The sequence below is a fragment of the Equus asinus genome, chromosome 5 (assembly GCF_041296235.1).
Source record: "Equus asinus isolate D_3611 breed Donkey chromosome 5, EquAss-T2T_v2, whole genome shotgun sequence".
Lineage (NCBI taxonomy): Eukaryota > Metazoa > Chordata > Mammalia > Perissodactyla > Equidae > Equus > Equus asinus.
The window spans coordinates 34,812,653-34,884,741 of NC_091794.1; the positions used below are offsets into that span (position 1 = coordinate 34,812,653).

Here is a 72,089-nt window from a genome sequence, read left to right on the forward strand (position 1 = left end):
AAACACCAGTGGTAACCCATAAAATCCCCCAGACTTTAAAACATGCCTGAGGAGCAGTGCTACCCCCACTGAGAACCACTGACTCATTACAGTAAAGTCCTGGTTGTCCCCCCAGCCTCTAGTCATTTATCTCTCTCATCTACAACCACCAGAGGCAACTTCCTAGAATGCAGGACAGACCCTTCTCTCCAAGCTTTCATGGTCCCTTCAGTTCAAATTCCTGTCACCTTGTAGGAGACCTGGGGGTTGGTCTGGCTAGCAAAGGTTGGAGGCAGAGCCACCACATAGAGTTGTGGAGGTTGTGCACTGCTCAATTCCAAGGAGTATTACTCACAGCTTCCCATAGAGATAACATCTGACGTTTAAAAGAAAGAAGTGTATAAAGCCTAGAGTCTGTGCATAAAAACTCTCTATATAAAGCAGAGCCATTGTTCTACTAATGGTTCTGAGAATTCCTTGATAAGCTCTTGTTTGCACAGAACTACGGCAATGCTGTCAAGGCCTCTCCCATATCCATTCTCTCCTGGTGACTTAGGCAATGTGGCTGGTACTGGTATCAGAAAGAACATAGAAGTTTCTTGTCCATGTGTTTCTGCTCCCTCTCTGTGGTCTCTGGGTCTGAGTTCTTGGATATGCAATGGACCATGGGCTGTACGTGGGCCTGGTGCAGTCAGAAGTGGTGGAAGATAGATAGGATGAAATTAAGGATAGTAAATGAAAGTGTCAAACACAGGGTTGACAACTTCCTCTTCTGAGAAGGGCTCCAAGCAGCCATCCTCCAAGTTGGTCAGGGATAGGTGGTGCTCAAAACCCCAAAGAGCTTCTGACATTGGAAATCATCTCCTGGTCCTTGGCACCTGTCAGCATATGCTTTCTATCAGTCTGTCAAACTTATTCATCCACGTCTCCCTGAGTGCCGAGGAGAATTAATAAAGTTATTCTACACAGGGGTAGGAATAAGTGTCGAGTGTAGGGGAGAAACTGAAAGAGGCCTAGAAACTTAGATTAAAGTAACATACTGCAGACATAAAATTCCTTTGAAATTGCATGCTTTATCTTTAAAAATCCATTATTTTTATATTCTATAGTACTTAGGGGTTTTTTTTTTTTGTTTGTGTGTGCATGTGTAAGGAAGATTGGCCCTGAGCTAACATCTGTTGTCAATCTTCCTCTTTCTGCTTGAGGAAGATTTTTGCTGAGCTAATATCCTTACAGATCTCCCGCTGTTTTATGTGGGATGCTGCCACAGCGTGGCTTGACAAGTGGTGGTAGGTCTGTGTGCGGGATCTGAGCCTGTGAACCCACTACTGAAACGGAGTCCAGGAACTTAACTACTACACCACCAGGCCAGCTCCTTAGTGTTTGTTTTTTATGCATATTTAGGGGTGTGTGTGTGTCTCTCTGGGTGTGTGTTCATAATCTCCCCCTATAAAGCAGCTTTGAGCAAAACTAACACTCCAGGAATAGATGTCATATTTCTCCTATAGCTTCAAGCCACCACCAGTCTGTACAAACTTCTTAATTTGAAAGGTCCCGAGGTTACATTGTTATTTACAGAAACTTAGGTCCTTTCTAGTTACCTGTAATTCCTCAAAGTACTGGGGTAATGCTGGTGCTTAGGGAGTAGGGATTTAGCAGAAGAATTCACACTTTGGGAGGAGGTTCTGAGGAGTATGATGTGGTTTGGCAGGGCACTTATGTGGGAACAGACCTTCAGTTTTAGGACTCAGTTGATTCTCTTGATGTGGAAGACAGTATGGAGGGTGAAGAGAGGGCTAGTTCATCAATTCACCCCCCCAAAATACTTACTGAATCCCTACTTATAAATGCTAGTTACTGATGAGAGTTAAGGTGGATGAGGATGTGGAAAACTTTGAACTACATCTTCAGAAAAGGACTGCATGGGCCATGGTTAGAGAGCTAATGGGTCATGCAAGAAGAGAGAGTGTTCCTTCATGGACAAAGGTGATGGAGATAATTGGGAACTAGAGCAAGGAGCCCACGTCTACTGTGAAGTTCTTCCATGAGTGGGTGCAGGAATCTTCAGGTTCCTGGGGATATACTTGACCATAAACCTTTAGGCCTGGGAATGTTAGCTCAGGTTTCAGGACACCGTCTGCCCCTGGTTAGAGTATTTAATGCTGGTCAAAACAGTTGATCAGGATGGTAACACACCAGTGTGGCAGTTCATAGCTATGGGCTTCTGTAGCCAGTATATATTCCATTGAGCAGACCTCCTTTATGAGCTACTCCCACCTCTGGGCTGCTAGATGAAGGCATCTGCCTGCAGCCCATTCTACTTCCAAACTCCACTGAAACTGTGTCTGAAAGGTCGTTATAAACTCCATACCACAAAATATTAGCCTTCATTTTACTAACTTAGCTAAATTTAACATTTTTGACCACTTCTTGGCTCCATATCTTGGCTCCTTTGACATCATATTGTCCTATTTTTCCTTCCACTTCTCTGCTCCTTATTTCTCACTTCTTCTACTTGTTCATTCTCCTCTGGTTGAGTTTTAAAACCAATATGCCCAAGGTACAATTCTAGGCATCTTTTCTTTTTCCTCTATATTCTTTCCCTAACTATGTCCACATACCTGGATTTTATTGACATCTATTCACTAACGACTACATTTTTTCTTCAGCAATCACCTCCATTTATACAACCTCTTGCTCCATATATTTGTTTTCATCACAGGCAGTGGTGTGTTGGAGATGTTTCTTCCTGCATCATGAAAGCCTATTGTTAAATTTCTAGGAATTTTTCAAGCTGATTGTTAAACCATTGGTAGCTTGAAATCAGATGTGATGGAAGTATTTATACCATGAAAATCAGAAAATGCTACAAATCAGGAGTCCCCAACTATTTCCACTTCTTCTGAGAAATGGTTTACAGAGTACCACTGTCACAGGTAACTTTAATTCAACATTTTAATACTGCTCTATCAATATTCTTCCCTCACCTCAAACCTGGTTTTGTCCCAGCATTTCTTCCGGGAATAGTGAAGGGAACCACCATCTGCCAAGTTGCTTCCATTGAAACATTAGAGACATCCTTGATATCATTCTCCCTAATTTCTTCATTTATACCCATTTCTCTTATTTTTTTCAGTCCAATTCTACTGAGATATAACTTCCATGTAAAAACAATGTGGCAATTTTAACTGGATAGTTTTATGAGTTTCTGACAAATGTATATAGATACTAAACATCATCCCTGTCAAGATATGGACTATTTCCACCAAGTTTGTTCCTTCATCCCTCTTCACGGTTAATCACCCCCACAACGGACTTGATCTGCTTTCTACAATTATAAATTAGTTTGACCTATTCTAAATTCTTATAAAAATAGAATATACATACATACTCTTTTGTGTCTGGCTCCTTTTACTCAGCGTAATGGTTTTTAGATTTATTCACACTGTTGCATCTATGTATGGTTTATTCCTTTTTATTTCTGAGTGGTATTCCTCCATATATGCATATCACAATTTGTTTATCCCTTCTCTTGCTGGTGTTAGCTCTTGTTGCTAGATTGTTACCAGTTTTTATTTAGTATAAATATTTGTATACAAACACATTTTATGTAATTTTGTGAACACACGTTTTCATTTCTCTTGGAATTGCAGATGTCATAAGACTCTGTTAGTAAAGCAGGATCCAAACAATGCTGCTAGTGTTTTCTTTCAATATCTTTGTCTAGTGGCATGGTGATGCATTATCTCTTTCCCTGTTTTCTGAAAGACATTGTATAGGATTATTTTTATTTCTTCCTTAGATGTTTGAAAGAATTCACTAGAGAAGTGATCTTGGCTAGTATTTTTCTTTGTGGAACATTTTTAATAAGAAATTCGATTATTTTTAAATAAATATGGGACTACTTAGAATTTCTATTTTCTCTTAAGTCAGTTTTGGTCATTTGTTTTTCTCATAGATTCTTCCATTTTATACCAGACATTGACCTTATTGACATAAAGTTGTTCATAATAGTCCTTATTATCCTGTTAGTTACTGTAGAATCTGTAATAATGTCCCCTCTTCCATTCTTGATATGGACATTTTGTGTCTTCTCCTTTGTTTTCTTGATGAGTTTAGATAGAAGTTATTAGTTTTATTGAAATGTTGGTCACAACATCCAATTGAGATGATGATGCACCAAAGTGGCTGTTCATAACTATGGGCCTTTGCAGCCAGTATATATTCCATCTAGCAGATCTCCTTTACGAGCTACTTCTCCCTCTGGGCTTCTAGATGAAGATTTCTGCCTGCAGCTCATGCCATGACATTTAAAGAATCAGCTTTTGGTTTCATTGATTTTCTCCAATATTTGTACATTCTCTATTTAATTGGTTTTTTCTCTTATTTCTTTTATTTCATTCTTTCACTTACTCAAGGTTTAATTGTCTCTTCTTTTTGTAGCTTTTTAAAGTGTAAGCTTAAATCATTGATTTGATTTTTGCTATTTTTTAATATAATCATTTAAAGTTACACATCTTTTCTTAGGTCCTGCTTTAACTGCATCCCTCAAATTTTGCTATGGTGTGTTTTTATTTTCATTCAGTTCAAAGTATTTTCTAATTCCTCTTGGATTTTCCTCTTTTTACCTGAGAGTTACTTACAACTATGCTGCTTATTTCTCAGATGCCTTTCTGTTTTTAATTCTAATTTAATTCTCTACAATTAGAGAACATACTCTTTATGATTTCAATCTTTTAAAACATTAATTTCAATCAATTTATGGACTCACCTTGTTTATTTTCCTCCTCCCAGTGATTGTGATCTTGTGATGCCTGTTGTCCAATGTCTGAAAGTGGGGATTTTTTTCATATATTTTTCCCAGTTTTTACTTGTTTATAGTGGGAGTACAAGTCCTGAATCTATTTCTTTATTATGACCCAAGGCCTCCCTGACTTATTGAATCTGGCTCATAATGATTAACTTCCTTTATGTTCTCCACTGTCCTTCAGGTCTTAATATTTTCTCTGAGAAGTCTCCCTGACTGCTCTTCTCCACCGAAAACTTGGTTAGAACCCTCTTTTGTGACTTTTTTTTCAGAGTGCACAATATTTACTCCTTATGTAGTACATACCTCACTCTATTGTATTTGCCTCTTACTTTTTTATTTACTTCCCATAAAGAGTATATATTTTATACATTAGTTTTAATCATATGAAATTTCTGCTATTTGACCATTGTTTGACCTGCAAAACTAGCAGTTTGCCCTGGTTCAAACTAATATGTATAAAAAATATTATTTATACATACATAGAGAGGTTATGGGGATCTCAAAATAGCCCATGAAATGATATTAATGGGAGAACCTTCATTTATAATCATCCTTTCCCAGGACTTTTGAAAGTGGCCCTACCGCATTCTCTAATTCTTGTTACAAGGCTGCTGTAAGGATAAAATAAGAAAAAGTGTGTAGAACAACTGGAAAAGTGTCTGGCACATGATGAGGCTCAATGAAGTTTACTGGTGTTGCTGTTCGGTTGATGTTTTTTAGATTGTGTGTCAGTTCAGCTTTGTCTTTGCTAGATGCCAGGCAGGTCCCTCAGACTCTTGCTCCCTCTGTAATGTCCCTGGCTTGTGACAGCCCTTAAAAACCCCTCTCAGCCTTTCCTCCAGTTCCCTTCTTTTAGTAAATCCCCAGGAAAAGGAGTCCCTTCCTTTGTGACAGTGATTAGGTGCCCTGGGCTTCAGGTTCTTTGGGAAAATCCTTACATTTTATCCCTCATCTCTCCTAGAAGCTTCTCAGCTTCTCTCAATCCCGCGGTGAAGAGAAGGGGCTTGATCTCAAACACATTTACTAGCCATTGTAGGGGTTTTTTGCTTTGTATTTATTTCTTTTTAATCTCTTCAGCAATGTTTGGCTTTCTTGGTCAGAGTTTCTTGACTGAATGCTGGACTGAGGTGTCCTAGAAATAAGATGTTACCGATGGGAGGAGCCACCTTCCCAGGGACCTGGTGTTTCTATAACTCTCCTGTCAGAAGCTTCCAGGAGACTGAAGGTAGAAGTGATACCACTCCTCTCTTTCAGCCATCACTTTAACCATGGTGAAGAAGGCCCTTGTCTAGGAGTCTCAAAAGCTGTCTCTTGACTACCACTCCCTCTTTACACCCTAAGTCTCCCATCTGTACAAGGCCCGTTTACTTCTCAGGTTCTATGACCTGCTTGAGTTCTTTTGAAAAGCATTTCAGGGATTCCTATATGGAAGAAATTGGAGGAATCCTTTATTTATTTTTCTTAGATAATACAACTCAGTAGTTTGTCAGCTGAAGCTTTTGACCCTTCTTAAGCAGAGGCTTAATTTATTATCTAGGAAGGAGCCCTGTGCTCTCAACATTAAGGACAGGGAATGGACCTCAATACCGGAGGGACACCTTTGTGTTCCCCCTCAATCGTGTGAGTGAACATGTCAGCTCCCACCTTGAAGGTACCACTTCTCAAATAATAACTTGGAGGATAATGATTCTTAGCCACCTACCCACATCAGAATGTTGTCACTACACATTATGTAAAAGGCACTCTAGAATAGCACTTCTACTGGGATAACTAAAGTGGAAAATGGCAGTAATCACAGGTGCATGTACTCCTGTGGGCTGCATTAGCCATGGTCCCTAGGAGGCAGTGGGGGCTGCTTGGCTGATGGGAAAATTGTAGGCATGTGGGTTCGGGTTCTGTGAGGAGCAATTACAGCCCAGAATACAGAGCAATTGTGGGAGGAAGTTGAGAATTGTAATTGAAGAGCATAATATAAGTCAATGGAGTGAAAAGGAGAGAAAAGAGTGAAATCCACAACAGCAGATAGCAATGAAAGCCTCGTGTTTGATCATTTTTGTGTCCTATTTCTCCTTATAAAGAGGACTCCATAGAAAGCAAACCAGCGTTGAATTCTAATCTTGCCATTTGCTAACGGTACCATCTTGGGCAAATCACTTACCCTCTCTTAGGCTTAGTTCCCTTCCTCTGTGGAAACTAGGATAGTAAAAGTTTGCAAAATTCTTGCAAGGAGTAAATGAATTGCATATGTAAAAGCAGGTGGTGATAACATTTCAAGACAGCAAAAGTATTTTCTGAGTTTTCACTGTGTGCCAGGCACTATGCTAGCCACAGAGAAGATGCAGATAGAACTGAGACAATTCCTGCTTTTCAGGAGAAAAGAGCCTACTGGATGAGACAGGCGCATACAAGTCTACTCAAGACTATAAGGTAAACCATTAGTTGAAGCTAAGAAAATCCAACTCATTTCAAAACATTTCTTTCAGGCATTTTAAAGATCTGTCTGATTCTCTTTTTATTATTGAAAGGGATCCTTTCAACAATTAAGTAAAAGTGGATTTATTTGCATATTTTATTCCTGTCAAAATCATCATAAGTGAATTAGTTCTTTAATAAAAATTATTACAAGCACAAACCACTGTATTTGTAATGCCTTCCAAGATGTTGAGGATCTGGAGGCATCCCTCTCTAAAATTCAGTAATTAAACTTAATTGTCTAGTAAAGCCAATGTTCTAAATTGTATCTTGCAGAAGCACTAGTCATCTAAAATAAGAGTTGGTCCCAAGAAAGTCCAAGATGTGATTTGAGCATCTGAGGAACATGTCAATGGAGCCCCACTTGGCTGGGCCCTGGTCATTTAAAGAACCTGAGATTGAAGGCAGAAGGTAAGCACTTCCAAACAGGTGTGGCCCTCAGATTCCTAGCCAGAGGTAAATTCTTTCTAAGACCCTGAGGTAGCCATAGTGGTCTCAGCCCAACTTTTGACCTCCTGACTCCCCCAAGAACTGTCATGGAGACCAGCTTCCCCACGACCTGCTTTCTTCATCCTAACCTTGCCATGAGCTACTCTCTCCAGGTTCAAGCTGCACCCAGCTGTCACAGCCATTCCAGGTCAAAATCCTTCTAGTTTACTAGGCTCATGTTTTTGCATAGCAGTGGAGTATGAGGCTAAGATAGAGGTATCAAAGAAAGTTTATCCCAGTTGCGAAGAGAAAAGATAATACCCATAGGGCCTCAGGAAACAAGGCTGCTTGGAGGAGGTAGAACTTGAACCAAGCTTTGAAAAAATGTTTTAATTTCAGAAGATGTAAATGACAAGGACTGAAGGTCCTCCAGTAATTACTCTGGACCCAGAGCTATAGGTGCAGTGAAGTTCTCCTCCCTAGTCTTTCCCAGATGCAAGATGTTCTACATTGTACTCTCAAAAGAATTCTGTGCTCTCCACCACCTAGGGAGAGGGCTTTGGCTCTTTCTTCACTACTAAGGAGAGCAGGATGCAGAATAAATGTCCACCATAGGATGAGGGGGACCAGCATCTGACCTACTTCTCCAAGAATTCAAAGTCCATATCTTTCCCCACTCACCCCAAATCTCTTCAGCATCTGAAAGTTCTCTGATAGAAAGATATTTCTTTGGATTTCAAAAGATTTTCTGTATTCTACAGGACACATAGCTGGTGTTCAAAAAATATTTAGGGAATAAATATATGTCTGAATACCTCACAGAAGACTGCATCTTAAATTTTGCCAGCAATATTTCATAGAGATTAATTCACAAATAACTGAAAATAAGGTCATATGGAAACAAAAAATAAGGATAAATCATTTTGCAGAGTAGTTTACAGTTTCCAAAATATTTCCACATCCATTATATTATTAGATGATATGACAACCTTGTGTATATTAGCTTTTGCTACCTATGAAACCACTGCAAATGTTAGTGGCTTGAAAAACAGAATCATTTACACTCCTCAAGTGGAGCTCAGTTGGATGGCTCTGCTCACCTCAGCTGGGCTTGCTCATAGGTCTCGGGGTTGACTGGGGGTCAGGTGACGTAGGATAACTCAACTGGGACAAGTAGACTATGTTCTACCCTCTGGGACCAGTGAGCTAACCTGGGCATGATCTGCTCACAATGATGGTGGAAGCTCATGAGAGCAAGTAGAAACACACAAGGCCTTTTAAGAGCTAAGCTCAGAACTGTCATACTGTCACTTCTATTTCATTTTATTGGCCAAAACTGGTTATATGGCTAACCTCAGAGTCGTGGGGTGGGAAAATATCCTCTTCCCCTTTTGTGGTAGGAACTACAAAGTCATGTGGCAAAGGGCATGGATATGGGAACAGATGAAAAACCTTAGTGCAAACCCTACAAGGTAAAAGAACAAGCATTACTATCATTATGTTCATTCTACGTGCAGAGAGCATGTCTCAGAGAAGTGAAGTGATTTTTCCATGGAGTAGAGTTATGTCTTTTGACAACAAATGCCTTTCTCCTAAAGCACTATAGACTTGTTGCCTCGGAACCCACGTGCTAGAGTTAGAAGGACGGGACTCTAGGAGAAGACTGGCCCTCGAATGACTGAATATGCAAATGATCAGTGGGCAGACCATATGTACAAATAGAATTCTGACCCACAACCTCTGCAGCGATTGGACCCAAAATAGTCAGGACCTCATCAATAATTGCCAGCTTCCCTAATTTTCCCTCCTCCCTCCCTGCTTCTGACTTAGGACCAATCAGAGAAAGCTAAATATGTTCCTCTAACCAATCACATAGGATGTCCCTCTTCTAGTTAGCCCTCATTTAGCTTCCACATACCAACAGCCTCTAATCAGGACCTACTTGAAGCCTCCCCTTTTGTCCACTATCAAGCTTTCACACTCTCCTTCCTGTCTTTGAGTCTCTGCCAAACGCATGATGGTCGCTCACTCTCTTGCTAAAGCAAGCTCTGAATAACTTTTGCCTGTCTTTGTTTGGGTGGTCTTTATTTGTTTCCACACCCTGCCACCTAGATACTGAAGCAGGAGGAATTTTTGGATCCTACCTATAAGGTCAGGAGGATGAAGATCCCTTGGACCCAAAATAATCACTTTAACTTCTCCCAACTTTTCTCCAACATTGGGCAACCTTCTTGACTCTGAAGAATGTGGAGGAAGTGCTTGAGGTCTTTACTTGAATAATGTTGCTATATTTTTGTATCCTTTTCCTGCAATAAACCATGGCTTCTAAGCATTGTCATTTTGGGTCCTATGAATCTTCTTAAGCAACCAAATACTGACTAAATGCCCCCATTAGTGCAACTCCAAATTGGAACCAGTCCTCCAATCATCAACTGGTGAATATAGAAGAAAATGTGGTATATCCATACAATAGAATACGTCTCAGAAATTAAAAGAACCAACTACTGATAAATGCTAATCAAAAGACGTGAAATACAACAAACCACATATCGCGTGCTTCCATTTATATGACATTTTTAGTAAAGGCAAACTTATGGAAACAGAAAACAGATTAGTGGTTGCTGGGAGGGAGCTGTGGGAGAGGGAATTGACCACAATCTGGCATGAGGAACCTTTTTAGGAAATGTTCCCTCATTTGGAACATTTGGAACATTCAGAACATTTGGAAATGTTCTAAAATGGATTGTGGTGATGGTTGCACAACTGTGTAAATTTACTAGAAATCATTTATAATGGGTGGATTTTATGGTATGTGTTTTATATCTCAATAAAGCTGTTTAAAAGGAAAGCATTTTAGAAAACAATTGTACCTTGGAAGCAAATAAAAACATATCATGGATCAAAAAGAAATGTTGTCAGGCGAAGTGCCAAGGGACAAATGTATGGCATAGCATTAGTTGCTCTGATCTGTGGAAGCTGTACTGAAAACTGCTTGAATATAACTCCACTATGGCTGGGAGTATGACCTTCGCAGGAGCCTCCTGATTGACCCATTGTCTCAGCTTTGTCAGCTTTCAGCACACAGAATGTCAGCACTGGTGGGCATTATCAGGTATCTGGGCTTTGAAGTCTGATAGACTCAGGTTTGAACTCTGGCTCTGTCATTTATCAGCTGTGTGACATGGGCATATAATTTGATTTCTCCAAACTTTGGTTCTCTTATACATAAGTTGGGACTAATAATTCTTATCTCATGGAGAACTAATGAGGATAGTATGAAACTGTTTCAATTATCCATTGCTGCATAAAAAACTACCTCAAACTTAATGGATAAAAACAACCATTTTATTACATCTAATGATTCTGTGGCTCAGAAATTCTGGAAGGGTTTGTTCGGTGGTCTGTGTCTGATCCACATCGTGTCAGCACAGGCACCAGATGCTGGAGGGTCTCTTTCCAAGACAACTTCTTCACTCACAGTCTGGTGTCTCCATGACCCTTGTTCTCTCTCTTCACATGGCATCTCATTTTTAAGGGCCTTTCCATGAGATCTGAGCCTCTCACGACATGGTGGTCTCTGGTAGTTGTACTTCTTACGTGGTGGCTAGCTTCCAATAGGCAGGAAGCAGAAACTTTACCTGGAATGACATAGCATCACTTCCATCCTATGTTATTGGTCAAAGCAGCCACAGGGCCCACCCACAGGTAGTATCCATCTGTAGATGGAGGTGGGGTGAGAAGGTCACATTTTCAGCGAGGCATGTGGGTTAGAAGATGCCATGTGGACATATTTGGAAAATATAATCTACCACAGAGTCAATGACCGCATAGTGCAGGGGTTTGCAAACGTTTACTGCTAAGAGCCAGATAGTAAATATTTTAGATTTTACAAACCATGTGGTCTCTGTCATGATTACTCAACTCTGCTATGGTAGCACAAAGGTAATCATAGACAATACCTAAACGAATAGTTGTAGCTGTTTGACAATAAAACTTTGTTTACAAAACAGGGAGCGGGCCAGATTTTGTTCATGGGCCATAGTTTGCGACCTCTGATGTAATGCATGACATATAATTAGTGCTCAGTAATAGTAAAAATTATTATTGTCATTGTTATTTACAGCCTTTGGAAATCACCCAATCCGCTCTTCACCTCTCCTTCTATTTACAAAGTAACCTGATGCAGCCAACATTCACTTTGGCGTCACTGGCCACCAAGATACTCTCTCTTTTCACTTTACTCCATAAATTGCACCTATACCTCAGGTCCCAGTAAATATCACCCCCTCCTCCCTGACTCCACCTCAGCCTCTCCCTCTGTCACTGCCAGAAGGCAGCAGGTTTGGCGGGGTCCAAAGCCTATAAAATATGATCAGCCCTCTTTAAGAAAAAGAATAGAAACTTAGAGGAGAAAGTGAGTGTTCATTTAGAATGAAAAAAGAAACCAAAACAAATAACAAATTTTAACATGCTGGCAGATACCACAAAATCCAGAAAAATGACATAGAGTGACATCTCTATAATACTTTTCCTAAAATTTGATCAAATTTTTATTTAATTTTGTAACATCACTTACTACAGAAAGAATAGAAAGATAACATAGCTTTCCCCTAATTTGGTTAATCAATTTTTGGAAAAATTATTGACAGTTTAGGAATGTTCCTTTGCACTTTATAACTCTTTATTAATAATGCCATATAAAATTTTAGGATTGTTGTCAAATGGGGGAACTTTTACCAAGTTTCCTTCACATGTGAGCAGGAAGTTTTCAGGGCATTTCAGATTTCTTGTACAGTGACTCATCTTAAATATTCTGAATCAAACTACTCATTAATGAGTTTATTGCTGATGCCCTTGTTGTGGCGCATATTATCAGTTTTATATTATCTTTTATTGATATTATTATTCCATGTCAAGTCTACAGGATATTTTTAAATTTTCTAATGTGTTTATATGATTCACTTCACTTTGTTAATCATATTATCAAACAATCCAAGAACTTATTCAAGAATTTTATTGAAAAGTTCTCTCTTCTTCTTAATAAATTGCTTCATTTAGTATTTTTTAGTTTTGTTATAGTTTGCCTCTCAATATCAGAAAATTTCTATCAATTTCCTTGCTTGTCTTTTCACTACTGTTCTGTTTCATAAATTTTTTTAAAAGTCTCCAAATTTTTATTCTGAAAATTTTCAAACATACAAAAAAGTTGAGAAAATGGTTTCATAAATATTCACTAATTTTTATCTGAATTTTCCTTCAATTCTTCAATAAATAATTTTTTAAAGGATGAAACAAGGTAACCTTCATGTACGTCCAAATCAAAAGTCAGCAAATTCTCACTTGATTTACTGAACTGTTCCAATATGTCTTTTCAAATTGCAGTAAAAATTGAGTATTTAAATGTTACCAAATTTCTGCATAAAATTGTGCATTTTATTCGTGATATGTGAAAGACATAAAGTGTCCCACTCAATCCAGACTAAATGTATCTCCTGTTCAACATCCTCATAGAGGGACCCCAAAAAAGCCTACAGCCCATCTGATGCCACCTGCTACTGGGGGATTTGAGATGTGGGGGGATTCAGAGTGGGAAAAGATTGTGATCTTAATTCAATGGAATTAAAATACATTAATTTGGAAATTTTACCAGAACAAATGAATACATTGCTAACTTCTACCGCCATGCTCAGTTTCAGTATTTGAATTTTTTCTTTTTTAAGAGAGAGCAGGAAAGACAGACAATATACTACAGCAAAAATTATGGGCTGGGGATCAGGGACCTCTTCTACTAACTGGACTGTGGGACCTACTGCAGATCTCTCTTTCTCTCTGAGTCTAGCTCTGTGTCCAGCTCAGTAAGAACCCCACTTACCACAGCTGTGAGTATAAAGGTGCAAGGATTGAAGAGGAATCCAGATACCCAAGCCAAAGTCATGAGAAACATTTGATTGAAATGATTCCTTTGAGTTTTCAGTCTTTGGGATTATTTTTCTCCAAACTTCTTCTTTCTTCAAAAAAAAAAGACCAGAATATTTTTACTAAGTCTCCATTTTCTGTGTCATAAGTATAATCAAAAGATACCCTTTAGCTAGAAACTTATTATCCCAGATGCAAAAAAAAGTCCATATAATTTCCTACACAATGACTCTAGAGAACCTTTTGCAGAAAACAATTGATTTCCACCAGCACACTCATTAATTTTCATGACACCCTCTCTAAGTTTTGGAAACAAATTAAGTTATTAATATTTAAGACACTTGGCCGTATTTTCTGGGCTACCTCATTAAAAAGGGTCCACTGTCAACTAAAGACAAGGAGGGGGTGTCTAGACCCAAAGTCTAGAATTAGAGCTGGGCTGATGAAAAGCCAGGAGCTCTGCCACTGTGAAGGGAAATTGGGGTTTGGAAACACTAGAGGCATCGAACTGGTTTTCAAAGTTGACGTTTCTCAGTCCCATGGGGAAAGAAAGGAACGTATGCAGGAGCAGGCAAAGGAGCTGGAATTCCAGGTCTGAATCTGAAGGGGGACCCTGGCTAGGAGCTGAGATTGGTTCCTACCTTCCTAAAGTAGAAGCAACAATCTCTACCCCCAGAAAACTATTTTAAGAAAGCCCAGGCTATAAAAATGTTTTGTTTTGTTTTTAACTATAGAGGTGTATAGGAATATGAGTGATTAGTGCTTTAAAAATGGCCACTTATTTAGAAAACTTTTTTGGTTAGCATCAAATTGCCCAGCTTTTTAGTGATAAGGAGACGTAAAAAATAATGAGTTGTGTTTAGGGAAATGATAGACTGAGTTGCTCCGGTTTCTTCATCCTTTCGATGGGGATTGTTTAAAGGTCACTTTAAACATAGAACCTTGGGCAGGTTCCTTCCACTTTCTGCCTCAGTTTCCCCTACTGAAAAAAAAAGTGTGGTTCTGTGAATTTTAAGCTTCCTTTCAGCTCAGATGTTCCACAATTCCAAGTACTAAACAAGTTCAGAGTGGTCCTATTGCCCTTCACCTTTCCCATCATTTCTGGGAACTTCTCTATGACCCAGGGCTGTGGTCTTTCTCAGCACAGCCTGGGAATGGAAGAGGGGTGCTCCCCATTGAAGCTAGCTGTGAGACAGCACTATATGACCAAGCACCTAGGGAGGGACAGCACTCAGGAGCCATGTTGACAGAGGATTTCATTATGAACACTGAGATTCCCTCACTAATGAACTTTAGCACGCTATCTTGTACAAACCCATTCACTTTCTTGTGATTTCTGGGAATAACTCTGGGGTCAGCTCTGTGGGAGAAGAAACAAACAAAGAAACATACCACTTCATTTGGCCTTAAAAGACAAGACTTTCACCCAAAGATGCATAGAGATTCTGCATGACAGATGTTCTTTGAAGAAGAGAGATCCCAAAGAAGTCTCAGCAGAGGGAAGTAAACAAGGCCCAGGGCATGGGAGGTAAGCTTTGAGCTAGGGCTTGAAGGATGGCTGGGATTTGGACTGAGAGGAGAAAGAGAATTCCAGGAGTCAGAATAAGCTCATATCCATTGGATCAGTTGCTCAACAAACAGCCCAGAAACAACGTCCCAGGAATCTCTTTAGATTTTGCTTCAGACTCTCCACTCCCAGCAACCTCCTCTGTGCTGGTATCTTTATTCCTCTCCCATTGTTTTGCCACATATTCTGCTTCCCTACCAGCTCTTTCAGATTAATGTTTCCATTGGATTGTCTGCTTGACTCTTGATTCAGTCTTCATCCCTGGATTCTGTGTGGCTTAAACAGATGGGAAATTTATTGGCTCCTATGAGAGAGTCCAGCAGTAAGGCAAACATCGAGGGTTCACATACGCCTGTGGCCCTGGCTCTACCTTCCTCTGAAGTTTCATCTCAGCCTACTAATGAGACAGCTGTAGACATTCCAGACTTTAATCCTGGGCGTGAGCTGTCCAGAGAGAAGAAAAGGGTTACCTCTTTTAAATTCTATTTGAAAAGTGAGAAAGAACTTTCCCAGCAGCTCCCTGCAAACTTCTTCTTGCATCTCATTGACCAATTTTGTGTCAGATGCTCATTTATGAACCAATCACTGGACGGGGGTATGTGATTTCCCTTGGACAAATGAGGCCTTTCCTTGGAGCTGGGGGTGAAGCATGTGAGCCTTGTAAGAGAAAGGTTAATTCCTGAAAAGATTTGATCTTTGTAAGGAGAAAGTAGAAAATAAATGCTAGACAGGCAGCCCATAATGTCCACGAAATCAGATATTTAGATCTCTCTTGGCTCTGAATGCAACTGCTCCATTCCCTTGCTTGTCTCAGATTTTCTAATTCCAGTTTGGGTCCAATGGAAATGGGCCCCACTTATCTAGAAGTAGAATTTAGTCACCAGGGAGGGAAACAGGATGAAAGAAGGCATGGTTTTGAGAAAATGGTGTTGAGTGTGGGAGACTGCAAAGCACAGTACTTAAGAGGAAAGTTTAGGAGTAAGATTTCCAGCTCTGTTGTCACCAGCTGTGGGATCTTGTTTACTCAATCTCAGTACCCAATGAGCCTCAGTTGCCCCATTTATTAAATGAGGATAACAATACTGGCCATACTGTTGGGTGGAGACTAATTAAGATATTAGAAGTGGAGTGCTCTGGGCTTGGCAATTCTAATGGATGTTTGATAAAAATGGCTATTTTATTATTATTTCTGAGGAGGAGTAAGGAGATAGCACATGGGGAAAATGTTGGGGAGTAGGGTCAGCAGGAAATGACAGCAGGTCTTGGAGGCCTTGAGGGCAAAATCTTGGGAGGGAAGAGGCAAAGGCTTAATCTGAGAAGAGAGGAAGTAGGCTGAAATTACTCCTTCCTGCCTCTGCTCTATTTTGTAGCTCAAGTCTCAGAGAAATATCCCTCACCACTGGGATAGTTCAGCAGACAAGGTACTATCTCTCACATCTTAGAGCTTTGCTCCTCCTGCTTCATCCCCTATAAATCACGAAATCATGTGCCTCAACACATCTGTGTGAACTTGGGCAAATTAGATTTGTTGACACAAATAATCAATCTATAAATCAAAATTGGGGTGAGTTTATTATATGAAACAGTCTGAGGACTACACAGCCTGAGAGAGCACCTTCACCAAGGAAGGAAGGACTCTGGAGAAGTGTGGTGTACACTGTGGTTATATACCATCTTGGGACAAGAAACATACATCAAATATGACAAGAATATCTCTTTTTACCACAGCCACAAGATGTCTTGCTAGCACAGCAGTTCACTGGTCACAAGATGAGCACAGCAGGTCAGTGTTCAGTAGGTCAGGGGTCATAAAATATACACAGTAGGTCAATTTGACCCTTAATTTCTGGGAAGACAGGCTTATCCTTAAAAGAATGCATATATGGGGGGGGGGGAAGGAAGGCACACATCCCTATCTTTAAAGGCATCATTCTCTGCTTTGTAAATGATTTAAGCAGATGTACAATGCATGCTTGACAGGCCACGTCAGGCCTTTCTGGAAAAAACAAGGTCAAGCCATATTAGTTTTAAACCAAATGGCTTCCTGATATATATATATATATATATATATCTTTTCTTATTGCTTTCATTTATTCATCATTTTTCCCCTTTTGATCAATAATCTTTTGATAGAAAGCATTGATGATCAAAATATTGTTTCTCAGTGTCAGGGTGGTTGCTGCTTGCCCTGGGTCCATCATGTCCCTTGGTGCTAGGCTTTTATTTCATTGATTTGCCCAGTTATCCACATTAGGGGAAAACAATTGGATATTGTGGACAAGCATAGAAACATATATTAACAGAGAAAGTATTTCATAGGTTACATAATTTTTCAATTAATTTTAGATTGTTGTACATCGCACATGTGCTTTAACATGACTTTTTATAATTACATTGTTTATAATTATAGAACAGATGTGGTCCAAGAACTCACTCACCAAGAGCAATTATTGTAGCAATTATAAAATGGGTATACAGTTTAAGCATTACAAGGATTTAAATGAGGACATACAAGGTTGGGAATACAGGCCTGGTCCAGAGTCTTGGGACAGTTGTCTGTAACAGATTCTATCTTCTCATCCTAGGATGGTCCTTTCCAATGGGGCTGTAAAGAGTCGTTTTCTGGTGTGTTTTCCAATAAACAAAATCTCCAGATTGTAGTCCATGATCCTTAAGGTCTTCATCTCTCAGGAGCTCACTGTGAAAGGAATCAGCTACCAACATTTCATTTCTTTTAAGTGTCTCAGTGAGATCCTGACAATAATGTAATATATCTCCCTTGAGCAAAGTTGGTTCATATAGTCCCTCATCTAATTGCATAAGTTGTCCTATTATTATTTCAAAGGGAGACAGCAAATGTTTACCAACAGGTGTAAGATTGTGGAGCACTAGTGGAAGAGCTTTTGGCCATGAGAGATTAAATGCTTCTGAAAGCTTTGCCAATTGAGTTTGAATTGTGCCATTAGTTAAAATGCCGCATTATTGACCAAATATTACAAATAGATTTGATTATTTGTGCAGTGAAATCAGTTCCCTGGTCACTGTGTAATCTAGTAGGAATTCCCCAAACAGAAGTTGTCCATTCCAATAATAATTTACCTACTGCTAAAGCCATTGCCCTTCTACAAGGAAAGGCCCCAACCCAATGCAAGAACATACAGATCACTACTAAGATATACTTATACCCTTGAGAGGGTGGCATTTGAACAAAGTCCGACTGCCATACCTCAAAGGGTCCCTTGGGAAGGGGAAAGTGGCCTTGTGACCCATGAGTGGTTTTCCTGGATTATCCTTTGGGCGTATAGCACAATGAGCATAGGCTTTATGAGCTACTGTGGGAGAAAGTTTCTGAAAGTATTGTTTTCCCTATAAAATCCTCATTTCAGGTTCCCAATGGGTTAATTGATGAATATGCGGGAGCAGTAGCAATTGTCATCCAATAGGCACTATTTTTATTGGGCCTGAGCCACATCTGCATGGTGGTATCAAAAATTCCCCCTTTTTGTTGTCACATTTGTTCCTCTTCTTCCATGGCAATTTCTTGAGCCTTTAGAAGGAAATGTTTTACTGGGTTAGCAAGGTTAATGGAAAGTAGTGGGCATTCTCAAGGATGGACAGGATATCCAGCCCAGTAATTTCTCTGCTCACCTTCTAAGTAAGACCCATCTGTGAACCAAATTATATAATAAAATGCAGTCATGGTCCTTTTCCTCCTGTGGTGCTTGAATTAAGGTAGCAGGATTAAGATAATGACTAGAATTACAAGTGATAACATTATACCAGGACATATAAGAAATTTTTCAAAAATTTCATATAATTTCTAATACACTGATGTTAACAATATATATGCATGCAAGAATATCCATAAATGAAGCTTAGCATCACTTATTTGACAATGTTTCCTAGGGATTTTACATACCAAACAAGCCTAATTAGTTTAGTGTCTCCCTCTTTACAGGGAGAGAACAAATTCTTTGAGAAGTCCCAGGGCCCCACTAGAAATTCTCAAAGTTACTTTTAAGTCAAAAGAAAGACTTCATTTAGGATGTGAATTTTTGGGAAGCTTGTCAAAAATATGAAAAGGTTTTAAAACACTTGGTTAAACAAGATCATAGCTTGCTGTGAAATAATGCTTAGTTATCCACTTAGCCATGGTGACAATTAAAGATTTTCAGGCAAATACAGAAAATCAAATAGCTGTAAGAAAAACCGTAGCTCCTATGATTAAAGACCTGATAAAAACAATACAGGGAATTTATTTTGATAAAACATAAAATCCCTACCCTTCTGGTAGATTACTCAAAAGTAAAGAAGAAAGCTTTCATAATCTCTTTATCAAGAGCAGACCAAAACTCCAAGAAAATTACCCTTTTAAGAGAAAGGAAACCAAATTCTAATTTTTGCACCAGCTTACTTAACTTACTCACTTAAGTTCATGTCAATCTTAGCCAACTTGACCACGCACAAAACTCTTTTCTCGGGGTTCCTCTTCCACAAACCTTCTATAACTTTCTTTTTACATTCAGACCTTGTCCCATGTCTTCCTTCCTTCCTAGTACTTTAGGATAAATTTCATTCTTAACAAATGAAAAAAAAATCTCCATTCCTTTTGCCTTCTTTACTGAAAATATACATGTTACTTTCAATAATTTTTTATATTGGCCTCCTCTGGATTGGCAGACCCACAGATACTGTTTAGAAGCATGTGCCTTTTCACAGAAAATTTCTCAGCATGGCACAAAACATGTTTATTAATAAACCCAAGTTTTTTCTAGTTTCTCTGAAATATGAAGCTAGATAGATAAATCTATGTTTAGTAATTAATGTCTAATATTTTATCTCTTTCATATCTACTTAGTTTTACTTAGTCCCAATAATAACATTTATATTGCCTATGAAACTTCTTGAGACATTAGGCAAAGTCAACTATTAATCTAAGTTATTTCTTTGCTTTGCAAAGATTGTTTTATATCATGTTAAATGGAAAGACATTTGGGTTAATTTCCATTACATTTATATAAGCACTTACTTTAAGGCAATTAAAGAGAGCTCTTTTAGAAATTATATCATCCAGAGGTAAAAAATATCACACATATATATAACATATATATAGACACACATACACAGAGACTCCACAGCTATTATTTTAAAATTACTGCCATGAATTAGGTACAGTAATACAAAGCTCACTAGTTATGTAAGAATAGTTGAATCCAAATTTTGTTTCTGGAAGTTGGAATAAATTGAGGTTATCTGCTTAGACGGCTAAAGCCTTTTCTACCAATGTTTGTGAAGAAGACACTTAAGATGCTAGATTTTGAGCAAGGGTGCTTCTATAGCCATTTTTCCTTTCTTTTCCCTTCTTCTTTTCTTGAGTCTTAGGAATTGGTGATGGTCTAGATAACAGTTCCTAGAGAGGTTACGAGCTTTTTGAGATGAAGAAAAAGGGTAGAATCTGAACTGCCTCTAGAACTGCACTTGCAGTTTTGTGAAGATTTGTAAGGTAAGGACAGTCTCTTTTAATTCCTCAGAAATTGTGTTGTAACTTAAATGATATTACGGGTTGATTTACCTATCCAATTACATCATCCTTAAGCTGCTTCTTTCTCTCTGAGTACTTAGTTTTATTTTAACTGAAGGAAGAAGCCTAAAAAAAAATCCTATTAGGCTCTATCAGCTTCCAATTTGGCCAAATTTCTGATGTAAGTTACTAAATCCCTTCAAATATCTTATCAGGCTTCAGCTGGAACAAACAGTATCTATACTTGGCAGTATTGAACAACTCCATTAATCTTTAACAAAGCAGTTTCTAAGAAAGTCTCTCAGTGTCCCAGTTAACTCTGAGAGGGGCTCATATTGGGCTCTTCTTTGAAGGTAGATTACAGGAGTGCCTGTAAGTGATGACTTAGTAGACTTTTATTTTAGGTACCTCTTATAACTTAATTTTTTTGCTTTTTGCAACAAAACTTTCAACAAGGTTATTTTGCAATTTTGAAGCCTTTGCTTTTAAGTGCTCTTCCTAAATGATATTATCTAATTGGAACATTCCTTCCAATGGCCAATATAACTCCACTGAGGCTGATGACAGTTTGGTAGGAACCTTAGCTACAAATGGAATGCAACCAGCATTTCTGACCAACCATCACTGACCACAAAATGGGTGCAACCGTATTTTTGTCCAACCGTATTTTGAGGCTTCCAACCCAAAAATTATCAAGCCAAGCCCTCAGTACATGAAACAAGCTTAGTAAGATTTTGCCATTCTTTGGAAGTATTTACAGCTTCCAGAATGTTTAGTTTTTAAGCAATTGTGCTGGTAGGTGGTGTGCTTGACTCTTTAGAGATTAAAGTTTTCTCTGTTCTGCAGCTCTTAAACCTAGTATGCAAAAGACAAGTTTTGGAAACTCAAAGAAGCCCTAGTGGCTACTGTAATTTTAAGTTATCCTGGTTTATCTTGATCCAAGGATTCATTTACAGTTATCCTCATTTTGTCACGCACTTGCAAGTAGCCAGAGGTCCAAGGAGAGGCTGCCTGTTTGGAAACTGGTCAGCTTTTAGAAGTGCGATTTCCCATTTTCTTTTAGTTTTGTTTTACTACAAAGTTTGAACAATTTCTAGGGACAATGTAGTGGGTCATAAATGTGCTGTTTGTGAGTGCCAATCCCTATAAAAGGTCATGAACACCATCTTAAATGCCTTGGTTTCTCCTGCTAGCAATCTAAAACTGCCTTGGGGGCTCAAAGAGCTCAACAACAAATCTTTATGCGTGCATCCCCAGACAAGCCTTTAATTAACTAACATGAATGATCATAATGGAGTTCCAAATCGGACCACTATGTGTCACAAGGGTTGATCCTCTGACACTACCACTAGGTTCTCAGTCACCTGAGAACACCTTTCAGCTGGAAAGAGCCAGTCTTCCTTCTCTTCAGAGCTGAGCAAGTTCAGACTCTCATTTCTCTATCAAACAATTTGTTCACACTTTACAGGCACAGTTATTTCCAATTTCAAACCAAATTAAATAGGTCAGCCTGCCCCATTTACTCCAAAGTTCCCCCTAGGCTCCTTTGGCCTAGGAAATTTCTCCTAGGTTTCTTTTACCTAGGACATGTACCAGTACCATTTCTAGTCTTAAGACCTTAAAGAGTTCATATAAAACTCTTAGACATTATACACAAAATAAGGAGGCTCAGGTTTCATGAAAACTCACTGGGGTGCTTGAAGAATGCAGAGAAGCTGTGCTGGGGTTGTGGGGTGTTCATTGGTACTGAATGCTGGTTCAATGTAGATTCCAGGTGGTCTCCATTGGGTTACTGTGAAATCCTGCTGTGACTACGCCAGAAACATCAACACAAATAGTTAATAATCAATCTATAAATCAAAATTAGGATGCATTTATTACATGAGTCAGTCTGAGGACTATATAGCACGAGCGAGCACCTTCACCAAGGAAGGAGTCATTCTGAAGAAGCAAGGTGTACAGTGTGGTTATATAACGTGTTGGAACAAGAACATACATCAAACATGATAGGAATCTCTCTTTTTCCTACAGTCACAAGATGTTTTGCTAACACAGCAGATCAGTGGTCACAACATCTGCACAATGGGTCAGTTTGACCATTAGTTTCTGGGAAGAAACGCGTATCTTTAAAGAAACGCTTATATGGGGGGAGGCACTCATCCGTATCTTTAAAGGCATCATTCTTTGCTTTGTAAATGTTTAAAGCAGAGACACAAGGCATGCTTGGCAGGCCACATTAGGCCTTTCTGGATAAAAACAGGTCAGGCCAAATTAGTTTTAAACCAAATGGCTTCCTCATATACCTCAACATATATACATATGTATGTATGTATATACATGCACACACACACTTTTCTTATTGCTTTTCATGTATTCATCATATTCCTTCTCTAGGTCTTCATTTCTCAGCCTATAAAATGCTGATCTTTCAAATACCCTTGGTCCTAACATACTGCAAGCCAAAGAACAAAAGGAGAATTTGGCACAGCATTTCTGAATTGTTCCCACTTCCATCCCAGACTTGTGGTCTAAACATTGTATCATGATGATTCTCAACTTTACTAGCCATAAGGAGCTTATCTTTCTTAGAATTTTTCCCTTCTTTTTATTTAGAGGATAAAAACAATGCAAAAACAAGCCTCAGAATCAGGGCGTGGGGGTAGATGATTCATTCCCATTGTGTTGTCTTTTGAATGGTTAATAGCTACCCTTGCACTATCCCCATTCCTTATCTATATGAATTCCATTTCAGATAAACAAACACAATGATTATGAAAAAGGCAGTCTTAGAGAGACACTGGCAAGTCTGATGGACTTTGGTAATGAAATTATTCCAAACTCTGCCACCCACAAAGATCTGGCAAGAACAGAAGGATGGGTGTTTATGCAGACACCTTGTCATAGTTGGTGAGCAGCTCAGTGTCACTTGCCTTAGGTTCTCAAATCTCTTGGCAAATAGTAACTCAGTCATCCTCAGAGACCTCTCAGAAGGAAGAACATTAGTACAGTTGTCCCTCGGTATCCATGGGAGATTGGTTCCAGCACCCCCACAGATACCAAATCTGTGGATGCTCCAGTCTTTCACAGAAAATGGCCTAGCATTTGCATATAACCTATGCACATCCTCCCATGTACTTTAGATCATCTCTAGATTACTTATAATACCTAACGCAATGTAAATGCTATGTAAATAGTTGTTATCCTGTGTTGTTTAGGGAATAATGACAAGAAAAAAACGTTTGTACATCTTCAGTACAGACAGAGCCATTGTAGGCCTTTCGATTTGGGGTTAGTTGAATCCACAGATGCAGAACCCACGAATACCGAGGGCCAATTATAGTCACTGATGAGGATTTTTAGGCTGCTTAATTTTAAAACAGTTTATGATGAGGATTTTTAGGCTGATTACTTTTAAAACTACAGATAAGAAGCAGGCTCTGAGGAGTGGAATTTGTTTGCCCTTTGATCAGAGACAATTGCATTTGTGAAGGAAATCTCCATGCCTCCCTCTCTGCGCCAGGAGGAAGGGGGGATGGCTTTATCTCTGGAAACTCTTAATGGGGAAGGCAAGAACTTAAGTTGTTTACTGTCTGGCAACCTCATGTAACTAACCCCCCACCCCAAAATCCTCCTTTGTCTTTAGCTGAAGATAATATTTGAGCGGTGACTTCTGCCATTTACTCAATCCGGTTTGATTCTTATCTAAAAGTTGTGGGACTGCCCCATGGCCGGACCCTACCGGCACTGGTACCATTTTAACTTTTTTTTCCTTTGTCTTGTAAAGAGATGACTCACATACCTATGCCTTAAATTTAGCCCTAACCCTCAACTCGGGGCAGCAGCAGGAGCTCTGACTGCCCGTGGGTCCTGTCCCCACGCACCAGCTCTGCCTGCCCATGGGTCCTGTCCCCATGCCAGCGGGGGCAGCAGCAGCGGCTCTGCCTGCCCATGGGCTCTGTCCCCATGCCAGCGGGGGCAGCAGAAGCGGCAGCAGCAGGAGCTCTGACTGCCCGTGGGTCCTGTCCCCACGCACCAGCTCTGCCTGCCCATGGGTCCTGTCCCCATGCCAGCGGGGGCAGCAGCAGCGGCTCTGCCTGCCCATGGGCTCTGTCCCCATGCCAGCGGGGGCAGCAGAAGCGGCGGCAGCAGAAGCTCTGACTGCCCATGGGTCCTGTCCCCATGCTATTCCACACTATTCTCTAAATAAAAGAGCACTACTGCCAGACCTTGAGAGTCTAAGAAATCTTTCTTTCGACTCCTCGGCTCACCGACCCCGCATCAGTCACTCTCATGAAAAGCCAGGAAGTTAGAGTTTTCCTAAAGCTGAAAAATCAATGCCAGCTTTGCAAAGCCACCTGAGGCCTTCCAGGTCCTATATGCAAATTCTCCCTCCCATTTTGGGGGATAAACTATTATAGAATCCTTGCATTTAAGAACTGGAAGGACCTTATTGGATACCTATGCCAACTGAGCACATTCAGTATTTAAATCTCTTTAGTTACCTCAGCCAAGGTGTCATCTGATACAATTCTAATGAAGGTTCCACCAGAGAATACGCAGAAAAGGAGCTAGAGATAGTCCAGTAGGAGGATTGAGTGTGGGTGGGTGGGTGGGGATGGGATGCTTAAGGAACCCTGCTGGAGGGAAGAAGGAGGGTATTGAGACCATGCCTTGGGTTTGGGGAATGTGGGAACAAAGACCCAGTTTGAGCATCCTCACAGGTCAGTGTTTGCATAAGCAGCCCCTTAAGGGGGTGGATGGGCTGGCAGATTGGGAGTAGGGAATACACCACTTCTCTAAGCAGTCCTTTCTCTGATCGACAATTTGGCTCTTGCACATCTTTGTCTTTCTGGATTCTGTGGCAAAGACAAAAATATCGAATTGGGCATAATGAGACTTCAACTATCATCCTATGTCTGCTAGCAGCTAGCAGTGTGATCTTGGACAGGTTACAAAGTCCAAAGATCATCTGAAACTTGGAAATAGGTAAAAGAGATTTTTGGATATTCTTTCAGTACCAGACTTGACTTTCTGTTTACAGGACCATTCTAGTTCACTATAAGGCAAAAGCTCATTTGGAAAATTTTGCTCAGTAGAGATGCAAATAATTTCTTCCCAGTGGAGCTAATAGCCTCAAAGTTTATAGTTTATGATCCTGATAAACATAAACTAGTTTTTGTATAGCTTATAACCCATCAAGCCATTAAATTGTTTATACATACCTAGCTTCTCAAATGCTCTTTGGGCTGGTTTTAAATCTTACTGCTTTCCTCATTAATGAATAAGCTCAATAAAATCTATGAAATCTTTTCATTTAGCATCTGTATGAGAGACACCATTTCACCTTTTTGAAAATTATCCTTTAACAAGCAACTCACTTCTGCCTCCAAGGATTTGGTTTCCTTATCTGTTAAAACATGCATTAGGACTAGAGGGTCTCTAAGGACCCACCCTAAGGTATCTGAGCCACTAAGCCACCTGGAACCCTCTTTCCCAGCTTCCCAGAGTCTCCAGAGAAAGAGCCACACTAACTCTCTTGAACTGACAATCAGCGCCTGCTAGTCCCTGCCACCCAGCCCCCAGAGAGGTGGTCAGATCACACTAGAACACTGCTTGCCTGAAGTAACTCTAAGGTCATCTGGTAGTTTCCAGGAGCCAGACTATATTGTTTCACCCTCTTTACTCTCCCTCCCCCAACCACTCCTTACTTTCCACTATAAACCTCAGAAATTCCTCCTTCCACATCCCCAGGCTTTTAGTTTAATACGCAGGGTAAGGCACCTCCCTGAGTGTTCAACTCCTTGACATGCTTAAGTGGAAATCAGTGCAGTTTGGCCTCCTCTGAGGCAACAGGGATCAAACAGCTCCTCCTCTCACTCCCTGTGCTGCGAAGGAGGAAGAGGGGGGTCAAGATTCCTCTCTAAACCCTCCTCTGGCTCTGACTTCCGGCGAGTCTGTCCTTCCAAACCTCCAGAGGCTTCTCTCCCTTTGCCTTCTTGGCCTGAGGATGTTCAGCCATCATACTCCAGCTGAAAGTGCCTTGAACTCACCAGGGATGAAGATGTGAAGGTTAGATGGGGACAGAGAATGTGAAAGGCAGGTCAAAAAAGACCACTGGATGTGGTTAGCATTTCCTTGAAATCCATAGCCTTTGGCCTTGCACTATAACGACCAATACGTAGAAAAACTTTTCCATTTTGGGGGATGACTAATTTTGTTAACAGGAGTGTTTTTGCTGTGCTTTCTCAGATCAGATCTCTGTTTACCTGAGAATCAGCTCAGTGCTTATAACATTCATAAAATAAACATTTTTCTGTTTCTGATCCCAGCATGGCTGCCTGGCCGGATTGATAATGTTTGCTCATGGCATGGTGAGGTGCTGCTGAATTTCTCTCCACAACTTTACTCCCTCCAGTAATATCCAATCCATTATTTCAGGATTCAAATTAATTCCACAGCATGGCGGTGGAGTAATGCTTCCTGGGCTGTCAGCCACATCCTGGGCCCCACTACACCTGGACTATGCAGGTGGGAGTGGGGATAGCTGAAGCTTGGGCCCAACAAAAGTCCAACAAATCAAACAATATTTATTAGGCATTTGAATGGTTACACCGGGTGCCATTGAAACAAAATCATCAAATGCTTGGATGTGTTATCCTGGAAATCTAATTTGAAATCAATCAGTGATGTATCCATTTGACATCCCGAGTGGGTCTTTTTTTAATTTTTTTAACACCTTTCTCCTCCATACAACAGAGAGCTTGGGGATCCTCTGCCCCAGTTTAAAACAAATTTCTCTAAGAACTTTGGGACAGGGGCATTTGTGTCTCTGAGAAAGAAGGCCAACTCTAAATGGATCATAACCCCCTTTGCAAAACCCTTTAGCTTCAGAGACACACTTCTCTACAGGCTCACATCCTGGGCAAGAAAAGGGAGTCAAGGCAAGGGCAAGAGTAAACACTCCTGCTTCGCTCCAAGCACAAGCAGGGAGAGAGGAGGTGCAGAAGGACGAGCAGGGTAGAAGGGGTGCTGTGGCGAGGCCGGGGCCACCAAGCTCTGCTCTCCACCCTAGCCCGCCCTCCCGCTTTGTCCCTCCTCCCGACCGGCGATCCAGCCCCCTAAAGCTGCCACCGGGTGCCGGAGGTGGCAGGGGCGGATAGGCGGGTTTCCATTTCTCTCTGGAGCCAGCTCCATCACCCGAGCGGGCCATTTGGTTTCGATTTGTGCCCTGTTTGGCGTTGGGTCTCGGAGGCCCGGTCCTCGGAGGCGGCCGGGCCTGCAGCTCACCGCGCGCCTCTCTCCTTGCGCCGCCCAGGCCGCATCGCGTCCCCAAGCGTGAGCACCGGGGCCGGCGGGCAGGAGCGGGCATTGGAGGGCAGCTCCGCTCGGCCGGGCTCCCTGCCCCCGCAGTCCCGATTCTGGGCGGCAGCGGCGGACTCGGGGACGGGGAAAGAGGCGCGGCCCGGGCCACCGCGGGTCCCCGGCTGCGCGCCCCAGATCCGCCCCGCCTGGGGAGGGCGCGTGTCCTCAGCCCCCGACCATTTTTGGAATTTCTTAAAGTAATCGAATTTCGAGGCTGGAGCTCTGTCCACAGTGTGATTTATCAGTTGGAGTTATGCTTGCATACGTATTAAAACTCAACAGTAACCGCCGCATTTTTAGAATTTAGACCAACAAAATCTTATTTTCGGGGAGTATTTTATCATTGATGTTGTTCAGAATTGGCGGCGCATGATGATATTAACAAGTAGACAACTTTTCATGGGCTATGGATTTCAAATTGTCTACAGTCAATGCCCTCCTTCTCTGCCCACCGTGGAGGCCTCCAACGGCCCCACCCTTGGTACTGCCTGCAGCTAATGGACTATGTAGTTAGTCCACACTTCTTATCATTTGCAAAGTAAAAACAGTGCCTTCTGCATTTCTACAATATCTAAATTGGAAGAGGAGTCAGAGAAAAGAAGAAAACAGAAGACCAGGGGATGTGAGAAGCATATTAGAGTAAAGAAAGTAGAATGGGGAGAATGTGAGAGTGGGGAGGAATCTTGAAAATCTAATAAGCCATTTTTTAAAGTGGCATTTAATTTTAATTTTTATCAAAGTTATACGTGTACATAGCTCAAGAAAGTAGAGTATTCTATAATGCTGGGGCCAAAAATTGGCCCTTCCCAGCCCCTCTCAACTTTAATCTTCATTCCCTCAGCAGCTATCACTTTTGTTTCTCTTAACTGTGTCTTCTAGTATTTAACTCCGTGTTTCTCTTTCTTGATTATTTCAATTTTTAATACTATCCACTGATTTCCTACCATCAAGACAAAGATTTAGCTCTCTTATACCCTCAGCTCCTCAGTTTTTAAATCATAATTTTTTGTTAAAATAGTATTGTCATGACGTTTTTTTTAAAGTTTGGCACCTGAGCTAACATCTGTTGCCAATCTTCTTTTTTTCTTCTTCTTCATCTCCCCCCCCAAAGCTCCCCAGTACATAGTTGTATATTCTAGTTTGTAGGTCCTTCTGGTTGTGCTGTGTGGGACACCACCTCAGCATGGCCTGATGAAAGGTGCCATGTCCACACCCGGGATCAGAACCGGGAAAACCCTGGGCCACCGAAGCGGAGTGTGCAAACGTAACCACTGGCCATGGACCTGCCCCTCAGTCATGATATTTGATATTATCACCTTTTGAATATTATTTATAGCTAAGCCATATAGAGTTCTCTGATTGCATTTATTTTCTTTTACAACTTTTTTTTATCCCTGAAGTTAGTGATTGCCTTGGTTTTCATTTTCTGTTTCTCTGCTTACTTTCCTATGTTCCTGTCTAATTCATCCCCAAACTCTGTTAGAAGCTTAAACTCTTTTTCCATTCATTCAGATACCTCAGGGAACCCTTCATTTTTCCCTTAGAGACATTCTCTCCCCATTCTACTTTCTTTACTCTAATATGCTTCTCACATCCCCTGGTCTTCTCTTTTCTTCTTTTCTCTGACTCCTCTTCCAATTTAGATATTGTAGAAATTCAGTCAGCCTGCTCCAAGCTGGATTTGTTTCTCTTTTAGGCCAGCTGCACAGACAATGGTCTGGGATCTGGCTTCTCCAGGATTCTGAGAACTCCCTTAGTTTCTCTTCTGTGTTCAAGCCGCTACTTCCTGGGTTCCAAGTCTTCACAATACCTGGTTTATTCCCTCATTTGGGGGGAGCATATCCTCTAGCAGCTTCCTGAAAATGGATGCAGGGCAGGAAAGGGGATAGAAGTTTGACTCTTTGCATCTCTGAAAATGAAGTTTACTTGATAACTACATTTGATTAAGTTTTGGCAGTACAAAATTCTATGTTGGAAATAATTTTCCCTTAGAACTTTGAAGGCTTTGTTCTATTGTTTCTAGCTTGCAATATTCCAGTCAGCTTTTTAGCGTTTCATGTTTGAACTTGGAGAGAGAGCCAAAGATTGCTAGATTTTTCAGGAAATCCCCTAACATGAAAGGCGGAGACCAAAACAAACATGGGAAAAGGAAGTCGGAAGAGATAGTCAGTACAAGAATCAGAAAACGATACATGCAAAGAGACAAAAGCATTAATGCCTCTGAGAAATATTGAGATGTTGAAAAGGCTAATGCCATTATAATTCTAGAACATTTATGTAATATCTGTATTTTTTTTTGTCTTGTTTTTATCTCCAGAAGCTTTTTAGGGTCTTCTTTATATCTGATCAGAAATTTCATGATGATGTGTCTTGATGTGTATGTTGTCCATTCATTGTATGGGGGGACCCTTGCTGGATCCTGTAAATCACAAAAGTATGTCCTTCGGTCCTAGGAAAGATTTTTAGATTATTCCTTTCATTATTTCCTCCCCTTCATTTTCTCTGTTTTCTCTTTCTGAAGCTTGTATTGTTTGGATATTGGGCTTTCTGGACCAATCCATTAGTTTTATCTATTTCCTTTTTTCTGTGTAGGTGGCAAGTAGGTGGGCAGCCACAAAGGGTATTTCTCAATTTATGTAATCAAATGAAACCAAGAATGGATGATCAGGAGACTGAGAGCAGCTGACCCAACAAAAAAATCAGAACTCCTTATTTGGTCAAGACCTGAGCCAGTTTTCAGACCCATAACTCACTGACTGACAAAGAGAGGCTAGGTTCCCAGGAAGAAGAATGCTACGAAAACTCCCACTCCTTCCCCAAAGAGATGTATAGCCATTTATTTGGGTAACTGTATGCTAAGAAAAGGGGAATCCCCAGACATTTTGATGGCTTGTAGATTCAGAGTCTGAACTGATATTAATCCCCAGGGATATGAAACAAATCATGGGCCACTGTTGGAGTAGAAGCATGTGGTGGCCAGGTAATAAAAGGAGTGCTGGCTCAGGTCAGGCTCACAATGGACCTACTCCACTCCACCCATCTCCAAATGTGTAACACATGTGATATCTAACACATGTGATAGATACCAGAACCTCTCATTGATTCTTTAGTCTGTGAGGTAAGAGCGACTGTAATGAGAAAAGCTGAGGAATCCTCCTCCAAAAAGCCAAGATACAATATCAAAAAACCAAAAATATCACATCTCAGGGGGAAGGGCAGAAATTAGAGGCACACTTAAGACCTAAAAGATACAGAAGTGGCACTCTCCAGCACATCCTCATTTAATTCACCAGTCTGGCCCCTACAAAAACCAATCAAATCCTGGAGGATGACATTGGACTATTTCAAACTCAACCAAGTAGAGGTCCCAATTACAACTGCTGTGCCAGAAGTGATATTGGTAGAGGAAATTAACATAGCTTCAGAGACATGGTATATGGACATTGATCTGATGAATGCATTATTTGTCATCCCTATCAAGGAGGACCAGAAGTACTTTGTATTCATATAGAGAGGATAGCAACATGCATTTACACTTTTGTCCTAGGGCCATATTAACTCTCTCACCCTCTGTCATAATATAATCTGAAGAGTCTGAACCATATGGACATACTGCAGAACATCACATTGGTCCACTCTATCAATGACATCATGTTAATCAGACCAGGTGGTAAGAACTAGCAAGTGCATCAGAGACCTTGGTAAGACACGTGCACTCCACAGGGTGGGAGATAATCCCTACAAAGATTTACTGCCACATCGGTAAAGGTTTTAGAGGTACAGTAATATAGAGCATGCCCAGGACAACACTTCCAAAGTTAAGGTCAAATTATTGTATCTTGACCCTCCCACCACTAAAAGGAAGCACAAAATCTAGTAGTCTACACTTCTTTGATCCATTTACTAAATGATAGAGAAAGCTGCCAACTTTGAATGGGACCCAGAATAGGAAAGGGCTGTGCAGCAGGTCCACAATACAATGCAAGCAGCCACGCCACGTGGGCCATATGATCTGGCAGACCCTTTAATATAGAGTTATCTGTAGTGGGAAATGTTGCCATGTGGTGTTTATGGCTATCCCCATTAGGAGAAATGCAATTTAAACACTTGTGTTCTGAACAAGGCCATACTGTCTACATCAGAGAATTATATGCCATTCAACAAACAACTACTATAAGTTACTTGGCTGTGGTAGAGGTAAAACTCTTGATCATGAGATGTCAAAAGATGATGGGCCCAGAGATGCCCATCTTGGCATAGGCTCTGAAAGGCTCATTAAGTCATGAAGTTGAGCAGGCCCAGCACAATCCTTCAGAATATGGACGTGATGCAGCCGTGATTAAGCATAAGTCAGGACTAGAGAGTACAAGTGAGCTGGCTGAACTGATGGCCCAGCACACAAGTCCACCACCACTGGGCCTCTAGTGTCTCTCCCTCAGCTCACACTTGATCACGTGTGTATGTGTGGAGAGGGAGAAGAGTTGTCATTTATGACCAGTCAACACAGGAAGGAAAAGGCCAATTGTGGTTCACCAATGGTTTATCTCAATTTTGTGGTGAGGTTGAAAACAGACTGTGGCTGCACTACGGCCTCAAACAGAGGTGACCTTGAAAGGCAGTGGAGAGGAGAAATGCCCCCAATGGGCAGAGCTTTAATTGGTACACCTGCTCATCCACTTCATTTGAAAAGTAAAATGGCCCTGATAAGAATAAATATGGACTCAGGTGCAGTGGCAAATGGCTTAGCTGGTTGATCAGAGGCCTGGAGGGAAAAATTTTGGAGATTAGAGACAAAGAAGTTTTAGAAAGAAGAATGTGGATGGATCTTTAAGGGTGGGCACAAAAAATGTGAAGATCTCTATGTCTTATTTTAATGCCCACCAGAAAGCAGCCCCACCCTGCCCCATGGAAGAGGCACTAAAAGACCAAGTAGACAGAATGTAGATGATGGTAGCGTCTCTCATTGGCCACTCCGGTACTGGAACTATGGGTGTGTGAATGGAGTAGCTATAGAGATAGAGATGGAGACTTTTCATGAGCCCAACAGCATGAGTTTGTATCAGCTCACCGGGTTGATGTATATATACCTGCTGAATGTCCAGTCTGCCAACAGTAGATGAGTCCTCAGTGTAGTATCATCCCTTGAGTAGACAAACCAGCTTCTCAGTGGCAAGTTGATGACATTATACCCCTTCCAACCTGGAGTTGATAGTGATTCATCTTGACTGGAATCAGCACATATTCCTGATATGGGCTTGCATTTTTTGCTTGCAGGACTTCAACCAGCATGACTCTCCAAGGGCTTATGGAGCATTTGGTCCCAAACCCAAGATCCCACATATTATGGATTGAATTGTGTCCACTCAAAATTTATCTGTTGAAGTGCTAACTTCTAGTATTTTGAAATGTCACCTTATTTGGAAATAAGATCATTAAAGATGTAATTAGTTAAGATGAGGTCGTACTGGAGTAGAGTGAGCTCCTAGTCCAATCTGACTAGTATCCTTATAAAAAGGGGAAATTTGGACACAGACGTCCATTATGAAGAACACCATGTGAAGGTGAGGGGAGAGATCAGGGTGATGCTTCTACAAGCCAAGGAACTCCAAAGATTGCCAAGAAACCACCAGAAGCTAGGGGAGAGACATGGAACAGATACTCTCTCACAACGCTAGCAAACTAATACATCACATAATATCACATGAGTTAAATAACCAAATTTGTAGCAAATTTGTAAAATAGTTCCAGCAGAGGTGAATAGGCCATGGGATTTCCTGGTTTTATCAAATACAGCATCACCCAGAAGCTTCCAGACTGATAGAACAATGACAAATGTAGCTATTGAGCAGCTTGGAGATGCTGTCTCATAAAGATGAGTCGTCATCCATCAGGATGTAATATACAAACTGAATCAATGACTATTTTATATGTTGTGGCCCCAGTAGGTAGAATATTTGGGTTTGGAAATCAAGAAGTGAAAGTAGGAGTGACTCTGTTTACCATCACTCACATTAAATTGGTTGCCGTTTTTGTGTGTGCCATCACCAAAACTCAAGGCTCTGCAGGTCTAGAGATCCTGGATGGGGAATGCTTTCACTAAGGAAGACAGCAAGAATCCCACGACCAACTATGGCTGGTCATTTCAGAGCTCTTTTGCCAAGAGACCAATAGACAAGAAAAAGAGTCACTCTCCTGATCATCAGAGGGAAACAGGACTGCTGTTACACAGTGGGTGCAGAAAGAATATATTTAGCACCCAAGTGATCTGCTGGGGCATCTCTTGGTATGTCCCTGTCCAATTTTGACAGTAGATGGACAAATGCAGACACCACAGACTGAGACCAAGGGCTTAAACTTCTCAAGGTTGAAGGGCCGCATAACCCTATCAGTTAAGCCACCTAAACAGCAGAGATGCCAGGGTAAGGAGAATGAAGAATGGGTAGTAAAGGGAGATCCTAAGTATCCAGTTGTCATCCCAAGGTCAGATGCAGTGGTGGGGGCTTAGTTTACCCACTAACTTTCCTCTTGTACATTTCTTCAGGAAAAGAATCTTGGAGGATCTTTTCCCAGATGCAGTGAACTTTTTATACTAAGCAAGTGGATTCAAGTGATGCAAGATGTGGATTGTAGCAGAGGTTGTGGTGCACTGCTCAGATCCCCTCTTTCAAGACTAAGGCTTTCATTCTTCTAGCTTCTGGGGACATTGCCTGCTGAAGGCTTGTAGTTGAGACCCTCCCAAGGACTTACCTCTAAGCAAAGGCAGCTGCCTCACCCAAGGTTGTCCAGAAGATCATGTCCAATTTTTCTTGCTTTGCTGAGGAAGATTTTCCCTGAGCTAACATCTGTTGCCAATCTTCCTCTTTTTGCTTGAGGAAAATTCGCCCTGAGCTAACATCTGTGCCAATCTTCTTCTATTTTGTATATGGGTTGCCACCACAGCGTGGCTGCCATCAAGTGGTATAAGTCCGTGTCTGGGAACAAACCTGGACTACCATAGCATAACATGCTGAACTTAACCACTAGGACACGGGGCCTGCCCCAGGTCATGTCAAATTTTTGTTTCATGAATATTATACCTTATCTTATCTCTCTAAGTATAAATAATAGTTTTACTTTTTAAATATTCTTTGGTTTGTTTTCTTATCCTGGACTCATCTATGTTTCTTCTTAGTTCCTTTTTCTTTTTCTTTGCCTTCGCATTAGGAGATTCATCAAATCTTTGATAATTCCTTGGCACATGTGTCCAAATGCAAATGTGAGACTTTAAAAAGCTTACGGGAAGCTCTGTAGGGTTTTAGCATCTGATGGGTTTTACTCTGGGGCTATCTGAGTTGTACATTTCATCGGAGGAAACTCCCCCCACTACAGCCCCATTTCAGTATAAGTATATTTTTTCTCTTGAGCTGATCAGTTTGAGGAACCGTCCATTCTTCTGTGATTTGAGGGGTGGCTGGATAGGATATAAGGCTGGCTGGTAGGTTTGGGAGTGAGCTAAGGGCATCCCACTAGTCAGTCTGTAGACTTTCATTATCTTTCTGGTTGCTGGGTGGCACTCATTCCCTTAGCTATGCACGAGTTCCTGAGCCCAAAGTCCCTCTGGGTGAATATTTTCCGAGAATAAACATCCATTCTGCTCCCTGGAGTGAGTTAAGAGTGGTTACCAGACTGCGTAGGAGTGGGGGAAGGAAACTCTTCTAAAGGCTTTCAGCCGGTCCTCCTCATTCAGCCTTCCCGGTATCCACCTTCAGAGCTACTTATTGTCCATAGTTTTTGAGCCTTTCTGAAATTGTGCCACATGAATTGCCTTGTACCTTGGTTTTCCCTTGCCTAACTTCTCTTCCAGATCTCTCTACTCTGCTGAGTCAATTACCTATCAGTAATCCATCCATTTTCTAGCTTCCATCCATTCTTTTGCCCTGTGTCTAGAAGGCTTTTTTTTTTTAACCTTTTTACTGTCACTCAGTGGGGTTTCAAGAGAGATCAGAGAGAAATGCATGTGTTTAATCCTCTACGTTTAATTGGAAGACGTTAACCTATTTTATTTTGTTTTATTTTATTTTAAAGATTGACACCCAGCTATCATCTGTTGCCAATCTTTTTTTTCTTCTTCTTCTCCCTGAAGGCCCCCAGTACATATTTGTATATTCTAGTTATAGATCTTTCTAGTTGAGCTATGTGGGACTCCCCCTCAGCATGGCCTGATGCGTGGTGCTAGGTCTGTGCCCAGGATCCGAACCAGCGAAACCCTGGGCCGCCGAAGCAGAGCATGTGAACTTAACCACTCAGCTACAGGGGCCGGCCCTAACCTATTTTATAGATAGAGAAACTGAGGCCCAGGGATAATGACTTGCCCCAAGTCATATAACCAAACTAGAACTAAAGTCTCTAGTCCCCAGGTCAATGTTCTTTGTGAAAGAACAAAAAAGGTATGAAAATGGGAGGAATGCAGAAGTTCAGTAGGGTGGTTTGGGCAGAGGGGGCATCTATAAAAGGAAAGTGCTGGTGGGAGTGGCCTGAGAGGAAATGACAAGAGATGGCCAGAAAAAGAGCAAATATTTTTATCCTTGGTTTTTCTGGCCTCTTACATTTCACTGTCTTCAAATTCCTTCAAGATATTTATTGTCTATAGGAACCCCTCTCTGTGTTGACTCCTCGCTATTTCTATTCTATATTCCATTCTTTCCCAGAAATATATAGTATTTTAAAAATGTTATTCTACTCAAATTTCTCATATCCTCCAATGCTTGCAATTTGCCAAATCTCCTGGTTATTTCAATAATCCAAGTTCTTGAACTGGTTGGGGAGAAGCATTGATAGGGAAAAGCGGTGGAAAGAGATAGGAGCAACTTGACAGAAGAAGGGATAATAAGTGTTGGTGACAGGGAGGAGAGGCAGCTAAAGAGGACTCTAAGGTGATAAGCTTCGGTGAGTGGGGCAAATTGGAACAGGGAAGTCAGAGATGCTGATGATCTTGGTCTTAAACATGATAATGCAGAGATGGCAGTGTGAGAGCTATGTAGACATGCCTGCAGGCAGAGGGAAATAGGAAGTGAAAGATGTAGCTGTGCATCACAAGATCTCAGGGTTGGCAAGTTTTTACATGCTTCCCAATGCAGTGCTGGAGGAAGTGAGAGAATATGATAGCTCCAGGGGTCACCAAATCAAAAGGAATCTCTTTAGGATGGGAACATTTAGGTGGGTTTAAGGTGGAGAAAAGGAACAACCAAACGGGATGGGTATATCGCTATTTCTAACTTATAAAATGCTCTTTGTTGTTGTTAAAACTGAAGCATACCTAAATATAAGTGCCTGAGGCTGCGGTGATGTTGACAACTGAATTAGTTTCCTATTGCTGCTGTAACAAATTACCACAAATTTAGTGCCTTAAGACAACACACATTTACTATGTTACAGTTCTGGAGGTCAGAAGTCCAAAATCAGTCTCTCTAGGCTAAAGGCATGTGTCAGTAGAGCTGGTTCCTTCTGAAGGCTTTAGGGGACAGTCTGTTTCTTTGCCTTTATGAGCTTCTAGTGGCTGCCTGCATTTCTTGGCCCTTTCCTTCATCTTCAAAGCACTTCACTCCAACCTTTGGTTCCATCGTTAAATCTCCTTTTTCTGACTTTGACCCTCTTGCCTCCCTCCTCTAAGGCCCTTGTGATTATATCGGGCCCACCTAGATAATGCAGGATAATCTCCCCATCTAAAGATCCTTAGATGAACCACATCTGTGAAGTCTCTTTTGCTATGTAAGGGACATATTTACCTTCAGGTGAATAATTCACCATTAGGACATGGACATCTTTGGGGACCATTATTCAGCCTACTACAAGAACCTTCTGGTAACACTCATGACCCTCAATTCTTGTCAAGGTATGGTCTATATATATTGATACCAGTGGATGAATGAGTGGATAAATAGATGAGCAAAGACCTTTTAGTGATTCAACAAACATTTGTTATTGCGTCCATTATCTGCTAGGTCATGTTTTAGACTATCTGCAAAGGAGGGCCATGAAACCAGTGCTTATTCTACAAATGTGACACTGCTTGGTCTCAAAACAAATTCTCTATTATATTAAAATGACAGCTGGTTCATTGATTACCATGGAATTAAGACAAGAGAAGAGAAGTAGTAGGTAAAGCTATTTTCATCATTCTACTTAAAGTATTTGTCTACAAGAAAGGTAAACAGAGCAATCACACAGGCAGAGCCCAACCTGAACAACAAATTCTGATCAATTAAGTCATTCTGTGGCATTAAATGAAAAAATCTGGAAAAGCTGTCCGAAGGCCTTCTGGGTAAACATCTCTCCTGACTTCCCCAGGCAACTTGAGTTCCACTGAAAGTCCCAGACCTACGTGTAGCCATAGGGCCTGTTCCCTGTGTGGGCTGTGGGTTTGACCCCAGGGGTGGGGGTCCTGCCCTCTCTGTAGCCTGAGTCTCTAATGCTGATATGGCCTTGGGGATTGCCCCCTGTGTGGTCTGTGGGTTTGACCCCAGTGGTGGGGGTCCTGCCCTCTCTGTAGCCTGAGTGTCTAACGCCAATGTGGCCTTGGGGATTTCCCCCCGTGTGGTCTGTGGGTTTGACCCCAGTGATGGGGGGCTTGCCCTCTCTGTAGCCTGAGTGTCTAACCCCGATGTGGCCCTGGGGATTGTCGCCTGTGTGGGCTGTAGGCCTCTCTTCCTTGTGGCCTGAAGACCTGCCCCACGTATGGCTTGTGAGCATGCCTCCTGTGTTGACTGTTGGCCTGCCCTCCTTACGGCCTCAGAGTATGTCCTCCGGGGGGCCTGTGGTTCTGTCCTCAGTGTGGACTGAGAATCTGCCCTGCCTGTAGGTAGTTGGAGTACTGCTTGTATGGGCTGTGGGTCTGTCCACCCTTGGGGAAGTGACCCTGCAACTTGGAAAGGCTGTGGGCCTGTTCCCTGTGTGGCCTGCTGGTCTGCCACTGGTGTGGGCTGTTGGCCAATCTCCCATTTGGACTGAGGGCTTGCCCCAGGCACTAGGATCCTAGCAGTGGAATGGCTGGGCCCTGACCTCTTATCAGCACAGGAATACCCATTCCCCTGAGTCTTTTTTGCCTCAGATGACTGGTTCCTGGCTCGGTTTGGGCCATCCATGTCAACAATGCGAGGCGAGGAACTCCCGATTTCCATGTAGGAGAGAGGGCCTTCAGATGGCTGTGTCATGCAGATTGGTAAGCCCCATCCACAGATGCCCAGAGAGCATGCCTCACAATTGATCGAGTCGTGGGACCCTTCCAAAGTCACCTCCGGTTTCACGGGTATCTCTCGAGCCTTCTTGAGGCCATTTGTGTAGAATCTCTCTATAATACGCTGTACCAGGTTGTTCAGAATCCTCATGGTGCTATCTTCGGAGAACTCGGGCTTCTCAAATCGAGACCAAGAACACTTCCGGCACCTCTGACCAAAGAGCCGCATAAGCACCTGTCCCGGGGACTTCTGGTGCTCCAGGCGCATGTGACACAGGATCTGCACTTTGGCGGAATACCACTTTCGCTGGCATGAGGAACACCAAAACCTGCAGGCAGAGGAAGAAACCTATTGCACCCTCAGCTGAGTGTTGACCTGAGGGAAATGGGCCTCGCCTCGGTCCCTAAGATCCCCTTCAGTTTGAAAAGTGCATGTGATATTGATGAATTGACAAATAGGAATGAGTGGGACTGCATTTCTAATAAAGCTTTTTCCTGTGATCCACTGAGCTTCCACCCATACATGGTCGCAAGTCTGCCTCTTTGCCAGTAAAACATCTCTGGGTGTCTCAGAGGGAAAAATGTTCCTGCCATCTACCAGCAAAGTTTGGTCCTCACAATGGTCAAAGAAAACTCTTATAAAGTACCTATTTTGCGGCAAGCCCTGTAATTGGTGCTTTACAATGTTATCCTATTTTATCTTTAAGGCACCCCTCTGAGGTGGGCATAGGACATACAAGGTAAGTGGTAGAGCCATGTTTCCAATCCCAAGCCATTTGAAATGAAGCTTGTTTATCTATCTACACATCACCTCTCATGAGCAGCATGGCTAGTCTTGCACCTAGAGTAACTGACTTAGGACCTGGAGCCATAATACTTGGGTTGGAGACCCAAGTCCATAGTTTGCATCAGGGAGACCTTGGAAACAGCACTTTCCTTCTCTAAGCCTCAATTTTTACATCCACAAAAGGAAAAATATTCAAAGGTTATATTGTCAGCATTAAATGAGATAATATACGGGAAGGCACTTTGTAAACCACAAAATGCTTTTTAAAAGCTGGTTGATATTGTTCCAAAAATATGCACGTGGGTTTCTTTTCCCATCTCAGAATGACTGTCAAATCTATTCATCTGAACAGGAGCAGCATCTTGCTGTTTGGAGGAGTGCCAAACTGGTAAAAGACATCATGAGTCCCTCAGAGAGCTCTGACTGGTGCAGAAAGAGACACTAACACAGCTCACTGTATTACAGAGCAGAAGAGATGACTGCTACATGGGCTCTGGCTGGTGCCTTGAAAACTATGTTCTACAGAGCCCCAGGAGACTTCAGTTAAGCAATGAGTTCTGCAGCTAAAAATAATTATATATAAATATATATGTTCTATACTATGTAATATATAAATACATGTTATTTATAAATGTATAATATATATATATATATATAACCCCATTATCTTACAGGAATGAAGAAGAAGAAGACTTATTCTGCCTAGGAAAACCAGGGAATGCTTTAAGGAGGAGGTAGCAGTTGAGCTGGTCCTTGAAAAAAGAGTAGAGAGGGAGGGAGGTGTGCCAAAGAGGCGCAACATCATGGACAAGGATATAGTAGTCTGAAAATGCATGGCATAGCTAATAACCCATAAGGCATGGAGCAGAGGATACCTGAGGCAGGATAGGGGCAGGCATGGAAGCAGGACAACAAGTGAAATGGAAAATGGGGTGAAGGCCCCTGCGTGCCATATAAAAAGAGAAGACTTGATTGTCCAGGTCAGCAATTCTCACCCGCCTGACATGGGCCAGGAAGCTGGTTCCTGTAACTTGGAGGCTTGCTGGGGGTTAAAGAGAGAGATAGCCACTCCAGGAGGGGCATTACTTAGGGACTTGGGGAACTAGGTTTTAAATTTCGTTCTTTCAGCATCATTCCCTCCTTCTACCCCCAGGCCTTCAGTAAAGAAATGCTCAAAGTGATTGCCATGCCTTGGTCACCTCTCGGGGCTTTAAAGGAAGGCCCTAGTCCCAGGCTGGTACTAAATAGGGCTATGGCTAGCAGGGCCACTGCAGCCTGGGGATGCCAGTCAAAACTGATGGGGGAGATAGTAGAAGATGCTGGATAGAGGCAATCTGGAACAAACGACGTGGTGAGAGAATAGAGGGCAGATTTATGGAACGTGGAAATATTCTTTGGGGACTTCCAGAAATATTTAGGGAGGAAACCTAGTAAAAGAAGAAATTCCTGCAGTTAAGCAAAGTGGAGGCTTGGAGGCTGATCATTTAGATCCTAAAGAGCTCTATGACCACAAAAGGATCGAGAGCCTGGTGACATTTATTCTTTTAACAGCTCTCAACAGTCAATGCTGAGCTGAGCCTCTTTGCCCAGGAAGGCCGGTTGCCCGGGAAACTCACTCACCCGCCAAACGCTCTCTGCTGGTACTGCTTCCACCCTTCGGCCACACAGTCTGCCTGAAGGTTCCCATCCAACTTCAGGGTCCATTTGGCCTGGGGTTTCACCTGCTGGATCAGTTCTTGAAATGTCTTCTCCCATGCCCTAACATCGAAAACCACTCTCTCCCTCTGAGGCTGGGAGTCCATGTTTAACAGGTAAGTTTTGTTTTCCTCGGCACTCAGCAAGAGAAAAAAACAGTTTCAGTTTCTATGTGAGCTGTTTCCTATAGTTGGGCACACAGAACAAGTTTTTATTCTGAACACAGAGGGCAGCAGAGTTCTGCTAGTTTGTGAACAGGCCTTGCTAAGAGACTTCTGAGTGTGAAGCTCTGCTCTAGATTCTGGGGGCGCTTATAAGTTAGCTGGTATCTTATTTTTCTCTTACTTTTACACTAGGCAAAGCATTATGCTCGGCACTGGGATGAGAAACAGTTCCTACCGCCATAGATGCTCCCACCCTCATGCAGACACAGGGGGGTAGGTGGGAGGAACATGTGTCCATCACTCGTCTTGTGCACCTGATGAATCCTCACCGTAGTCTTCTGAGGGGGATTATTCCCCGTATCTTGCAGGTGAGCTGCACAGAGAGCTGGGGTACCTTGCCCAAAACCAGCCAGCTAGTAAGCAGTATACGTGAGACTTGAACCCGGACCTGAGCAATTCCCAAACATGCCATGTCTCCACCCACCTCCCTTCCTGAGAAGAAACAGAATGGCATTTCAGGTTCCAGGCTGGCACTCTGGAGCCAGTGTGAGAGGAACCGTCTTGAAACCTTGACCTGGTAATTTAGTCTAATGAGATCTCCTGGGCGCTGGGACAAGACACCAGGATGAATGAAAGGATTAAATTCTGCCATTCGCTATTAAATTATCTTGCAGGGCAGTGAGCAAGCAGGTGTGGAAGCCATCATTTGGTGGCAGGATAGAGAGAATTCCCATTATGGGTCAAGGGATTGGGACTAAATTCAAAGAATCTGAGATTCTAGAAAGTAAGCTCTGTCTCTCTGGAGTTTAAATTCAAATGGGAGAAATAAGACAAGTAGGACGCTTATGTCCTTGGAAACCCCACTACAGTTACTATGTCCCAGACAGGAGCAGCCTAAGTCGTCTCAGGCTTTCTAGACTTTAACCTGCTCTGTGAGAGCAGAAACGCCCTCCCCTTCTTCCCTCCCCCCCGCACCAGGATATTCCATTCTATACAAATTCTCTCTGCTTTCATAACTTCACACATTGAGGGTACCTATGTCTACACAGATGATATAGGAAACTCTTGTCTACACAGACAATTATAGGAACTCGGAAATGGACCCATGGGATATTAGAACTGGAAAGCTCTTAGGAATCAACTGTTCTCTTTTCCCTCTGATTATGATACATACGAAAACTGAGACCCAGAGGAAAGAGGTCTCCTGCCCAAGATTACACAGAAAACTAATGCCGGGCCCGGCCCGGTGGCACAGCTGTTAAGTGCGCACGTTCCACTTCTCGGCGGCCCGGGGTTCGCAGGTTCCGATCCCGGGTGCGGACATGGCACTGCTTGGCAAAAGCCATGATGTGGTAGGCATCCCACATATAAAGTAAAGGAAGATGGGCACGGATGTTAGCTCAGGACCAGTCCTCCTCAGCAAAAAGAGGAGGACTGGCAGTAGTTAGCTCAGGGCTAATCTTCCTAAAAAAAAAAAAACAAAAACAAAAAAAGAAAACTAATGCCAATAGAGGAGCAGAACCCAGACATGCCCTGTGCCAGCTCTAAGCTCTGCTCACCTGCCCCTGCCACGCATAGGCCTTTTCCCCACCCTTTCTGTCCTATTTCTGTTGGGTTTAAGAACACGAGCCAGCTCTTTTCATCCTTTATCTTCAGAGCGTGCCCACGTCCCCTGTCTCCTGACTCCTCAAGTGGTCTTTTTTCCAAAAATCTAGCTTTGATTGGTCCACTGTACTCCCTGCCATTTCCCTCTGTTTCCTTTGACGTATGCAACTGCTCCAGGCTGGCCTGGTCCAATGGACAGGGGAGCGGGGAGACTAAGAGTGTGAATTGAGATTTGAGGGCTGGAGGCAACCCACTACCTTCCCCACCATCACAAAGAAAAAGAAGAAGAAAAAGAAGGAAAAAGAAGGAAAGCCCTTTTAAAACCCCACAGACGCATGGATGTCACTTGCTTCTTTGTATCAAGACATTGTGACTCCAGGATAACAGAATTGTGGAACTCGGTGGGTGGAAGAGACTTCAGATATCATCTCGTGACCCCCTCCTCCCATGTCACTGAGAACCAAGTTGTAGAAGTGACTTACCCACGTCACACAGTGTGATGTGTTCACCTCTGGGCTTTCACCAATGGTTGATACCTTACCATAGATTGGTTAAAGAACTCCTGAGAGACGGTCGAAAAAGAGGAAGGACCCCCAAAGGGAACAAAGCACAGGTCAATTCTGATAAAGGAAGGCAGAGGAAAATTTAGAGTCTCAGCAGTTCAGAGCTGGAATGAATCTGCAGGATCATCTAATTCTGCAACGGCAAGTGTTGTCCCTCCCCTGTTCTTGCCCAAGACAGACATTGCTAATCAACACTTGCACCCTTCTCTCTGGATCTGGGTGTAACTTCAGAATCCCTTTCATCACAGTGTTCTAGGCAGCCACTACTGACTGATTGGTAGATGAAACTTTTTTGCCGTTCTTGCAATAGTCCAGCTCCCTTATTTTACAAGTTGCAGGAACCAAAGCCAAGGTAAATTCGGTATAACTAGGGCTGAAGTCCAGTTTTGTAATCTTAGGTTTGCACCCGTTTTCAGAATATCACATGACCCGTCACAAGTAAGTTTACCACAAAGCCTAACACAAAGAGGTGTGTTCTTCTTAGGGACATTTTAGGCTTGGATAGAAAGGAGACTAGACATGAGTGATAGGGATTGAGGGGGTGAGATTGAAAAAAGAGATGCAGGCCCTGTCCACGGCCGTCATCCACTTGATAATTTATTTCTGTAGTTACTTTAGCTTGAGGGTGGAAGGGGATGGAGGGACTTGGTTTGGTTAAGCAGAGAAACAAGAAATGTAGTCCATAATGTGGCAATAATTTTACTTACGTTTTAAACATCTCTTTGAGTAGTTAGCGTAAACTCTGTAGATATATGCAGAACAGATATAGAAAATGTTTAATGTGATTGATGTGGGGAACAATGAGGCTGGATGATTCCTAACCTAAGCCTATTTCTCCTGCTCTGGACTGGAGTCCCTGCTGTGTTGGTGACACCAGACATCTCTTCACCTCCTGGACCCTGGGATGACCTGTCTAATAAGGGGAGGAGCCAGGACTCAAATATATCTGATGCCACACTAAATCTCATGAAAGCATGAGTGAATCCAAAGAAGGAATGAGTTGCTAATGTTAGAAGAAGAGACAGAAGGCACCTGGAATCTGAGTGGAGGTCTTCATGCTGCAACTCTAATTAGCAATCTCTGGGCTGGAGCCCCTGGGCACATCCTAGGAAGGACTCCTGCTCAAGTTAGGACTACTTTTCAGCAAAAGTTGAGCCTGGAGGGGAAGGGAGGCATTGAAATCACATCATCCTGGAATGTAATGGAAGCGACTGGTTCTGCTCCTCAGCACTGCCCCTACACTGCACATGTGGATAGTCACAACTGCTTAGAATGTGGAGCCAGTGAGTTAAGGGAAAGCAGAATTCGACAGTTGTCTTCGAAAGAGCAAACAACACGTTTATCAAATACCTATAAACTGCCAGCCCTTATTCTCAGGCAGGGCACAGTTTAGCAGCAAAGACAGGTATTTAAAGGGGCATCTATCTTTCACTTTCTTGTGTCTCACTCTTCTCAGCTGGTCCTTCTAGTTAAGAGGATAGATCTGGAGCTAGCCTGCCCGGGTGGAGTCCTAGCTCCTCACTTACCACCCTGGTGGACTTAGGCAAGTCTCTTGACTTCTGTGTGCCTGTTTCTCCATCTAAAAAGTAGGGATAACAATACTACCTACCTCACAGCACTGTTGTGAGTGTGGAATGAGTTTAAAAAGTTACTGGCACTTAGTAAGCCAATAGAAGTGTTTGCTTTTTTTGTTGTTGTTGCTGTGTTGCATGTTCCTTTGTAAGTTACCATAATGTCTTTCTTCAACATATTGGGGGATACAATAAAGTAAAATTACAAATACACATGTGTATGTATATGTAGGGTAGAAAGACCTCCTGTGAGCCTGAAGAAAACTGAGCCCGAGAGAGCAGTGACCAAACTGAGGCTGCCCAGCCAGTCATGGCCACCAACACATAGAGCCCCAACTCCCATTCTTGACAGCCACTTCTTATTTTTCAGCACAGGCAGTCTTAAAACGAGAGTCAGAATTATTTAGGCTCTGTTCCGAGGCTCTGGTGAAGATGTATTAAAGTAGGATTTTTACGCAACCCACTCCTCCACCCCCACTGCCGGCCAGTGCTAGGAAACAAACAAGCTAAAGCTACACCTGTTCATTGGCTTTGCTCCTGTCCCTTACTTATTTACCCAATCCCTAACTCTTGTCCTCAGGGATCACCTCTCACATTAACTACCTGCACCAAGTTCATATCTCAGACTGTGCTTTTAGAAGAACTCAACCAAGACAAAGCGCAACTCAATTAATTTTTCTTCACTTCCTTCCCCTGTGTGAAAAGGCATTTTCCACTCTGGCACATAAGGAGCTTAGAAGTCATCACTCCCGTCTTCACAAGTAGAAAAACTTGAACAAGCTGAAAATCAACAACTCTTCTTAGATCCATCTGAGAATTAGGGTCACAGGGCAAACTGCTGCCCTGAAAACTGGAGAGATAGATGGACAAATACAGAGAATCACAGATTACCAGAGACAGAAACCCAGGAACAGAAGGCACTGCTGGAAGCAGTACCAGCTGTCATTAGCCAGTTACTGGAGGCTTAGTGAGGACGAGCTTGAGAATTTAAAAATCCAGAGGCACTCAGTCTAGGGGGAGTCCACACACTTTTGTGAATTCTACCTCCAGGAACTCTACTGGGTTCTCATTATAAGATGGAGGAAAATCTTTTTATGACTCTGGCAGGGGGACGAGAAAAATAACCGTTTTTTAAAGCATCCAGAACTCCTGTTCTTAACAAGGTCTGCCCTCAAGGAAAACTATTTCACTGGAACATAACACGCTTGGGTTTTACTAAAACCTAACTGACCCTTGGGATGGGAAATACTTAATGCCAGCCCCCTCTAGCCTTCAGTGGGGGGCATGGGAACTACCCCACTCCTTCTCATGATTGTCTTTCTGCCTGGTAATGAGGACAAAGCCCATCAAGCTTGGAGGGATGAGAAAAGAAAGCCGGGCACATGCTTGATGGGGCAGGGCTACCCCTGTGCTGTTCTCTGGGAGAAGAGTCAGGTCCACACAGATCAGACTAATTCTCTTCTCAGCTTATGATATCTGGAGGAGAAATAAAGAATTCAGTTAGCCATCAAGATTTCTAAACATATAACCAGAATCATTAAAACATCAAGCTGTAGAAGAGATTTTAAAGCTCTTCTAAGTCCCATTCTTGCTCACTTTGTAATGGTTAACATTTGAATTATAAGTAGAAATTCAGATACTATTCTCAGGAGGAAAAGCGCTAGACTTAAAATTAGAAGGCAAGGGTTCCGCCTCCAGCTCTTACTGAGTTTCTTAAGCTCTTTAACCCTTAATATCCTCATCTATAAAATGGAAATAATAATACCCATACCACTAGATTTAATGATGTATATACCAATATTGTGTAGATATGAACCATAACTATAAAATACAGGATAGTATTAGTTCAAAAAGAAAACATATGTAGAGGCTTGAAATAGTGGCATTTGGATAGAATGGAGCAGCTGAACTCAATATTTAAACAGTAAAGAAGACATAAGGACCCACATATGAAAAGGAGAGGTATTTAGACCAAGAACTTAGAAAGTGTCTGTGTCTGTGTGTTGAAGAGAAGAAAAGCAGAAGATAAAGCAAATCACCAAATTTTAGAACACTTTATCTCTTAGAGTGTACCATTATCCCCATATCCATCTTGTCCCTACAGTAACCCAATGGCTTATGACTCTTAATAAGGAATGTTTCAGAATGGATGCCTCTAATGGAGCCGTGCAAAATGTGGATGTCCAGGCCCATCTCTGGAAATTCTGACTCTGCAGGGAGGGCATGTATTTTCAAAAAGCTCCAAGAATGATACTGAAATACACTCGTGTGTCAAAATCACTATAAATTAAAAATCTGAGGCTCGGGAAGTTTGAGCTATTTGCCAAGATCTTACGTTATGAGTGGCAGAGGCAGGAGGGGAAGCCAGGTGCTTTAAGTCCCACTTGTGCACTTTCTTCCACCGTGCAATTCTAGAGGCAAGGTAAGCCTCTATTAGTCCAGTCATTATGGCTGAGTTGACCTGGCGTGAGAAAACAGCTCGGTGTCTGATGGATGGAATCCAGAAGACAGCCACAGTCATAATGTATGAATTTAATTAACAGCAGTGAACACTGAAATCCAGAGAGGAGAGCTAGCAGAAATAGAGACAGATCAGTCAGGGTCATTACTATGTGAAGCTGAGGAGATGCTGTGCAGCCTGCTGATGGTCATACCAATCTACGGAACTTGGGTTTTTACCTCTGCAGCCTCAGTCTGGCCATGAGAGTGCAGCTCGGACCTCAGTGAGATCTCTGTGACCCCTCCTGACGTCAGTGAGAATTTTAAACCTGTGCAAAGAGCAGCCAAGACCCCAGGCCCTAGGCAGTGGCAGGAAGCAAGCAGGCTCAAAGCTACAAGCCCACCAAGAGGTGGTTTGGTGAGTGTTTTAAAGGATTCTTGATCTTGACCTCAATGTAGCTGTTTTGCAAAGATTCAGAACTGTCCCTCCAGGGATAGTTCACGAGGTTCATGCTGGAGCAGTTTCAGAATTTGACCTAGAGTCTTCCACTGAAGTTATTGATTTCTCCCGAGCTCCTGCTGGCAGGTCAGTTTTACAGCCTATTTTGTGTACCTCTCTGTGGGGAGCTTTTCATTCTCAGCCACAGGATTGAGGAGTCGGTTTCCCAATGTTGTAGGGGGAAAGGAGGTCAATTCTATCTCTCTCCCTGCCAACTTTTCAGAGATTTCTTTGTCTATCTCATTTTTTAAAATCCATATACATTCTAACCCTGTTTCAATGAGGAGGGGCTTAGCTGGCCCTGTGATCACCTTTAATTATTGGGTATCAGTCGCGTGTGTCAAGTCTGCAGAGAGAGATCAGTGAGGGCTACTGCTTCAGAATGAAACCCGCTGTGCACACGACCCACTCCAAAAACTGAGAGGCTGGCAGATTACAGGTGATGGATCCTGCTTGAGGTGTCAGTGCTGTTGCACTATGTTCTCTCCTTGCTCTCCCCTTCAGCCATGATTTATCATGCTCTGTCATGTCCAATTTTAGTCACAGCCTGATGGATGTCAGAAGGCTGTAAACACTCTGAGGTTTCACTTTTTTGTGTGTTTTTTTTTGCCACTTTGTATTTGTTATAATCCATGTCATCCGATAACAGATTAATTTTTGGATCCACTTTTTGTTCTTGTTAAGCTCCTGAGGTTTGGGAAATAAATATTTAGAATGCTAATATGTGGAACTGAGCTGAAAAATTATTCTGGCACAGATATTTAGGGGGAAGAAAATGAGATACTGCCCCAGGAATTTGATAAACATGAAGAGGATCAGATTCAGGGTGAGAGGATCTGGCTTTGGATCCAGGCTGTGCCACTAGCTGATTGCCATGATCTGGACAAGTTGCTTCACCTCCCTGCCTCATCTTCCCTTTGTGCATAATAAAGCATTAGACTAGATGGGCTCTGAGTTCAGTTCCAGTTCTGGCATTCTGTGAATGGATCATGGCTCTGGATCTACGTTAGGGATGCAGGAGAGTCCTCCTGTATCCTGTGCTAGTGCTGTTGACAGTATCAGGTTGTCCCGAGTGTGTACTGGGTAAAGAACTTGAGTGCAGTTCTTGGGGAGGTTGAAAGCCTACCTCCTGGTGGAGCTTACTTTTCCCTCAGAGAAAACCGGGGAGTAGGTAAAGCTGAGGAGGAGATTAGAACACACCTGCTGGAAGAGGAAGAGAACAGGATGTCTAAGTCCACGCCTGAGAAGAGGGAAGAATGGTGAAGTAAATGGGACTACTTACCTTGGGAAAGGGAAGATGCACTAGACAGATGGCTACCTGTAAATACCAAAGACTCTCATGTGCAAGAGGATGCAAGGTTATCCCTGATAAGTCCAAAGGACTGAACTACATGCAGGAGAGAGGAGCTACAAGGACAGCATTTCATTCAATATAAAGGATAACTGAACAAAACTGTCGTTCCAAGCTGAGCAAAGAAGGTGTTCTCTCTCTAAAAGCATCCCAGGAATTGTGATGTAACATAAAGAGGGTCAGATTAAGAATTAAAGACCTGGACTGGAATCCAAGCTATTCTATGAAGGGGTTGCAGTGACTGAGCAGGGTGACCGCATGGTGAGAATATTGAATATTTCAGCACCAAAGATTGGCTAGAAGAGATGACTTTAAGGCCTCTTCTAATCCTAGATTTATGAAAATGTTCGGATGTATTTCCCCCTTCGCTGGAATTGAAAAGAAAATACAGGAGAATCTGACATGGCCCTGCTTGGCTTGGTACAAGTCAAAGTATTGGTATAAGTGGGTTAAGTGGGTATTTGTTTACAACAAGATTACTTTAAAGTCTAGGCACTACATTCTCCATAGCTTCCTCTAACCCTTAAGTCAATGAGCACACAACAATCTTGATTCATTTACAGCAGTTGGACATCTTTCCATTCTTCTTTGCGTGATTTCCTTAAGTGCAACTGCTGATAGATTTGAAGTGTTACAAATACTGTTGAGTCTAGATTTATGGATAAAACCTACTTGAGAACTGAAAACAAAACAAGACATTACTTAGAATCTGTGCTTACTTTGAGAGGCGTGATATACTTTTAGTCCGCCAAGACAAGTCAGCTTTGTTGAAGAAAATCTATCTTAGACTCCTGACTCCATTCATTTTCAATGACCTTCATCTCCATTCATTTAAGTCACTCAGTCTAGTAGGCAAATACCTGATCTTGTCATGTTCTAGATTACGCATTTGTCTAATCACAACCAACTCTCTCATTCAGCTACTCCCACCAATCCTATTGTTAGACCTTGCCAGCCCCTGACCTCTCTACTGTCTCCATCTGTCAGCACCCAGCTGCCTTTACCTCCTTCTCTCTCCACCTTAGAGAATGCGGTCTGACAATGGGACTTGTCCCATTTGACTGTTAAAAATCGAACCAAGGATTAATCTACTTCCCACTTTATTCAAGTACAGTCATGCACTGTGTGATGACATTTCAGTCAGTGATAGATCATATATACCATGGTGGTCCCATAAGGTTAGTACCATATAGCCTAGGTGTGTAGTAGGCTATACCACCTAGGTTTGTGTAAGTGCACTCTATGATGTTTACACAATGACGAAATTACCTAATGACACATTTCTCAGAACGTAGCCTCATCATTAAGCAACACATGCCTGTATGTAAGCAGCCTACTGAATGCTCTTGGGAAAACACACATACACATTGAGGCAACTGCTCATTTATGTTTCTCAATCTTATAGAGCCTTCTGTATTGCCCATAAATCTCTCTGCTTCCTTCTCTTCCACTCTACTATAGCTATTTCAAACTGTGTCCACTCTCCACAGAATTCCAACCCTGCCATTTCCTGGTTCCCTCTCAGGAGATGGAATTCCTTGTTCACAGAGAAAGCTGAAACCTTCAGATGAGAATTCCCTCAATTTTCTGCCATCAAACCTATAAAATCTCTTTTGTCTGCACCTATCCCTTTGTCCTCCACTGCTGTTTTGATAACAGAGACATCCTTCCACCTAAGTTGAGCAGTGACTTTAGTCCTTCCCCAAAAGCTTGACATTTTAATTTCCCTGTTCTGTAACTCTAATTTTCTTCTCGTCTACTGGAGCCTGCCTCTCAGCATTTAAATGTTTTGAAGTCTTTCTCATCTTAAAAAGCCCCCAATCTGGGGGCTGGCCCCGTGGCCGAGTGGTTAAGTTCGCGTGCTCCGCTACAGGCGGTCCAGTGTTTCGTTGGTTCGAATCCTGGGCGCGGACATGGCACTGCTCATCAAACCACACTGAGGCAGCGTCCCACATGCCACAACTAGAAGGACCCACAACAAAGAATATACAGCTATGTACTGGGGGGGCTTTGGGGAGAAAAGGGGAAAAAATAAAATCTTTGAAAAAAAAAAAAAAAAAGCCCCCAATCTGGACCTTCCATCCCCTTTCAGCTGCCACGGATCTTTTTCCTCCCTGACATGGCCACATTTCTCAGATGAGTCACTTACACTCACTGCCTCCACTTCTTTACCTCCCACTTACCCTTTCACCCATGACATCTGACTTCTGTCCCCGACACACCACTGAAACCAGTCTCACCAAATTTTCCCTCAAACTCCTTGTTGTTAAATCCATCAAGTAATTCTCAGTCCTCATAGTACTTGATCTCTGTGCAGAATTTTGTACTATTGGCCTCTTTGAAATAATCTTCCTTTGTCTTCAAAATGCCACCCAGTCCTGTTTTGTTTTTTCTCCTTAACTTCTAGCTACTCTCTCAGTCTTCTTCACAAGTCCCTCTTCCTATGCCTGTTAGTGTCCCTCAGGGTTCTGCTTTCTCATTTCATGCCACACTCTTCTTAGAATCTCTCAGGCATCCCCATGTGTAATTGCCTATATACCTTGAGGTGCACCTACAGTTCCAATCTCTCCCGGGGTTCATAATCTTATCTTCAGTTGCTCCCTGAACATCTCCCCTTTGATTTCCACAGGACCTTCAGTATGTAAAGAATTTAATTTATTATTTTCTTCCCCAAACCAACGTCTTCACTTTGTTTCCTATTTCAGTCAATGGCATCACTGCCACCCACCTGCTAGCACAAGCTGGAAGCCTAGATGCCCCTCTTTCTCCATCGTTTCCTGAACCCTGAATCAATCAAATCACTATACTCTGCCAATTCTTCCTCCCAAGTTAATATCTCTCAAATCCCTCCATTCCCTCTGTGGCCACCCTAGTTGGGTCACCATTATCTCTGTCCTCCTGGCCTCTTTAATCCATTTTCTAAGCTGCACTGAAAGTCATCTATCTAAAGTTCAGATATCATCATGCTAATCCCCTGCTGAATACCACGTTTCCTTAATACTCTTAAGTGGAAATCCAAACTCTTTGACTTGACCCCATAATCCTTCATAACGTGATGTCTGTTTGCCTCTTCTGACCAGGATTTCTCAATCTCAGTCATTGACATTTTGGGCTAAATTGTTCTTTCTTGTGGAGGCTGTCCCATGTATCATAGGACATTTAGCAGCATCCCTGGCCTCTACCCACTAGAAGCTGTTCATATCACCACCCCAGTGTGACAACCAAAAATGTCTCCAGACTTTGCCAAATGTCCACTGGAGTGCAAAATCTACCCTTCTTCGAGACCACTGCTTGAGACTAATCTCTTACTATACCCTACACCTCATACATTTGAACTTCTGGCTGTACTCAACTTTTCACTGTTCCTCAAATGAACCATTTTTTATTTCATATTTGTAACAGCTTTATTGAGATATAATTCGCATAGCATACAATTTACCCAAAGTATACCAATTCAAATGTTTTTAGTATGTTCACAGAGTTGTAAAAGCATCACTACATTCAATTTTAGAACATTGTCATCACCTGAAAAGAAACTTCATACCCATAGGCGGTACCTCTCCATTTTCCCCCAACTTTCTTAGCCCCTGGAAACCACCAGTCTATTTTCTGTCTCTATAGATTTACCTCTTCTGGACATTTCATATAAATGAAGTCATGCAGCACCTGGTCTTTTATGTCTTAGCACAATATTCTCATGATTCATCCATGTTGTAGCTGTATCAGTACTTTATTCCTTTTTATTGCTGAATAGTATTCTATACAACGATATTTTTGATGTTTGTTTCTATTTTATGCACACTCTTCCTTTCTTTGTCTTTCATTCAGACTTTCCTTACCTTTGTTATATGATTCTGTCTTTGAACACTGCAACCCATAGTCTCTAACCTAAGTTCTAGCAACAGAGACATAGAGGGGATTTGACAGGTCACTCTAGAAACCATCTTGCTCTGATCTTGTATTAATAATTGGGTTTCTCCTCAGAGAAGACTTCTTAATCGTCTTCCTCTATCCTGCCCCCTGTCCTGGCCTGTCCCCTCACCCTTGCAACCCGGCTTGGTAAAAGGAGAATTTTGGGGTTGTTACCATAGTGCCCTGTGTATAATTTTATCAAAGCACAGCCCTATTTATTGTCTGTCCTACTCATTATTCTCACTAGTTTAAACTCTTTAAAGGCAAAAACAATGTATTAATACTTCCAGCACCTAGCATGTTGTCTGGTACATGTTAAGTATTTTAATAAACTTTTTGTCGAGTGAATGAAAAAAACAATGAGTCACTGCTTTGAAATACTGCCTAGTATTGTGATTTCCTTGGATTTGGGCCTGGCTTGATCCTGGTCAGGCTTGCCAGAGACGGAGTCTTGCTTTTGCACAGCATGGAGAAGCTTTGACAAGGACCTGCTGTCAGTTTCTCTGATCACCTCCCTGGGTCCCTGACTGTTGCCTTGCCCCTGCCTTCATCTTAGGTATACACATCACCATCTCTCTTGGATTCCTCCTCGACCCTCTTCACATTGACTTGCTGACTGAACTGCCATCTCCCACTCTCATAATTCTCTTCTGATCTTGTGCTTTAGCCTGTCTCTTGAGTGGGTGCTTAAAGTAACAGACCTACACAGCTAAATAAATGCATCTGCAGTTTTTAAACCACTTCTGGAACTTGGTTCCAACTCAGAGAACACACTAAATGGGGCATTAAAAATGGGGCAAAGAAATATGAATATATTTTGAGTCGCTTCCCATCATCCATTTAATCCCATGGTGTGGTAGGGTAGGGAATGGTGAATTGACCCATCCTAGCCCTGGGGGCAGGAGGAGTGTCAAGATTGGTCTAAGCCAATTAGCAAAATTGTATTCCCCTTCAACAGTTGCAAGAAGTTCGAGAGCCCTTTTCCACGCCAGTCAGCTCCTCCTCCTGCTAGGTCACGTAGTTGTGCAGAGAAGAACCCTGGGACTGCTGCAGCTACTTTGTCTCCTTAAGGAAGTTAAGTCTAGGTGTGAAGCTGACGCTTCAGAGGCAGAGAAGGGCGATCAAAAGAAACTTGTTCCTTGGCAACATCACTGGGCTGTAGTAAAAAACTCTTGAAGAGTTTTCCTTATCTCAGTTAACTGAGCACATTTTTCCCCTTTATTGTCTAGACCTGTTTGAATTAGGTTTCCTGGACCTTGCAGCATAAAGGGTATACTGGTAGACTGCAATAGGCCCAAGGACATATGAGCCAGGTGCCATGGAACCCTGAAGGCTGGCAAATGAGGCCATGGCCCCAGCTGATTCCCAGATTACACAAAACACAAAGAATATGAAGATCCTGACCATCACTCCCTCTGGCCCCCTCTCTCTCCTTCCCAGGCTTCAGGAATGCAGAACTGGCGAGGAAAACCACCATAAATGTAAACTTTGTCAGTCTCTCCTGGTCTAGACCTAAATGTCTAAAAGATCAAAAAATAATTCTTGACAGATTCAGGTTCAACATATAATACTGGGAAAGCATAGACCTGTGGAATCAGAGCAATCTTTTTAATAAATAATATTCCTAGGGAAGAGAGAGGATATTTAACTTGTGTTCTGAGAATGTTTAACTAAATAGATATGTTTTCTAAAAACATCATGCAGTTTTGTAGAGGAAGGACTGTCTGATAGCAAAGAAAATCCCAACAAAATATAGACAAACGAGAGGGCACTGTATCCCAAGGAAAACCAAAGCAGGAGAGAGCAAGTTCAAAAGTGTCCCCCACAAATCAAAGGAAAGGGGCAAGGAGGTAAACAATTGAAGAACAATAAACACATAGGGAACAAATCCAGAAGATCTCATTTAGGCATAAAATAAAATCCGGAAAGAGAAAAGTAGAAATTGAGGAGAAACAATGAAAGAGGGAAGAAAAAGAGAAAGATTTCTTGAGTCAAAGAATGACTTACATTTCCATTTGAAAGGATTTCATAAAGAGCAATCAAATTAATTGAGTTCTACACATATATACACCCTGGTAAATTTTTCCCATATTTCCCATAAAGAAAATCTACATGTATCCAGGCAAGAGTGGGAGGAAAAAGCTTACCTACAGAGAAACAAAAATTCGGTTGGCTTCAGATCATTTCTCATTAATATTAAATGCCAGAAGGATAAGAAGCAACATTTGCAGACTTAAAAGAAAAATATTCAAGGCTGAAAAATCTATCAAGTTGTTTTCACTTGCAAAGAGGGGAAAAGATATTCTTAACAAGAACTCATAGTACATATATATATATGAACAGATAGTATATATATCTGCACTTCTCAGAAACCTTATTAAAACTCTGTCCTGAAAGGTAAGTAAAATAAAAACTCTAGGATGGGAATGTCTTTAGTGCTTCAGTATTTCACATAAATTTTGCTGTTAGCATCTGATAGATAATTTTTACCATATTTAGAATGATTCATATTATTTTTTTAAGTATTTTTAAATGTGTTGTATAAAACCAGTTGGTCTTTTTTTTTTTATGCTTTTTGGTGAGGAAGATTCACCCTGAGCTAACATCTGTTGCCAATCTTCATGTTTTTTTTTTCTCCTGAAAGCCTCAGTACGTAGTTGTATATCCTAGCTGTAAGTCATCCTAGTTCTTCTATGTGGGGCAGCACCACAGCATGGCTTGACAAGCAGTGTGGGGTCCATGCCCAGGATCCGAATGTGTGAACCCGGGGCTGCTGAAGTGGAGCTGATGAACTTAACCACTCACTCATGGGGCCAGCCCCCTGGGTGGTTCATATTCTTACTATTTTGCATAGAGTTTTAATCATTAATATGTACCCTTTATGAAGCAGGGAATTTTTCCCATTTTGTTCACTCCCATATCCAGTGACTGGAAAAGCATTTAGCACGTAGTTAGCGCTCAAGAAATATTTGTTGGAGGAATGACTCAACCAGAAGTAGATGCTGAATCAAGTTCAATGTCTTTCCCCTACATGTTTTTTCTTTTTTAATAATTAATGTTCTGATTTATATTCATGGACATCCTAACACTGAACCACCCTTGCATGCCTGGAATAAATTCTTCTTATTGACAGTATACCATTCCTTGAAGATACAGCTGCATTTGATTTGCTATGATTTCTATAACTAATCTTATATTAGATGTTGTTGTTGTTTTGTATTTTTTGGTTGCTGTGTGTGTACATTTGTTTTATTTTTGTTTTCCTACCCAGAATCCGTTCTCCCTTCTTTTAGTAGGAGACCCAGTTTTCCTTTGGAGAATTATCACTTCCTCACTCTCAGCCCAAGGGTTCAGGTCAGGCTAACTCTACCCCTGCTCTAGGACTGGACACAAAATCGTCTCCTGGCTCCTGGAGCGCAGATCTGTCCACAACGAGTGGTGCATGGGATGATGGGCATGGGAGCCAAGCTGGACCAATGTGTCCCTATCTGCAGTCTTGAGCTGGAATTGTGGGTAGAGAAATGCCTTTATTCTGGTGGAGTTCAAAGCTGATGGAAAGTCAGCTTGTACCTGCTGGTCAACACTTTGCCACAGCCAAGTGAACGTATGTTTGGGAATGAAACCAGCGCAAAGGGGAACTTTAAGTACTTGTTTCCAGCATGCCAAAGGACATCCTCTCATATTTTTTTGGTAACACAGACAAGAAAGCTCCCTATTTTCCTTAAGTCAGTTTGATAGAATCAAATACAACATTCATAGAATTGTCTAAATTTTTTTTTTTTGTGCTTTCTATCAAGTTTTGGTGTCAGGTCTATGCTAGCCTCATAAAAAGATTTAGGAAAATTTTTCATTTTGATTACACTCTGGGCTATGTTGGAAAACTAATCACTCACACCTCCTTGAACTCATATTCAGAACACATTGAAAAATAGACGCTGGACTTAGGAGGGAATGAAAATACGTACACCTTCCATTGCTGGCAAAGCTGGACTGAAGAACATGGTGAGCTACGCAGCCAAAATAGGGTCCTGCTGAAATGAACTCCCCAGTCACTGGAATGTACTAGAACAAAGGCTTTTCCCACTGACGCCCCAATGCCCACATATACAAGGTGGGGTTGCCTCAAGTCAATGCCGGTTATTTCAACTTTTCCAAAGAATTATCTATTTCACTTAGATTCGTCATGTTACACTTTCTCACTCTTAATGCTTTATATTTTTATTTTCTCCATTTATTCAAAGCCCAAATTCCAAGAGATTGCTTATTTATTCATCTTTTTGAAGAATCATTTCTTTTATTCGTTAGTTTAATTTTTTTTATTTTTAGCATTGTAAGTTATTAATTTCTGACTTTCACATTTTGAAATATATTGTTAAGGTTTTTCTTTATGACCAAGTACATCACAATTTTCTTCTACTTCTATGGGCACATAAAAAATACATATTCTCTATAAGATACCAAATTCTACATTACCTAGTAAATTTGTCCTACTGATTATGTGATGAAACTCAATTATACCCTTTTTATATTTTCTATTTGGTCAATCAAATTCTGAGACAAAGATGTTAAAAAGTTCTTTGATTCTATTTTATCAAATTTTATTTTTATTTCTAAAAGTTGTGCTTTCTATATTTTGCTATGCGTTGTTTAGAGTACATGAAAGTTTGTGACAAACATATAGTCTTAGTGTTTTTAATCAAATGGAAAATAATCTCTTTTTGTCATTTTTACTCTTGTCCTCAAATTTTACTTTATCTGATATTGACATCTTTGGGGTTTTAAAAAAATTTACTGACAAATGTTAAATATTTTCATTACGAAATATAACATACAGAAAAAGATACATAGAGCACAAGGGTGTGCCTTGACGAACACTCATCTAACCACTACCCAGGTCAAGTAACAGAATGTAGAATATTGGCAGAACTCCAAAAGCCAGCAACAGTTCTTCTCAACATTCCTCTCAAAAGTTACCTCTTGACTTTTATAGGCATCGACTCCTTTCTCTTCATATTTAACCAGCAAGTGTGCATTACTTACTCTAACCTTTAGATTTGACGTTTCTGAAATGTACATAAATAAAATTATTCAGTATAAATTGTTTATGTCTTACTTCTTTTGCTTAATATTATATTTTAAAGATGTACTCATCTTGTTGTGTATAGCTATAGCCTTTTTGGTTGTGCTTGTTGATGATGCTATATAGTATTCCATTGTATAAATATACAACAATTTATTTTTCTCTTCTACTGTTGTCTGACATTTGAGTATTTCCAGTTTGGGGCTATCTCATAGAATGCTGTTATAAACATTCTTGAACAAGTTTCTTGTGCACACATTCATTGGCTATATAACAATAAGTTAAACTGTTAGGTCAAAGTGAGTATCTTCAAATTTAATATAGATTGCCAAACTTATACAAAGGCATTGTACCTACTTATAACTCCTACGTGGATGGATGAGTTTCTGTTGCTTTACACTCTCACTGATAATGAGAAATGACTAGTCTTTTTAATTATAATCATTCTAGTGGATATGTAGTGATATCTTCCAGAAGTTTTAATTTTGCATCTCTAAGATTACTGTTGAAAGTAGGTGCTTTTTCATGTTTCCTCTTTGTGAAATGCCTGTTCAAAACTGTTACTAACTCTTAGGTTGTCTTCCATTTTCTTATTGATTTGTTTTTTTACACTGTATTTCCTGAATATGAATTCCTTGTAAAAACCTTCTCTCACACTATGGCTTGTCTTTTTACTCTCTTAATGTTATCTTTTGACTAATGGAATTTCTTCATTTTAACATACTGAAATTTTTCACTCTTTTCTTTTATGATTAGTGCTTTTGTGTCTGTTTAAAGAAAACTTTACCTACTCTGAAATATAAAGAAATTCACCTATTGTATCTTGTAAAATATTTGTTTGTCTTTCACATTGAGGTCTCAAATCCCCTTTGAATTAATTTTTGCATATATTGTGGTGGGGGTCAAGCTAATACCATTTACTGAAAAAACTGTCCTTTCTCTACTGTTTTGCATTGTCATCTATATCACGTATCAAGTATCCAAATATATTGGAATCTGCTTCTGGATTGTCTATTGTAGTCCACTGGTTTATATCTCTGTGCTAACATCACACTGTTTTAAGAACTGCAGCTTGATAATGTCTTCATATCTTGTACAACGTCTTCCTACTTGGTTTCTTTTTCAAAAGTATCTTGGTTATGATTGTCTCTTTGTATTTCCATATAAATTTTATAATCAGCTTATCAAGTTCCAAAAAAACAATCTTTCAGGATTTTGATTGGGATTGCATTGAGTATTTAGATCAATTTGGAAGAAACGTTGTATTTATAATACTGAGTCTTCCAGTCTATGCGCATATTCCATCTCTTCATTTGGTTTGGTCTTCCTTAATGTATCTCAACAATATTTTATGGTTCTGCAGAAAGGCCTAGATATTTGATGTTTCTTATGCTTTTATAAATGGTATATTTTTAGAATTTTATTTTTTAACTGCTTGTTTCAGATATATATGAATACATTTGATTTTTGGTATTGATTTTGTATCTAGAAAATGTACTACATTTTTAAATTAGTTCCAATAAATTACCTGCAGATTCTTTTCGATTTTCACATACACAATTATATATCTATGAGAATGGCATTTTTATTGTTTTCTTTTAAACCTCTTGTACTTTTTTTCTTTGTCTTGCTCTTCTGCACTATCTAGAACCTCCAGAATAGTGGTGAATGTAAAAATAGAAATCAGACATTTTGTGCTGCAATTACTCTGAGAGAGCAGCTTTCAATACTTCACTGTTATGTATGAATTTGTTGAAACTTTTATGTAGCTACCTTCTGGGCTTGCTATGAACTTTTGTCAAGAATAGATGCTGAGGAGGCCAGCCCTGTGGCAGAGTGGTTAAGTTCATGTGCTCTGCTTCGGTGGCCCATGATTCACTGGTCCAGATCCTGGGCGTGGACCTCTACACTGCTCATCAAGCCATGCTGTGGTGGCATCCCACACAGAAGAACTAGAACAACTTGCAACTAGGATATACAACTATGTACTGGGGCTTTAGGAGGAGAAAAAAATAAAGAATAGATGTTGAATTTTATCAAATGCTTTTCTTCAGCTATTCATATGATTATACAATGTTTTTTCTTCTATACATGTGGCAAATTAATTGATAGATTTTTTGTTATTAAATGAACCTTGAATTTTTGTAATGAAGCCAACTTGAATGTGGTTCATTATTCTTTCACTGTGTTGCTAGAATCCATTTGTTACTGTTTTGTTTGGGACTTTGCATGTATATTAATAAGTGAAACTGAACGGTAATATTCCTTTTTTATACCATCCTTGTCAGATTTTGGTATCCAGACTATGTTGACTTTAAAAAAACAAATTGGAAAGTGCTCCCTCTTTCTATTTTTTGGAATAGTTTGTGTAAGTTTGGCATTATTCCTTACCTAAATGCTCAGTAGAATTACTCATGGAAACCATTTTGAACTTGAGTTTTTTTATTTTGTGTTTTGCACTTATATGATTTCTTACTATTTACTCTTTTTTCCTTTCCTTACTTTATCTGATTTGTCTTTTTTATTCCATTATTTCCCTCTTGCGATTTTTTTAGTTCTACTGTGTATTTCTATTTTACTAATGGTTAGTTTTAAACATATAGCAAATGCACTTAAACCTATCCAAATACAGATTTTAAAAAGTTAGATCCTAATTATGCTTATATTCCCTCTAGAAGAATGCTTTCCCTCACTCTATCCCCCTTTTGTCTGTTAACATGATTGGAATTTTAGCTCTGAGTTGTTAAAATATTTATTTCACTATTCCTCTTCTATTTTAAGAAACGATTTATATTTAAAAAAGAGATTTACTGGATTCATTGAAAATCAGTATTTTTCTTACATACTTCATCTTTCCCAATCTGATCACTTTTTCTTGATTAAATTTTAACTTAGAAGGCATATTTCTTCAATTCCTTTGTAAGACATTTGTCGGTACAAACTTTTTGAATCCGTGCAGTCTTTGGAAAACCAAAGGAATCACAGTCCTTTTCCACTGATATTTTTAAAATATTTCCCAATATCTTCTAGATTCCAGTGTTGCAGATAAGAGCTCTAATGTCAAATTATTCTCTTTCTCCTTGTCAGTAACTTGTTCTCTCTTTTAACATTTGTAAAATGTGCTTTTTATTCCTGGAAATTAAAATTTCACCAGAAAATGTTTGTTTGCATTATTTTTATTAATCATGTATATAATTCTGTGACTTTTAATCCAAAAATGTTGATCTTTATTCAGCTCTGGGAAATGTAAAAGAAAATTTTTTATTATTGTTTCTCCATTCTTTCCTTTTTTTCCTCTGGGGCTGCCTGTCCTTGTCAATTATATATCCTTTGTCTATCCTCCATTTCTGTTTTATTTTTACTAATAATTTTAATTGATTTGTCTTTTTCCCTCTATATTCTGGAGTATATTTTTAAGTCTATCTTTTAGATCACTAATTCAGTTTTCAGTCCCTCCACATATTTTCACTCCTTCTATAGATTGTTTTAATTTCAGAAATGTTTTTAAAATTATTTTTATTCATTTTTGAGGGTTCTTTCTTATCATCAGCTTCCTCTTCCATAATTTCTTCCTGACTCTCATTGAAACTTTGTATCAAAGAGTTCTCATTCTTGTTTTCTCTTTTCTCCACTCTATTGAAACAGGCTTGACTTTATTTTTGATGTGCCTCCTTTTAGGCTTCTCATTCTCTCAAATTTCTGTATTTATTTCTTCTCCTTCTTCTTTTGTATTTTCGTTCTTATGAACACAGGCCTAGACCTGCCGGCACCGTCACTGCAAATTCCCTCCACACTATTAAGGCTGGGCTGTTGGGGACTTGAAAGCATTGGACCCTTTCCAAGTAGATCAACAGCAACAAGAAGACTGGCTAGGATTCCTGAATTAGGAAGGGGGAAGGCCATTGGGCTCGCGAGCTTGTCCAGGTTCATGGGAGGGAAAAGGGGACAGTGGAAAAGAGCAGTGCCCCTCGGGAGGCCTGGCCCATCTAGGATAGCTCATGCCAACAGGGCCAAGCTCCTGAGAGGGCTGTGAACACCACACTAACTGGAAGGCCAGCTGCTCCTGGGCTTTGCTTTCTCTCTGAGATGTAAGCCATCGCCCACTGCAGGCAGATCCCAGTGGTTGCCTGAATCATCTCCATGGAAACTGAGGCTTCAGTCAGGCAGGTGGGACCTCTTCCAGGCTTCCTTTCTTCCCTAGACTTTGGCCATGGGGTAAGCCATCTCAAAGGAGTACTGAGACAGGGGGCGAGTTCAAAATATATGGTTAGAGTATTTCATTTCCCTTCGATACTTTTAGAAAACACACACTACTATTTAAAATGTGGAAGGTATAAACAACTGTTATTTTTAAAAAGGGAACTCACAGGATCATGGAAGTCACCTCATGTGTGGAGTGGGAGATGCTGTGCAAGTTCATAGCTTGGAGCCAGCCAGGCCCGTGCTCCTCAGCAGTGAAGCAGGGGTGAGAGAACAGCCCTGGGCCTCTCCCCAGCAACCTAGTGAAAACCACATGTGAAGAAAATCACTGTGAGAATGCAAGCTGATGTTACTATTAATATCACCAAGAAATAGAGTTACAATGTTAAAAATAGGCTGCCTCATGTAGCAATAATACTCTCTGTCATTGGAAAAATTCATGAGGAAGTGGCACAACCCTCTCTCAGAGATGTTTGGGGAGATGTATGTGTTGGACTTTAGAATTGTTAATCTCCAAGTCCCTTTTCAATTTTCTAAAAGTCTGTGATTCATCCAGCACTTGGACGTGTCATAGGGCTGGGAACCAAAATTTCCCTGAAGTTAAACTCAACTCCATAAATTTGAAATCAAGTTGGAGCAAATACATGTTCTAAATTGGGGTAAAGTATGGTCTCAATAAATGGCTGATGCACACAGACTTCTCTTTCACTAATGACAGAAAAAAAAAATTACAATGGGAATTGTCTAGTAAAATTACTAGCTGTAGTCCATTGTCATCATCCTGGCAGGCTGAGGGAGAGATGAATCCCAGACTTAATTACCAAAATTGACAAATTCTCTCTCGAGCCCTAAGCTCCAAGGCCACCTGCTCCTGCTGCCTCCTAGGCCCAGACTTTCAAATCTCCAGTCAGTGCCTAGATGTGGTATAAAGGGATGAGGTCACAAGCTACGAGTTATCAAGAAAACACATCCGCCCATACTCAAATGAAACTGAGCGAGAACCGCATCTCTGTCAGTTATCACATCCAATACATTCTGAAAACTAATGAGTCTTGTTAGGCTTCCACTGGAAACTGACAGTAGTGCCCCATTCTCATGAAACCAAGTATCAGCATGCAAAATAAAAGAGAAAATCGAATCTGGCTCTGATTTGAATCTGGCCTTTCTTGATTCATTAATTCAACCAACACTTACCAAGAATCCTTTTTGTGCTGAGTCACTTGGCTTAGCACCATGGAGGGGATCCAGAAAAGAACTGGTGACATGTTCTGTCCCTAAGATAGCTATGGTAATAGGTGCTAACAAACTATGACAAAGTAGACAATGACCGGGATAAGCAGAAATAGTTGGCTCTGTTAAGTGGTGAGAGGGATGTGGGAAGGTTATTTCTTACCAAGAGAATCAAAGAACTTTTCCTGGTTAATCAATATTTGAGCTCAATCTTGAGGAATGGGAAGAATACTGATGTGCCAGGATGAAAGCAAGCCAAGGCCCAGAGGCAGGTAAGTGTGAGGAATATTCATGGGGCAGGAAGCTAATACATGGCATTTATCAAGTGCTTACTGTATGCCAGGTGCTGTATAAATCTCTGTAAACAAATTATTTCACTCAGTTGAGAAAACTGATGCACAGAGAAGTTGAGTAGCTTCTTCAAAGTCACACAGCTTAGAAGTGATAGAATTGGTATGTTTGGTGGTGGTTATAGGAGGATGTGTAAAAGCCACTGATACGAGATCAAGAGGATATTGGATGCCAAGCTTAGGAAACCAATTCCAGCTCTTGAGATAGTCTCTCTAGATTTGTTATTGAAAATATTCAATGTATTTGTTATTGACTAAATTTCCCACTCATCATAGTGGTTTGGGAAATCTTGAAAATTTAGACTTCTTTGACAGAGCGAAAATGGTCAACTGCTATTACTTTCGTCACAATGTGGTTCTTAGCTCTGAATTCAGCAGAACTCTGAGACGATCTTGGCAAAGCCTTACTATAAGTTGGAACCACTTTACTCTGGCAGAGGAGGAAGGAGTCTTGAGAAAGTCCCTTCAAGAGATTGGCAACTGAGTGGTATAGAATGGAGTGCCACCACTCACTCCAAACTGAATGAGAAAGTCCTATTCTGTGGAGAACAGATACAATAAACTGGAACAAGGATCAACAAACCCAGCAGACCAAATTCAGCTTGCCACCTGTTTTTGTAAATAACTTTTTATTGAGACAAAATCATGCTCATTCATTCACTTATTGCTACTTTCATGCAATAATAGCAGTGCTGAGTAGTGGCTGCAGAGACTGTGTGCTATGCAGACACTAAAATATCTGGCCCTTTACAGAAAAAGCTTGCCGACCTTTGAAATAGAAAAATCAGAGAATTCTAGCATATTCAGATTGGAAAGAAGAATGGAGATTATTTAATCCATTTCCTTTTCCCCTCTCCATCTCCGACACACAGATAAAGAGGCTGAGCCGCAGAGAAAGACAGAGATTTACCTAAAATCACAAAACTGATGAGGGACCATAATTGGGGTCACTAACCATTAGACTCGTGTTGCTTTTAACACATTGATCCTGAAAGACTAAAGGAACTTGTTTTCTAGACAGTTATTCAGTAAGGAATTCCTGAGATGCTGGGTGCTGAGATCCATGCTTTCTCGGGATTCTGTGGGAGATGAGACGAGGAGAAGGCTTGGTGTCTTCCCATCGTGTGGTCCACACTAGAAGTGGCCATAGACCTCACACAGCGGAGTTGTACCTGAACACCCTCTAAGGTCGGCATATGAGGGAAAATCAAACAGCACCAAAATTTCCCTTTAAACTCCCTCAGGAAGGCCCACAATGCAAACTGGCTTATTGTCTCTCATTCAGTCCACCAGCTGACCCTTCAAGGCTAAAACTGATTTGTGCCTTTTGGTGATGCGTCAGAAGAAGTAGCTGACTTGTGTTCCGCAGCCATGTAATTCCAGATGCGTTAAACTCCAAGCAGCACACAGAATAAGACATAGTGAGGAGACGGCAGGCTCTCCCCTCCCATCGCACAATCAGCAGGCCTGGGCCCTCTGCTTATGGAGTGGAGACCAGGTGGCACCCCACATCATTCAAATCTCTTTCCTGCCCTCCTTCCCCCCTCAAGCTTGTATAGTTGAGTAAGTGTAAGCTGTGCCTCCACCAGGTATTTGAAGCAATTTGAGGCAGTGTGTGGTGAAGTTCTCTGTGTCTAGGAGAGACAGTGTTGGGAGCGTGTGTGGAGTGTTTGTGTGTGTGCATGTAGGGGATTTGGGCACAAATGTTCAGAGAAGTGAGAGATTTTCCCAAACAGGAAAGTCTTCTTGGAAATGGTGAAACTTGATGTAAAAGTTTGGTATCAGAGATTTAGAGGATCTTGAAATTAGAATGTCATTTGAGGGTCAAAGACTCCCAGGCCATGCCCAGTGCAGGAACTGCACCTGCAGCATCTTGAACAGACAGCCTCTGCCTGAATCTTCAGGTGGCACACTCATTATTTCCTGGGGAACCCACCGAGTGCTCAAACAACTTCAACTGTCAAATAATTATTCTGTATATTAAAATGAACTTAGTAGCTTCTAGTCCTGCTTCCCAAAGCCACACAGAATAAAAGTCTTCTCCTTTTCCTCATGATGGTTCTTAGGTTGCTTGCAAGTCAATCAGATCCCCTTCCTGCCCCATCTTCTGTCCTCCTGGTCACGGAGCGGCATGGATGGATGGTGTGCATATGTGCAAGTGTGTGTGTGTGTGTGCATGTACGTGTGTGCTGGGATGTGTAAGGGAGGGAGAGGAGGACAGAACTCCAGCAGTTCTGAATCAGTAAGTTATAAAAACCAGGTGAAAGAGGGCGTGGAAGAGTAAACAGGCCATACGGCACAGGGCATTATATGCCAAACTGAGGCGATTGGGGTTTAAGGAGGAGAGTAACACAGCCTGAGTGGTAGTTTAGGAAGATTCTCCTGCCTATATAGAGAGGAAACATTTTCGAGAAGGCACATTAAGAAAATACTGTAGGAGTCCAAATGAGAGACGAAGAGGCCTGAGCAAATTATAGGGCACAAAGATGAGGAGACAAAGACACTTTCGAGAAAAGTTCAGGAGAGAACTGAAGACTTGGTGACTGATTTAGACTTTGAGGTGGAGAGAGGGACCAGGGATGATGCCAAGGGGTGACGGGACAGTCAACAGATGGAACATCTCCAAAAGGCTACCACGATCAGAAATTTTCATTCCATGGCCTTGGAGCACACGCTCCCCCCGCCCCAAGGAGTCTCTGCAAAGAGAGAAATGATACATTAACTGCAAGAGCTGGCAAGAAGCGAGGAACAGGAAACACTAATTACAGGCCAAGATAATTAACCAGCAGGTCTGGGATCAGCTGCATGTAACCTCAGCTCATCTGCTCCTGCAAATGGCCAAGGGAGGATGCGAGGGGAAGAGTGTGGGCAGGACATTTTGCAAATGCTAAGGGAACAGCTGAGCTCAGACCTTGGTGACACTTGAGTTTGATGTGCTTGGCACTTTGGCTCCGGTTTCTGGAGCCCTTGGGGTGCCAAATGCACTGCAGCCAGCCGGCCAGTTGTCCAAACGTCACTTATGCCTCAAGGCCACTAATTACTGGGCTCCCCTTTAGCCTTATTGCTACACTCCATTAGGGGCTTGTTGGTGACATGCACAGGAAATGGATTGAAGGCCATTAGACCATCCAGGTTGAGAAAGGTCAGGTCTGGCCTCTTGGGAGAAAAGGCTGAACTCTAGTTTTATAGTCTGGTGTTTGAAGCAGAAGAAAGATCTCAGGACTGAGAAAGAGAAATATGGTTTTGTCCCAGGCCAGCCATATGGCCTTGAGTGAGCAAATTGTTTCACTTCACACAGCCTCTGTTTGCTTATCTGTTGCTGGGTCATAAATAATCCCTGAATGTGAAGATTAGATGATGTCAGAGGCATGAGAAGAAGCATCTAAGGAGCTATTGTTACTGCTGTGGATGTTAATTGCTAACCTGAACATTTAGGTACATTGGACTGGGAATGGAGAAACAGAGTTTTCATCCTATTTCTGCTAGTATATTGTATGACATGGGGCGAGTCACTTCTTCTCTCTAGGCCTCCATTTCTTCATCTGAAAACTGAAGGAATTGATCTAGATCAGTGATTCTTAACCAGAAATGTACACTAGAATTGCCTGTGGAGCTTCTTAAAAATGCAGGCACTCACATTTTACCCCAGATATATTGAAGTCAATTCTCAGGGGATATTAGAATCTCATGCTCACTGAGAAGCATTGGAATGGACAGTCAGGCCCTGCCTCCCACTTCTGCTCCCCCGACACCTGGAACTAGGTGATCCCCACCCGCAGGTTAAGCCTGCCCGCAGCCTCCAGCATGGATCCTGTCCTCAGGCCAATGCTATGGACCTCAGCATCAAATCCTCCTCTTGCTAAACTGGCTCTGACCTCCTGTTTCAGTTGTGCCTTGAGCCCTGGCCAGCTGTCAAGATGTGGTCTCACCTTCTTCCCTGGGGGAGCTACATTGCTGGGCTCATCCTCATTAGCAGGGTAATGTCTTGCTTTTCCCAGAGTCTGGGGTCCCATTCCCAAACGCCAGGGTAATGGGAGGAGACCTGCTATTGGCCGAACAATTGCTTACTCTGGACCACCTGCTAGAATCATCCCAAATGTCCCCTGCTCTTGGACCCCTCCTTTTGTCATGCCACACATCTCTGTCTGCCTCACAGAGAACCCCCCACCCAACCAAGATTCATGTTGGACACTGTGATGTGGCTTCCCAGGACTACATGTGGCCTGTTGCCCAACCAAGCAGGTAACATTTTCTGCCTGCAATCTGCCTTAGGCCTATGGCTTCACTCCTGCCCCATGCCAATCTGATTCCTACTGGGTCCGACTGCAGCCAAGATCATTTTGACCAGTTCTGCTCTACCATGCGATTTCAGTGGTTTCTAATACTACTTCTAGCTGAAAAGTCAGAACCAAAGTGGTTGCTTCGGACCTTAGGAAAAGCACTGGGCCTCTCTGGGCTCATCTGTAAATCAGGAGCACCAATATCTGCCTTATAGCAGTATTATCCCTGACTTGAATGCTCCTCCTTATCTATTAACTGAACTAAGTCTTACTTGTCCTCAGGCCTTAGACCTGAGACATTGCTTCATAAAACAGGTTTCCCTTACCAACATTCCTTCACCACTGTTATGTGTCCCAATAGCAACATGTACTTTTCCTTTGCAACTCTTTAAACTCATGAAATTAATTGTTAATTATCAGCTTAAAGTATCTTTCCGCTACTAAATCATAAAGTCCATGAGGGCAGAAACTACCTTGCTCACCAACATTGAGTTGCCCATGCCTGACACATAGTAGACATGAGACATGGCTCTGATGACTGACAGGTGAGATGTTGGATGCATCTGGCAACATAGCACGTGCTCAGCAAGAAATATTGCTTCCTCTCTGCTCCTAGAAAACACGACTAAGCTAATCCCAGGGTGTGAGCCAGCAGCACAGGGGAGCACCAGGGCAGAGCTGAGCTTATTCCTGAGGTCTATGCTGGCCTTCCTTCTGGGCCTTCCTTCTGTGGCAACCCACAACCCTGGCAGGAGCCACAAGCAACTAGAAGTCTAGTGAGAATGATGTCCACATTAGCAGTTATCACCCCTGAAATTCTCAACGTTAAAAGAATCCCATCTGAGGATATTTTTTAAAATACCAGTGCCTGTGCCCAATCCATAGAAACTTTGTTTTAATTCATCTGGAATGTGGCCTGGGCTTTGGTATTGGTCAATAGTTTTCCCAGGTGATTCAAATATGTGGCCATGGATGAGACAGTTTATCTGGTCCAAGGACCATTGTTCAGATATGAAGGTGAAGCACAGGAAGGAAAGGCATTAACCCAAGGATTCACAGTAGTTATGGCAGAGCTGGAGCTAGAACTTAGAAGAGCTCACTTTCCCCCCACAGCTCCTCCCACTGCAGCAAGTAACAAATTGCAATCCCTTTATTAATCGCAGAGGCGGCTTTCCTGGCATCAGACAAGGCTGGGGGCAGAGAGCTTGTTTTTTCCACCCTGGAAAATCTGTTATTAAAAGCCTGTTTATGCAAGAAGGATATAATTAAAAGTGAATGAGTGTAATCCCTTTATCGCAATGAATATTAATTAAAGGTAAACACAGCATCAATATTCATTTAGAGGAAGATGGAGCCTGAACTGCAGATTGCTCATACCAGGGTTGTCAATCACATCAGAAAGTAGCAAGATAGTAGGACCCCAATAGCCAGTGTTTCTCTATTTTCCTCTAATCCTCTTGGATTTAGAAGTTAGCCAAAATGCAAATCTACTGTCAGCATGGGCTCCATGACCTTGCACATCTGTGTGGGCACAGGTCTGCCTTGCTCAGGACACAGCCCTCAGCAAGTTTTAAGCTGTAAAGACTCTTCCTTATGTGGGGTTGGCATGCTGGAAGGACAACTGTTCTCTTCAGCCATCCTGGAGAGAGAGGGGCCAAACAGACTCATGGGCAGCCACGTCGTTGTGGACTGTGAGCACTGGGAGAATAGCAGAAGCACTTAATTTCCCAAGGAAGAATCCCCATGGCGGTGGCAGGTCCCCAGTTGTGACAAATCAGACTCAGCTGGGGAGGCTATTGAAAACGGGGATTGCCAGGCCTCACCCTGGTCCTACCAAATCAAAACCTTTTTGGACTGAAGACTGGGAACAAGCATTTTAACGAACTCTCATGTAAATTCTACTTTGTAGCCAAGCTCAAGATCTTGGTTTTACCAGGTCAGTTAGGGTCTTAAATCATTTCATTCATCGATTCATTCATTCACCTGATAAATATTTACAAATCATTAGGCACTGTGCTGGTCATAGGTGAAGACATAGACCAGTACTCTGTTTTCTAGTTCCTTCTGGTCTAGCAAAAAAAAAATAACACATAAGAAATATAGTACCCAGTGACGACTGCCATCACAAAGGGAGGAAAACAATAGCATAGGAGAAAAGAGACAGGTAAACTCAACTCCGAATGGGGAGACAGGAAGATTTCACAGAGAAGATCAATGGAGAACCCGTGTGAGTCGCATGTTCTCCCAGGAGTGAAGGTACGGTGCCTTGGAGACACAGTTGGAGAATGGATTTAACTGGAAGGAGGAGAGAGAGGTTTTTCATAAGGCTGATGAAAACTAGATTGTGAAGAGTGTGAATACCACACAAAGGCATTTGGATTTCATCGTGTCAAAGAGAAAAAGAGACTCAGGAGGCTAACATAGACATTGGAGGGTTATGGTGGGAATGCATTCAGAGACTGCAAATTTAAATGCCTCTTCATCATATCAGACTTAGGATCAGACAAGCGTTTGGAGGATTTTAAAAAGAAATGACAAATAGGAGATTAACATCTATTTAGGAGCCAACACAGTAAGTGTTTGCCAGGAGTTGAGAGAAAGAAGTGACATCTTCCTACAGAAGCTGGAAGTGTCCTGAATAGGTGAGGAGGAGAAGAGAAGGTATTTTAACATTCTATTTGGCAAGGCTTGGCACTGGGACCAGAGCAGTGCTGAGCAAGGGCACTAACCACTATCGTAGGCCAAGAAGGTCTTGATAGGCTTTTTAAGCTATGGCCATGGCAGCCAGCTAACAAGTTCTTAATGAGAAGCTGGCCATGTTTGGCTACAACAGCACAAACAGAGCAACAGCAAGGGGGCCAGCTCTGACAACCAGGAAGGGGTGAGCTCTGTACTCATACAGGTCCCATGTGGGACATTTTAGAAGGGAGTAAACACATTCTCTTCTTTCTGAGACTGATTTTATAGAATCAGAGTTCCTCGGCTTTGGCAGGGCCCATAGAACTCTACCTTACTGACTCTTGCAGCTCAGAGATGAACAAAATGAATGTCTAAGGGTGCAAGGACCCTCCCACGGTCACTCTGTCATCTAATCC

General features: G+C 41.6%; 1 protein-coding gene across 4 annotated transcripts; it reads right to left on the reverse strand.

Annotated features, from left to right (window-relative positions):
• Positions 1 to 12,027: 12,027 nt before the first annotated feature.
• RTP4 (receptor transporter protein 4) lies at positions 12,028 to 44,209 on the reverse strand. Of its 4 annotated transcripts, none has more exons than XM_014843365.3 (3): positions 44,002 to 44,209; positions 41,676 to 41,888; positions 12,095 to 39,597 (listed from the first exon to the last, which is right to left on the reverse strand). In XM_014843365.3, exons 2-3 carry the CDS (start codon positions 41,855 to 41,857, stop codon positions 38,214 to 38,216), a joined length of 1,566 nt encoding a protein of 521 aa, XP_014698851.1. In that variant the 5' UTR covers positions 41,858 to 41,888; positions 44,002 to 44,209; the 3' UTR covers positions 12,095 to 38,213. The 4 variants fall into 4 exon arrangements, with proteins under 4 accessions (XP_070365340.1, XP_014698851.1, XP_070365338.1 ...); XM_070509237.1 differs by having other exon boundaries at positions 41,676 to 43,378; XM_070509239.1 differs by lacking the exons at positions 41,676 to 41,888; positions 44,002 to 44,209 and adding an exon at positions 41,051 to 41,107 and having other exon boundaries at positions 12,028 to 39,597.
• Between the last annotated feature and the right edge of the window lie 27,880 nt (positions 44,210 to 72,089).

What these genes read in the sequence shown, in the direction of transcription:
- RTP4 (XM_014843365.3), bottom strand. Translation starts at nt 41,857, where the DNA reads ATGGACTCCCAGCCTCAGAGGGAGAGAGTGGTTTTCGATGTTAGGGCA. An exon ending in CAGCAGAGAGCGTTTGGCGG is followed by an intron (nt 39,598 to 41,675) that starts GTGAGTGAGTTT and finishes CTCTGCCTGCAG; the next exon opens with GTTTTGGTGTTCCTCATGCC.